Source organism: Phoca vitulina, unplaced genomic scaffold, assembly GCF_004348235.1.
Source record: "Phoca vitulina isolate PV1807 unplaced genomic scaffold, GSC_HSeal_1.0 scaffold42, whole genome shotgun sequence".
Classification (NCBI taxonomy): Eukaryota; Metazoa; Chordata; class Mammalia; order Carnivora; family Phocidae; genus Phoca; species Phoca vitulina.
Genome location: NW_022589745.1, coordinates 7,981,130 through 8,042,084, shown reverse-complemented (window position 1 = coordinate 8,042,084; position 60,955 = coordinate 7,981,130). Strand labels below are relative to the sequence as shown.

Genomic DNA, 60,955 nt, shown 5'->3' with positions numbered 1-60,955 from the left:
CCTTAGAGAACCAGGACCTGTTACTACCTGTCCATGGGGGCCTGATTCAGAAGTTTCAGTGTGAAAAGGGAAGATCCCGAGATGTTACTGCATTAGACGCTACAGACAGGAAATGTTAGTAATTATCTGAGAAACGTAGGTATGATGGGTTTTTAATCTTAGTTGAAGTTTATATTGTCTTTGGATAGCTAGGTGAAAATGCTTTGTTATTCCATCTCAATCCCTAACGTGTACTGTAAAACTTCCAACTCACCGGTTGCAAACCAATATTACTTCTCCAGTTAACTAAGCAACTATTACAAAATCCATTTGCACAAAGATAAGCTCTCCCACGTCCTCACAGCTCTCTGCGTGTTTGCTCATTATGTGTGTGTGGGGGGGTGGAATCTTTTGGCACTTTTAATGCTTTTCCCCAAAGAACACCTCTAACCAAGCAGAAGCAATCTGATCCCCCAGCTGGAATGATGTAAGTGGAATTAAATATTTTTAAATGATGTCTTGATAGTTGTTGAAATTCCTGAGCCTCTGCTGTGACTTGACAGCTTGGTAATTGCTAATTCGCTTTTCTGCTAATGGAACTGGATCCTACTTGACAGTTTTCATGTGAAACTCTGTGACTTGTGATTGAGTCAGGGGGCTGCTCCCACAGCCCGCCCCTCTCTCCGGGGCGCCGCAGACAGGCAGCGGAGGGCAGGGCTGCACCCCCCCGCAGCACCTCACCCAAGCAAGATGCTCAGTAGGTACACATTTCAGGAGCAAAGCCTGTAAAATGGGGTGACTTTCGAAGAGGAGATGAGTGATCCTTCGCCCCACAAACATTCCTTTACAGCTGTCCCTGGCAGCCAATGTAGTGGGGAGGGCATAGGTTTTAGAGTAAGACATATTTGGGTTCAAATAATTTCTCTGCCATTTACTAGCTGAGTGACTTTGGGAAAACCACTTCACCTCCCTGGGGTGTGTTTCCTCATCTGCAAAATGCAATCAATGTATCCACTTCAGGGTGCTGGTGTATGTGAAGAACGAATATATTTAAATACCCGGGGCGGCGAACTTGCGGCACGTGGTGTTCAAGAGACACGGGCTTCGTTTTTCTTTCTCCTTGTAAGCAGTTGTGATGCTGTTTTCTGCTGTTTGGTTACATTTCTGCTGTTTGGTTCCCTTTCCCCAAATGCGGTCGACTCTCACTGAATGAGGTCTGACTTTGACGGCCTCCACCCGCAAAGGTCTATGGGTAGTGGAGGTAGGGGTGCGACATGGTGGCACTTCCTGGCCGGTGAGGTTGAGGTCCCGACTTCTCGTGGCGCCCTGGGCACTCGGATGGCAGCGAGGAGGCAGTCCGGAAGCTGTGGTTGTGCACATTTTCTGCCCTCACCTTCTGTCACTCTTTCTCCGGAAACAAATCCTCTCATTTGTCTCAACACTCAATTCCGGGACAGGAAAGAGATCCAGGTATCTTTCTTCTTTCCAAATGTGCTTCTTCTCACAATAGGAACAGAGAATAAAATTTTGTTGCATGAAGTGAGGTGTAGCGGATGACAGAATGCAAGAAATAAAAGCTTCCTTTTTGTTCTGGTATTCATCATTTGTGTTTAGAGTTGCCATTCGCGAGAGGTGGCAGGAAATTACTTTTGGTCAATCTGGGGTCTCCTCCTCCTCCCTGGGTAGCGTCCGGGTACAGGGGACTTAGGTCAGGTCGGGGTGCTGAGTACTCGGCACCTGGGTCCGCATGGATGCCGCTCTCTGTCCGTCGGCCCACTGGCCCCTCACCACTGCTCCATCATCAGCTGCTGCGTCCGCCCTACCTTACCTGCAGCCGCCCCTCTTTGGGTCCTCCTGCCTCTGGCCTCCTTTGCACGGGGGTCCCACACATATCTCTCTGGGGTTTGGCTTAGCCCCTGGCCTCTTTGATTGTACTTGGTTGCAACTCCGGACGTCTCCTAACTTGAAACAGAACCAGACTCTGCACCTCTCTGTAAGGCCAGCCTTGACAATCACTTCGGGGCAAAATGTAGGAAACAAGGCATTCTCTTCAGACTCCCTTCTTTTCGCAACTGGTCCCCCCAGCAATAAGTACGTTCCCAACATGAGAAATTGGGCTGGCTGCCTACTCATCGTGCTCCAGGTGGGCCTTCTCTGGAGTAGGTGCGTGCACCGTATCTGTCTGGTGAGTGGGTTCGGGGCGGGAAGAAGGGGAGACCCAAGAACTTCCCGCAACTCTCCCTCTGGGCTACAGCAGTAAACACGCTAGCTTCACATTTTTCCTTCTCCAACCACTCGTTTCTCCTCATTTGCTATTTTTAAGAGGTTTTTAAAATGCCTGGGATGATTCTTTTTTTAAGATGGAAATATAAATCTTCTTGACACAACGTGGAATTTTAACCACAGAAAAGAGCACAGCATCTTCCCAGAACATATTTTGAGAAGGTGGCTTTGCCTCTTCAATCAGCATTTTCCTGGGGAGCTCCCCCCTGTCCTTCCTCCACCTGCACTTCTCAGCCGGGGCCCTCCTCCCCCAGGAAGCTTTCTCTGGTTGCCCAGCAAGCGGGAGGGGGGGTTCTTGTGTGAGTGGCTCTGCGCTGCACCCCCCATCTGCACCGCTGTCTTAGTTGGCTTGGGCTGCCCTCATGAAACACCACAGATAGTTCTGGAGGCCCCAAGTCCAAAATCAAAGTGCTGGTGGATTCCGTTTCTGATGAGCACTCTCTACCCGGCCGGCAGATGGTCACCGTCTCCCTGTGTCTCCACACGGTGCATGCGCTCTTCTAAAGCCACCAATTCACTGGATCAGGACCCCGCCCTTCTGACCTGATTACCCTTTAGCCTTAATGACCTTCTAAAGCCCTGTCTCCAAACACAGTCACGCTGGGGTCAACCTCTGAGTTTGGAGGGACACAACCCCTCTACAGCAATTGCCCTCCAGTCCTCTCTGCTTCGGGGGTTAACTCCCGAGGGTACGCAGCCGTGCTGGGGACCCAGCAGGCAAAAGTTTGCTTTCACCACCCGACCTCAGCCCCTGCCAGCCTCTCTGGGGCAGCCTCTGGGGCGGCTCAGCCCTCTGGCCCGGGTGCCTCCTCCTGTCTCAGGCAGGAATTCCTCCCGCTAGCTGCAAGCAATAAAGCCCCTTCTCCTTCCAGACAGCTGGACCCAGCCCTGTCCTTCCCCACCCTCTTCCCTGCAGGTGGACGTCAAGGTCGGGGGTGGGGGGGGCGGTGGTTCTCACAATTTAGCATCTTTTTTTTTTTTTTAAGATTTTATTTATTTATTGACAGAGAGAGAGACACAGCGAGAGAGGGAACACAAGCAGGGGGAGTGGGAGAGGGAGAAGCAGGCTTCCCGCGGAGCAGGGAGCCCGATGTGGGGCTCGATCCCAGGACCCTGGGATCATGACCTGAGCCAAAGGCAGATGCTTACCGGCTGAGCCACCCAGGCGCCCCACAATTTAGCAGCTTGATTAGGAATATAAGCTCGAGGGCCCAGCAGGCCTTCTTGCATGGCCCAGCTCCGCCATGACCCAGCCAGCTGGCTGCACATTGCGCCTGCTGGGACACGCTGGGTTTGCTCTTTAGAAGGAGGATGATAACCCCACCTCCCAGGGTTTGGGGGGTCAGGCTAGGTGAGTACTCTGGACTAGGTAACTGCTAGGTTACCACTCTCCCATGTGTTTGGGAACCATCCTTGAGCTGCGGCTTTGTTGACCATCTGGAGCTGCCCTGAGGGAAAGCAGATCTGCCTGCTTGGGTGGCCGTGTTTTGCGTTTGGCACCTCCCGGCAGGCTCCCCGAGAATGACTATTTCCTGCAGGACTTTCATTTTAGGCTTCGGTGAGCAAGGAGCTAACACCATTGTCCCCTGACCTCCTACTGCACCCTCACCGTGTATATATCGTGTGCAAACATTCTGGTAAGCACTGGAGTTGATCCATTGAAAGAGGGATGGAATCAAGGCTGGTGCCCCTCAGAGCTGCTGTTAATGTCACACCTCATTTCACAGCTTCTGGGTCACCCTGCATTTCCTAGTTGAGCAGACAAGACTCAGACAACCAGGCCTGGCCTGCCGCTAGCCCAGCTCAGATGCTGTTAATAGAGGCCAAGGAAGAATGCAGGGTTTTCTGGTTCCCTTGTCATTGGAAGCAGAAACAATACTGGGTTTTCCATCTTGGAGACTTTCCCTGGAGGGGTGTGTTCATTTGTGCAGGGCTGAGGATTTAGAGACACCTGTTTTTACATTTTTTAAAATAAATTTATTTTGGAACAATTTGGAGATTCATAGAAAAGTTACCAAGATATAGTACAGAGAGTTTCTCCCAATTTCCCGCATGAATATCTTACATTACTGTGATCCGTTTGCCAAAACTAAGAAATTGAGGGCCGTCTGGGTGGCTTAGTTGGTTAAGCATCTGCCTTTGGCTTAGGTTGTGATCCCAGGGTCCTGGGATTGAGCCCTGCATCAGACTCCCTACTCAGCAGAGAGTCTGCTTCTCCCTCACCTCCTCCGATCGTTCTCTCTCTCTCTGTCTCAAATAAATAAATAAACCTTAAAAAAAAGCTGAGAAATCAATATCCGTGCCTTACTGTTAACTAAAGCCCAACCTTTATGTGGATTGCACCAGTTTTTCTATTAATGTCCTCTTTCTGTTCTATCCTCTGTTCCAGGACACAATCCAGGACATCACATTGCAGTCAGTTGTCATATCTTCCCAGTCTCTGCTCTGTGACAATTTCTCAGTCTTTCCTTTACCCCAATTCCCCCTCCCCTGCTTCTCTTTTTTTTTTTTTATTTTGGTAAAATATGTATAGCATAACATGTATCATTTTAACTATGTGTAAGTATACGATTCAGTAGGATTAAGTCCGTTCACAGCGTTGCGCATCTCTCACCATCATCTATTTCCAGAACTTTCTCATCATCCTGAATAGAAACTCTGCACCAATTAAATAATAACTCTTCTTTTCCCTCCGTCCAGCTCCTGGAAACCTCTGTTCTATTTTCCATCTCTAGGACTCTGACTACTCCAGGATCTCTATCGTAGAATGAGACAAGAGTTCTCTTTTTGTATCTAGCTTACTTGGCATAATGTTCTCAAGGTTTGTCTATTCTGTAGTATGTACTAGAACTTCCCTCGTCCTTACAGCTGAATATTCCTTTGTATGTACATACCACATTTTTTCTATCCACTCTTCTGTTGATGAGCACCTAGATTATTTCCACCTTCGGGTGGTTATGAATAATGCCGATATAGACATTGGTGTACAAGTGTCTGAGTGCTTGCTTTCAGTTCTTTAGCGCAGGTCCCTGGAAATAGAATTGCTGGATCACATGTTAACTCTACGTCTAACTTTCGAGGAGCCGCCATACTGTTTTCCACACTTTTCTTTTCCATGGTCTTGATCATCATGAGGAACTGGCGAGGTATTCTGTGGAACATCCCCAGTCTGGTTCTTTCTGATATTTTTGTCATTCTTAAACTGGTGTTTTGTGTTCTTGGAAAGAATATGGCAGAGGGGAAAGGCCTTTCTCACCATATCACGTCTGAGGGCACATGAGCTCCACCTGACATTGCTGATGATATTAACCTTCCTCGAGGGGTAAGATGATGCCTGCCAGCCCTCTCCACTTCCCCTAGTCTGTTCTTTGGAAGTGAGTCACTAAGTCTAGCTACCTTCAGAGGAGAAGGGTAAGCTGTACCTCCTGGATGTGTAGTATGTACACGTACTCTTGGAATTCTTCTGTACGAAAGGCTTGTCTCTTTTCCCATTTCTGTACATATTCAGGTGTTGTTTATATCAGTATGGACCCGTGACTCTTTATTTTATACTTTGAGTTGTAGTCCAGTGCTACAATATTTATTTTGTTGCTCAAATTGTTCCAGCTTTTGGCTCTTTCAAGCGGCCTCCTGTGTTCCTCCAACGTGCCCCATCCTCTTGTCTTCTGAGCACTGCTTTACCTTCTGATAACTACAGAATACTTCAGGTTTATTTTGGATTTTCCCTGCTCCATCCCTAGAATCAGGTATTTTTTCCTGGGAGCCTTGGTTCCTTTCGTTGGAAAATCCTATTTAGAAAATGGGCTCTTGGCTCTGGGTTCGAGATGCCTGATTTTTGAAGGAGGGTTAGTTGCCATTTACTGACGCTTCCACCGCCAGCAGACACAGCCCGTGGCCCCGGCACACAGACATCAGCGATCATGAGCAGCGACCCAAACCATTATTATCTAAAACAATAGGTGGTCGGCGCAAGACTTGTCTCATTTTTGGGGCCAGAAACCTCAAAGCCCCACGTCTCAAAGCTGCCCATTGTGGGGCAGGGCACAGGATGAGGGCAGAGGTGCTAGAGCCCATGTTGTAAAGAGTTAAGCTGAGTTCTTTCAGCACATCCAGGTAGGGTGTGAACATGCCCACAGTTACACCAATCTGAGATGTGGGCAGCGGGTAGGTTGAACTTTCTGGAACACATCGGGTTTGGAGCCAGGATGGCTGGTATTCCAGGGCAGGGTGGAGTACAGGATTGAGTCCAGAAAGGTAGACAGGCTGGAAGGAGAGATGGCCAAACTCACATTCCACACAATGAGCCTTCAATAAATGTCCCCGTAGGACAACGGGCCAGAGAACTGGGAACTGGGATCATCTCCGAAGATCCAGGCTGTCCAGGCTGGTGCTGGGAGGCCAGAGTGCCCGAGAAGAACCAGGGCTCAGCAGTGCCCGGGAGGGAGCCCGTGTGCTGTCTGTCTCCTCTGTGTTTTCTGCCGGGTGTGGGCTGAGGCAGGCCGTGCCGCGGGAGATGGTGGAGCCCAGCCCATGGGCAGAGCCCTGAGGAAGCCGAGGTGCCAGATCTCCGGGGTGGCTCCAGTTTCCTCTCTGAGAAGCTGCCTCTTCTTTGACGAGAGAATCTGGAGCCTACACTATGTCCTGTGCATCACAATATAAAACTTACAGAGGTGCCCACACATGTCAATGGCAAAGGACGTAGGTTCTTTTACAGGACTTGGTGAGTTTGGGTAGCATAAATTTGGTTTGTTATATATTTAATCTGCACAACAATGAGAACTGTGTAGAGGTTCATTATGCATAAATTTGGTTGGCTTATGCCCTAGAAATTGTCTAGTGCAATTTTTGAAGTTTCTCATTATAGCCAAGCTCCCTTGAATCGTTGCTTTTGTTTTCACAAATCTGCTAGCAACTTTGATACTGAAGGACTTTTCCTGGGCCTGAGAAACAGCTTCCGATTCATGCTTGGGATATGGCATAACTTCTGGAAGGGTCTGTGAATTATTTCTCAGCAAGATTGGCTGGAGCTTGTGTAGACTGCACTGTGGAACTGAGATAAGAAAACAATGAATTTTTCATAATTTAAAATCTTCCCTAGTTGGTTTTTCAAATGCAGAAGAAAAAGGAAGTCTTTTGTCCAATATATTTACAGATATGTTGTTAAAATCTGACTGTACTGTTAGTATTCATTCGTTCGTTAGGTCATTCAACAAATATTTATCTTCAGAAAGACATGCCTATGTTCTGCATAGTGGCTGCTTGGTGCTGGAGAAGGAGCTCGGTTGGCTCCTGCCTTCACAGGCTGATGACCCCAGGGGGTAAAGGTGAAAGGAGGTCTGAAGACAGAGAGAAGGGGAAAGGGGGTGACCCATAATTCTATCTCTGAGCCCCTTGGCTGACTTACCAGACATTAATGGGATGATTGGGTGATGATTCAAAATGGTGAACTGAGGGGGCTCCTGGGTGGCTCAGTCAGTTAAGCGTCTGCCTTCGGTTCAGGTCATGATCTCAGGGTCCTGGGATCGAGCCTCGCATGGGGCTCCCTGCTCAGTCGAGTCTGCTTTTCCCTCTGCCTACCACTCCCCCTGCTTGTGCTCTCTCGCTCTCTCTCAAATAAATAAATAAAATCTTTAAAACAAAATGGTGGACGGAGCATACGTATTTACCTCTCCTGCCTCCAAACCAGCCACTGAAATGATATCAAAGAGGGATAAAATTAATCATGAAAAGGGGAGCGGGGTGAGGGATGGCTATCAGAAGGCCAGATAGCTTCATGTGTCTCAAGGAAATGGGGAACAGACGGGAGGACACAGGTGGTGGAGTGGAATGAGGGTCGCTGTGGGAATGGGCCCAAGAGGGGCCACCATGGAAGAGCAGCTGTTCCCGCCCTCAGAGCAGAAGTCCTCTGAGGTCTCAGGTCCTGGACCACCGCAGGCCCCGTGGCCAAGGGGTCGAAGTATTCATTGTTAGTGATTCGAGAGAACAAACAAGTCAATGTTTATTATTTAAATAATGAATTAATCTGACAAAAACTTAAGAGCCTGCGATATCTTCCTCCCAACAACATTGGACAGGGCACTGGGGCATCTGAATTCCCTCTCAGGCGCACCCATTTTGAGCAACAGCCTTTATTTCTTCATCAGGGAAGTAATGCTATCAGCTTCCTGCAGTTTTTGTCCATATCCTGTGACAGTCACACTTTGGTATATGTGTCTTCCCAGCTGAAATGCAATCCAATCAGCCAACGAAGGCTGAGGTTTAAGTAAAAGGTTCTTAAAAACCTTAATTTCTCTTGTCCCCCAAAGAAATTCTGTTAATGCAATTTAGCACATTTACAGAGTAAAAGAATGTGGTGATTTTGACAGATGCATTAAGAGCATTTGACAAAATTTAACATCCACTTATGACCTTTTTTAAAAGGAAAGAAAGCTGAGCACATAAGATTCAGAAGAAAGCATCTTTAACCCAATAAAGGATATCTAAATAAAACCCTACAGACACCATCCTACTTAATGGTGAAGCATTAATGTAATTCCTGGTAAAACCCAGAGTAAAAAGCCAGCGATACCCACCCCCACAACATAATTTTATGTGGTACGAGAAGTTCCAGCCAGAGGAGTAAGAACAGGAAGTAAAAGTTTTAAAGATTGGAAAAGAAGAAACCAGACTTCCATTTTTTTTTTTTTTTTTTTTTGCAGATGATATGACTATTATGTGGAAAACCCAAGAGATTAGACAATTAGAATTAATGAGAGTTCAGCAAGATACCACATTAGTTTTTAAATTAAAAATTGTTTTTCCATACGCCACACATCAGTTATAAAAAGTCATTTAAAATAAATTACCATTTATAATCACTGCAAAACAAAACAAACGAACAAAAATAAATCCGGCTACCTAAAAATAAATCTAACAAAGATATGCACAATTTTTGTGGAGAAAATGGTAAAATTTACTGAGTGACATTAAGGAAAACATACAGCTATGTCATGTTTCTGGACAGAAAAACTCCCTATCATAAAGTTGTAAATTCTTCCAAAACTGATCCATAGATTTAATGTAATTCTAATTTTAAAACCCCAATAGGATTTTTCCTTAAACTCAACAAGACTATCCTAAAATCTATAAGGAAGAATAATAGACTGAGGACAGTCAAGAACTCTTTGAAGGAAAGCCAGACAGGAGTGGGGCGGTGGCGGGGGGAAGGGGTTTGCCCCCCGGGTCTCCGAGTATGTCTCACAGCAATGGTAACTAGGGCAGTTTTGTGTTGACTCAGAGATGGACAAGCAGAGCATGGACGATAGAATGGAGAGGCTCCCAAGAGAACGTGATGTTGTCAGAGCTGGTCCTGAAGTTCAGATGGAGGAAGGATGGACTATCTGATGAGTGGAGTTGGGGTAGTTGGTCATCAGACATTGACTTCAACCCTTATACAAAAATCATTCTTGAGTGGATTAAAGACTTAAGCATTAAAGTCAAAACCTGGAGAAGATACAGAAGAATATCTTTATAGTCTCAGGCCATGGAAGGATTGCTTAAACAAATCCTAAAGGAGAGGATCGATACATTTGGTGGGATTAAAGGAATATGGTTCTTCCAAATGCTATAAAGAAATTAAAAAGATAAACCACGAACTAGCAGAATGTATTTTCAACACATAACTGGTGAAAGATCTACAACATATAAATATTTCTAATAAGACACAACTATCCAATACCAAAAAAATAGAAACGTATTTCCCAGAGGAGGAAACACAAATAGCCAATTAAGAATGAAAAGAATTTGGGGCGCCTGGGTGGCTCAGTCCATTAAGACTTCAGCTCAGGTCATGATCTCAGGGTCTTGGGACTGAGCCCCACGTTGGACTCCCTGCTCAGCAGGGAGTCTGCTTCTCCCTCTCCCTCTGCCCCTCCCCCTCCCTCTGCTTCTCCCTCTCCCTCTGCCCCTCCCCCCCCGCTCCTGCTCGTGTGCTCACTCTCTCTCAAATAAATAAGTAAAATGTTTTTTTTAAAAAAAAAGAATGAAAAGAAGCTTAACCAGAAACTAACTTTATTAGTAAATGAAGGAATGTACATTCCAACCATTGTAGGATATCACTTAATAGCCCCTTCCCCCAGACTGACAACAAATTAAAGTCTGATAAGACAAACTGTTAGCGAAGATGGGGAACAACTTTTTTCTATTGCTGGTTAAGGGCTAAAAATGGCACAACAGAACATTCTGAAAGGAAGCGAAGTGGGAGACCGTGGGAGCAGAATGCTTCACCTGTGGGGGGTATTCACGTAGTGTTGGGGGACCGAGGCTAGGGGATAGGGAGAGATGGGGGGCATAACACTTTTTATCACTCTTGATTACTTGTTTTAACCAAGCGTGAATACATATTCCACACCCCCCACTCCCCTGCCTCTCCGTCCCTTTCTCCTTCTCTCATGCAAACACTTTGTGGATGTTCACACAAACAGGAAGCTGTTGTTTTCTTTCAAAACCCGGCTTCTTGATGTGTGCAGGTGTGTGAATGGAGCTTCAGCGGCAGAACGCAGGAACACCAGGCGACAAGGAACAAGACCCTTTAGGGGGGTGTGGTCCCCAAGCAGGGGTCAGGATGTCTCCTACTGATAACTGTGTTAGAAACCCTGGGCCAGGAATATTTCCCATTTCTGCTGTGCTGTGTGCATGTCTTACCCCATCTGAGGGGCTCATCTGGGTGTGAGCCGGCTTCTCTCCTTACAGCCTGCACTGGAACCTTCTTCTCTGAGGCCAGCTCCGTGGTCAGGGTTGGTAGAGAACCATCAATTGTCTGTTAGCAAGACTTTGGGGAAAGGCTCTCTCTGGTCCATCCTGGTTGTTTGCATTGCTCCTTTTCATAGCAGATCACATTTGCACAGCCCGTGGTACTTACAAAGTGCATTTCTAGCTCTCTACCAGGTGGCCCCGAGGGGTCCCTAGGAGGGTGGGTGTGAGGCCAAGGTGGTTGGGGGATGCCGGGGAAAGGAAGGACCAACTCCGGGGAGCCTGGGATGTCCTTGCAGGGACTTGAGAGAGACCACAGCATCCCAGAGGAACGGAGACTGGCAGGACCAACTGGAGGCAGGAAGACCAGCTTACCAGCCATCCCCATGACTTGAGACCTGCGAACTGTGGGAGATGATGAGGCTGGCTGACCGAGAGCCTTGGGGGGCCCAGAAGGAATCAATGTGTCCTTGGATCTGTGAGAGTCGACTTCTCCCCCTCCCGAACCCCCCTGACTGCTTTGAGAATGAGGCCTTTTACAGCTGTGGTTCTGGGGTCAGGTATAAACGTGGGGCCGAGTCTGGCCATGCACAGCCATCGTCCCCGAGAACGGTGACCCAGGTGTAGGGTGCACCGCAGGACGCGCTGGGTAGGAGCCCTTGACCAGGCCTGAAGCTGGAGTCCAGCCCCCTCCCCCCAGGGTCTTCACTCCAACTGCCTGGATGAGTTCCCTGCTCCATCAACTGGAGATTTTCCGAAGTTAAATTCAAAGTTGCTAGTGGTTTTGAGTCACCTTTTCTTCTTTTTTTCAATAGCGACTCTTGAGTGAAAATTAGGCTGTTGTGTGGGTGGCTGTGAAGGGAGCCTCATTTCCACATCGGAGAGCTACCCACACAGCAGATTTTAGTAGCACTTGAAGTGGGACCTGATTTTGCCTCTCAGCTGCTATATTAAAATCAAAAGCCCTTAAGCTGATTATAAAGATACCAATTTAAATGTATGGATACCATTTCCATGAGGGAAGAGATGTCTTCATTGATTCTCTGAGACCTCCCGTCCCCTGCGGGGGTGCATGTCACACCCACCTTCTAGCACTCTCTAGCAGAGAACGGCTCGGGGCAGGGATGGGGTGGCCGTGAAAAGAGCACGGGACACAGAATCAGGGAGCCAAGGCTCCCGCCCCGGTTCTACCACTGCTGACTCGCATCCCATTCTCTGTTCACTGGGGACATTCACACCTGCTCATCCACCTGACCACATCACCCTGGGGACTGGATGACCTATGGCTTGGCAAAAAGCTCCCTGTGCTCTCACTAGGCGGTCCTTGGTTTATTGCCGTTGCTCACCCTCAAGGTGTTTGGGGCCTGGGGGCCAACCAGCTGCTCCTGCGTTTGTCTCATCCCAAATTGTCTTTGGACAATTGGAATTCCACGCCATTACCTCTTTTCATTCAGCCTGTTGAACAGCCTCTTAACTAGTCTTGTTTCCATTTGGACATTAGGGGAACAGAGAGGATTGTTTGAGGTGGGTCAGAGAAACCTGGGGAAGCCAGAGTCCTCACATAGGGAAATCCATCGATCCCTACTGGGGGTCCGTGGTGGAAGAAGCCTGTGGGACCTACCCCCGCCTCTGCTCTCTGCCAGAGCCCCGAGGCCACAGTGGGGTGGGCCGAGCAGCAGACCAGAGAACGAGTTTAAAACGGGCAGGGTCCAGCCCTTTCAGTGGACTTTTCTCATCACTGGAGGGGCTGAAAGGTCAGGAGATCTGGTCATTTGGAAGCTGCTGCCTAGTGAGAAAAGGATGATGTGACCCGACAGAGTTTGTGGGAAATTATGGAGAAAAGCAAAACCATTCCCTGTTGATTCCTTTCTTTATTAGCTACTCTTTAGAATACAGAGGCGAACCCCCCCCACGGCAGGTGCTCACTCATGCTCTGACCTCCCAGCAGCCCCCTGACCCGGAAATTAGTGGCCCTATTCTTACAGCAGGGAGGACTGAGGTCCAGAGAGGTCAGAACCTTGGCCAGAGCTGCACAGCCGACCAGGAGCCGGTGGAGAATTAAATGCAGAGCTGTCCGACTCCAAAGCCCACTGCACAAGGATTGGTGCTGACTGAGCATCTTTTATGCGCCTTTGGCTTTTCCTGGGTTCTCCCTCTTCCGACTGGGAGGCCAAAATTATTGCATTATTTGACCAGGAAAGACACCAAGTCTTAGGTAGATAATCACCTCCAGAGCACGGTGCTGGCAATTTTGAGCCTGGACGTAGTCTAACAACCAATCCAGTTTTCTCCGCAGACTCTCCAGTTGCTCCATCCAGAGTCCTGCGAGATTCCTTAGCAGCGCCCAGCTTGGCCATCTGGCCGAATCCTGACAGACCGTGATTTCTTTGACCTTTGGGCTCAGCTAACCCGCGGTCCTCGGACAGCTCTTCTCTGCTTTTGGAAATCGCTCTCACCTGGAGCCCTTGCTCTTTGGTCTGAAACCACAGGGGGCCTGGAGAGTAGACAAAGAAGCTGGGCCCATTGAGACCACCCCTGCCCCTCCCCGCCCCACCCCCGTGCCCCGGAGAGAACTGTTTCTGCAGGGCCTTCCTGTCTGCCTTCTGAAGATGGATTGGGGGCAGCATGGCTACAAAGAAGAAACATTCAGTCCTGAGGATGCCATTTTAAAGTCTGTTAAAAATAAATGCTGAGGCTCCTTGCTTTTGTAAATCCAGTCCTTTATTGAAATCCAGTCCCGTTGCTGTGGGGCAGGGAGCCATGCCCCATCCGGGGCTGGGGAGTGGGCCGCTTTCCCTGACAGGGTGGAGTGCAGGCCTGGACACAGCTCGTATGGGCTTTAATTCCAAGCCTTCCTGCGTAACATTTTGCTTTTAAAGTTAGGAAGCATGCCAGCAAATATATAACATGGGCTTCAAAGCACCCAATTCCCAGAATTAGTCTTCGGTTGTGCTGTGGTTGGAGGTCTGGAGATTCTTGGAGTCCTTCTGGGACCTCTGAGGTTCTGCCCTTTGATTCCTGACTTCACCTTTCCCCTGCCTTTAATTTTGAACAAAGCCTCTAGGAAGCAATAGAATTGTCCCACAGACAAAGTCAGAAGGCCTGGGTCTGTGTTCCAGCTCAACATTCACTGACTATGCGGCCTTGGGCAAGTCCACTAACTTTTTGGAGGCTTGCCCTCTCCCTCTGGAGAGAGTAAGGATTACTTTGCAGGGTGGTGGTGAGGGGCAAAGACTCAGTCAGCAAATCTGAGGCACTTGGAGCCCATTTAACGCTTGTTCATTCATACAGACTGATTTCCTTTGAATTTTCTTCTGAAGGTTATCTTCCTTGTTCTATTCTGAGTCTTTGTTATCTGTCGGGTATGTTTTGGGTGCTGATTATTTTTTGTCTATCTCTCAGATGGAAAGAAACCCCTCTACCTTTGTGTTAATTTCCTTTTCATCTGTGCTCTTGTTGTTGATTTATTTCTCACTCGGCTTCCTGAGCAATAGTGACCCCTCCTAGAAGCCCTTGGAATTTACAAGGCTTCCATTATTGCTCTGTAACGAGCATTTATCATTAGCCTCAGTCTAACAGGCACATCCGAGATGTTTTCTCATTTTGGTACAACCATGTTTTTCTCCCTCCTACTTCCTTTCATCCAGAATGTATTGAAATGTTCCAAAGAAGGAACTGAAATTGACTGCAAAGGAGAAGGTGGGCTGGAGGTTGCTTTCTTGCCAAAGGCCTTAGTAATTTCCATGTCCTCTCTCCCATGTTGGCATTTGGCTTAGAGTGGGTGCTGGTGGTAGGAAGGGCATGAGTGTAAGAACCGAAACGATGTAACCTGTCCCCGGCAAATGGGGAGGGCTGTGGGAGAAAGTCCTCTTCCATGATGTCGGGGAGATGGGGGCTTTGAAATTGGAGAACCCTCATATTAAACCCTTACTGGGTGCTTTGGCTTTCCCCCCCCCCCCACTCTTCAAAGGTCATTAAATTTCCTTCCAGATTTGAAGACATATGTTTAGATATTTAATGCACCCAGAATTTATGCATGAGATGTGAGTTAGGGCACAATCTTAATTTTTTTCCTAAATGGATAGCCCATTGTAACAAGACCATATGCTGATTAGTCTGTTGTTTTCCCACCGATTTGAAATTATCACCTTGATCACACACTCAGTAGAGAATATATAGGTCTGTTTCTGTATTCACTATTTTGTTCCATGGATTTTTCTATCCCCATGCCATTGTCACATGTTTTAATTGCTGTTGGAAAGCTTAAGGTTCTGAGCCAGAATATCCATGGATACTCGTAATTCACTTTTTTACAAGAATAAAAGGATAGTTTACGGAATCGGTTGTTCCTGCAAGCCATGTGGTATTCCCCAACACTTGTAAAAATAATGTAAAACAATAATTTAGACTTCTATTTGATTATCTTAGAAATTATTTTGGGCATCTTAGCTAATAAGACATTCATTCACTAAGTCTCTGAACTGCAGAGGAGTAGAATTATAAGCGATTAATTTATGAGATGTTTGTTCCGTGGAGATTAGTTTATTAGGAGGTCTGGGGAAACAAATCAGACTCGGGCAAATTCTCTCTTGTTTTTCAGTCCTGGCACTAGTAAATGGTTCATGCACACACCCCATGTTGTACTACCGTACTGCGTGCTTCCGCTCCTGGCCTGGAGGCCTCCTTCTGGATGGGCGGCTAGTGCCTCAGAACCACAGTCAAGGTCAGGTTGTCACGACTGTCCGAGTGTGGAATGGGCCAGGCCCAGGCTATCAGCCATCATCTGCACAGTTAGTAACTTTCACTCATATCTGGGAGGCGTCTACCATTTGAGAATTAGTCTAGAGTGCCTCTATTGTGAATTTTTAAATAACGAATGTCATGAATTTTTTAACAAGTCTCCCATTTTGAAGAGTAAATAGAATCGTCAGTGCTATTTAAGGAGAGGAGGGAGCATTTACTGAGCATGCATTGGTTTGGTCCTGGATGCTGAGATGCTTTACTGACAGTAGTTAATGCTATCCCTGGGATCCACAGAAGTAGCTGGGTCATCCTGTGAGGAAACCAAGACTAAAGGCTTCCATAACCTTTCCAGGCAACACTGCAAGTCACAGAGCAGGGGTCCAAACCTCCAGACCATGTGCTTTCTACCCACTAACCATTCTCTGGTGTCTGTTACTGCTTCAGATCCTATTGGTTCCCACCCACAGGCTATGATTAGTTTGTAACTTGTCAGTAGGATCGGCCAAGGCCAAGGCCAAGGCCTGTGATTGTATCTGATATTTTTCTCCATTCATTTTAAAGGAGTGAAATTGCCTTATAATTTAAGGCACAATTACGCATCTGAAATCCCAGTCTGATATCTCCTGTCTGTTTCCACCTGCTCTAGACCCCGACCTCCCACCCCACCTGGCCTCAGGCAAACCAGGGAGAGAACTAAAACGGCCTCTCTGTGAGTCATTTCAGCCTTGCACGTGCCCAAATCAGAATGGGGCTGTGACCCTAGAAGGCTCCAACTCACAGAACAGGCACAAGAGAGAACCACCCAGCACATAACGTAGGGGAAGAGGTGCAGGAAAGGAAGGAGCAGAGCTTCCATTGCTGGGGAGTCGTGCGTGGCGGGAGGGTAGGAGGAAGGAGACAGGAAGAAATCAGAAACCAGGGCTCCCGCCCCAGCCAGTGGGGACGTGAGTCATCTAAGCCAGGGTTGGTGACATTGCACAAACCCAAACGGGCTCCAGCGGGATGTCTAATATCTGCCAAGGGACGGTTGGGACATTCCGACCTGCTCACCTGTCTGCTGATGACTTGAGGACACATCACACCCAAAGAGAGATTTGAAAAGGAGTTGTTCTCCTGACAGTCATTGAATTAGGGCTCAGCCGTAAAGACGCAATCAAATGGTGGCTGCCATTGCATTGGCCCATCAGAGCTTAATGACATAATTTCATTTCCATTTCATGACAAAAAAAAGAGTCTAGATGCTGACTGCAGCCCTCACTGACAGCAAATTGGAATTGCTGGTTAAAAACCACCCTTTTGATAGAGAGCAGATGGGTGGTCACCTGGGGCATGGGGAGAAGGCAGGAGGAAGGACAGTGGGGCCAGGAGACTCCTGGGTCATGGATGCTGGTCACCCTAATGGTGATGGTCCTGGGAGCCCAGGCACATGCCTGACATATCAGGGTGTGGGCCGGGAACACATGCAGCTTCTGGGCCACCAATGACCCTTCCTGGGGTTGAAGACAGCCCTGCCCGTCACCAGGCCTGTTCGCTCCTACCCCACCATAAGGGATCTTGGAACATTTCATGACCCCAAAATAAGCCTCAAGAGTTCTAGGGTCTTAAAAACATTATATTGTTAAAAACGTACATGAAAGTCAAGGTCAGGGAGAGGGTGGGGGCTGACATTCCCGAACAGCAACCACAGTTTGGCGAACATGGTCTGATGGGACCATCAGAGCAGCCCGTGAACCCAGTGGGGGCATCCTTCCCGTTTTACAGAAGTCACAGAGCCTGAGTGGTATCTGGTGGCCCCAGTCCGTCTGTCTGACCACAGATTCCAGTTTTTCTCAGCATCCCCGCGCTGTGATCTCCGGCACCACTTTTCTGTTCCGGAGATGCAAAAGGCCACGGTGGGTCCCCATTCCTGGCACCCGGGTCAATTTTCCATTTCGGCTCCCTCCTGTCAAGGCTTTAGCGTATTGTGATCAGGGGGTAAGTATAACTCTGCTCTCTGTTGTTTTCATTACCCGTTGTAAATATTTCCCCATGTTGCTCATACTTGTCATTTTGAAAACCTCCATAAATCCCATCGAGTTGAGGCATTGGAACAATGGACTTAATCCCGTTGTTAGACAAGGCGGTTTTTCCAGTATTTTGCAACTAAAAATTACATGATGACCAGCTAATCTTGCAGAAGGTGGTATCAGGTAGCGGATGAGAATACAGCCAGCAGTCAGACTGCCGGGGCTCGAATCCCAGAACTGTCAAGAAATAGCTGCGTGACTTTAGGTAGGTTGCTTAACCTCTCTGTGCCTCATTTTCTTGATTTAGAATGTAGAGCTAATAATAGCACCTTTCTTGGATGCTCCAGGTCTCTAGAACAGGAAGGTTTGGCCCTGCTAACTCAAGAGTCTTGGGCCTATTGCTTTTTCATTTCAAGCAATAACCCTTTTGGTGACTCAGAATATTCCTTTGAGATGGGAGAGCACATCTGCTTTCAACAGCTGCTGTGACAAATCGCCACAAACTTAGTGGCTTAAAGCTACACAAGCTTACTATTTAGACTTCCGTAGAGTAGGTCGTCCCACATAGGTCTCACGGGCCTCAGATGAAAGCATATTCCCCTCCCGGAGGCCCTGAGGGGGAAGCTGATTCCCTGCCCCTTGCACTTCCAGAGGCTGCCTGCTTGGCCCACTGCCCCCCTTCCTCCGTCTTCAGAGCCAACAATGCTGGACGGGTCATCATATGTCCTCTCTCTGGTCTCTCTTCTGATTCCCGCTTCCATTTTTAAGGACATTGGACTCACCTGGATCGATAAGCTCCCTATTTTAAAGTCAGTTGATTATAAACCCTCGTTCGCCCTTAGCCATGGAACCCAGCAGATTGGCGGGTCCTGGGGATCTCTGGGGGACGTCATTCTGCCTGCGGCACACAGCTGGGGCCAGTGAACTACATGTCCCAGTCTCCCTTGCGAGCCGGGGTCCAACCAGAGGTGGCCAACGGGAGGCCCCGGCACCAGATTAGAAGGTGGGCAAAGGTGTAAGTCCTGTGCTCCTGGTGGCGACTCTGGGGCGGCAGCTGCGCTTCCAGCAGCTTCGGGGTGAGCTGGGGCTGTAACGTCCAGTGCAGGGTGCTGATGGCTTTCCCATATCTGTAGCACCCCCTGCCCCTTCTGCCCCTCCAGCCTGGAAGTGTAGCCGCTCCCTGATCTCCAGGTCACACCCCCGCCCCTGCGTCCCCTCAGAGGTCTTTGTCACAAGCTCTTCTTGCGAGGCTGGGAGCCACACAGCTCCTTGCTCACTGGTAAAGCGGAGCAGCAACGCCTCCTCACAGGGCTGCTGTGAGGACGAAAGGCGGGGGCGAGCCTATGCCCAGTGCCCTACCTGATGCTTAGCACCTGCTTGACACATCGTAGTCACGTAGGGTTTTAGGTGTGAGGTGTGCGGGCTTTCGCTATACTAAGGATTTAAATTCTCAGCAAGGCGCGATCAAATGCTCCTTTCCGTTGAAATTTCTTCTATTGGTTCCATTCGGAAGAAGCTAGCCTCTCTCTGGAGTTGCGGTAAATATTCAAATCTATTTTTAGCAAGTTTCCCCCTAATTTCACATATTTGAAATTATTTAACTTCCTGAGGCATCTGGAGTCTATTCTGGGGGCATGATGTAGGTCTCAATTAATTTCCCCATCCCCATGCAATTAGCTTAACTTCATTTAATAAATAGCCCTTTATTTCCTCAGTGCTTGCTGTTGCTTATTTTAGTGAGTGTTAGGTTCTCAGACGTAATGGGGTCTTTTCAGGGGCTCTGCTCTGTGTGGGGCTGTGGAAGGACACTGCAGGTCTGGGGTGTCATTCTGCAGTCTCAGGTACGAGTAACAACTTGTTTGCGTAACTAATTTTCAGGGCACTTGTTTTCTGCCGAGCTGGGACCTGTAGATCTATTTCTTTTGTCTCTGGGCAGTTAGATTATTGGAGAAATCAAAGGCAGCTCTGACTCATACCCTTTCACCTGCCTGTTCTGCTCGGGTGACTGTCGAATTCTATCTTTTCCCTGTGGTTTAAAATCTTTATGAGACACCGTCTTGGTCACTGTCTCTGGTTGCACATTTCACGTGCCTCTGTGAACCTCTCTGTTCTCAGCCTCGGTTGTTGTTTTTCTAATATCATTCCCCTCGTAGAACCTCGATTTTATTTCCTCATGTTGATTATTATGCTTTCTAAAGGGAGTCTAAATGCTTTGTCGTGGTTTCTTATGGCTGTCTTTAAAAGAACAATTGTTCTGGTTTATTCTTACTTCCCAGCCGTGGTGTGCCCTCTCACTGCGTTTAGGACCGACGCTGGCAGCTCTCTACGCTCTCCCCATCGTGTCCGAGGGACATGGAGGACGTGCCACTCGGGAGATCTTACTGTTGTGTTCGCAGGTGGGGAACTTGACTTGCAGCCATCCTGTCTTTCTGCCCCGCTGACCGTGGCCTGGGGCTTGGGGGCTTACCTCAGAACACATGTCCCTTACCAGGCAGGAAGGGCGAGGGAGCCAGGAGCTTTCGCTTCCCACAAGAGATGGGACACAGTCAGGGATGTTCGCTCACATTGTTCAGCTCCGCGTTAGTTGCTTAGGGCTGCCACACCAGAATACCACAATCCGAGCGGCTTAAAATAGCAGAAATCTCTTCTCTCACAGTTCTAGAGGCCGGAAGTTTGAAATCTGAGCTGTCCACAGGGCCATGCTCCCTCTGCAGGCTCTAGTGGGGGATGCTTCCTGGCCTCTTCCGGCTTCTGATGTTGTCGGCAGTCCTTGGCTTCTGGATGCATCCTCCAATCTCTGCCTCTGCTGTCACATGAGCTTCTCCCTGTGTGTTTTGATCTCCTTGTCTCTTTTCTTCTTATGAGGACCGCAGTCATATTGGATTAGGGCCACCCAACTCTGGAATGACCTCATCTTAACTAAATACAGTTGCAAAGATACTATTTCCAAATAAGGTCATGTTCACAGGTACCTGGGGTTAGGACTTCAACGTATGTTTTGGGGGGATGATTAAAGCGCCAACAAGTGCAATGTCACGGGGCCACCCCGAGCGGCAAGGGAGCCTGGAAATCAACTCTATAGCTAAACACGCTGCCATCTCTTCCCAGCTGGGATTCCTTTAGTAAGTAAGATGAGGGGAATGTGTTTCCAGCCAGTAACTTGCAGTGTCTGCCACAGTGGTCTCAGCAGAAGCTACAGCCTCCCCCGGGGGGGCCGAGAGCTCAGTCCTGCAACCTCCTGTTTATCCAGAAATCAGATTTCTCCGGTTCTCTGCAACTTCTGATTCTGGATGTGAACCTAGAGGATCTCTGCACAGCCAAAAGCTCAATGCCCAGGTACACCATTCATTCGGTAAGAGAACCTCTCTGGCCCTGCCTCCAAGACTACTTTTTTTTTTTTTTAAGATGTATTCATTTATTTGGAGAGACAGAGAGCAGGAGGAGGGGCAGAGGGAAAGGGAGAGAGAGAAGCTCAAGCAGTCGCCTTGCTGAGGGCAGAACCCGACACGGGGCTGGATCCCAGGAACCTGAGATCATGACCTGAGCCAAAATCAAGTCAGCCGCCCAACCAACTGAGTCACTCAGGCGCCCTAAGATTACCTTATTTTTCATATTTTTTTCAGCAGGCTTGGTTTCTGGGTTTCTGTTGTTGCACCTACCTGGGCAGCCAACAAATCCCAGACATTAGTGATAATTGGCAACAGCAAGAACAGCCTGTTGTTTCTTGTACACGGCAGCGAGGAATAAAAATGATGAGTATGTGCTTGAAGTTATCTTTCTAAGTGGCCCAGGAAAAGCAAGGCCATCTGGGCCACTGAGCACGGGGTGCAGCCCGCCTGCTAGAGAACCCCAGGAGGCGCCCTCGCTCTGTCTATGGCTCTGCTGCATTCATGACCAGGTGCGGGGGCGGGGGGGCACCAGGACACGGAATAGACCTCTGATTTGGTCTGTGCAAATTCCCATCAACATCTTAAAGTCAAATGTTTCACTTTCTGAAAGGATAAACTAGTATCTTGAAAAGCTTAATTATGCAAAATAGCTCATTTTCTCTGTTGCTTAGAGGTAGAACCCGGTTCAGGGTGCCTGGCCGGCTCAGTTGGTTAAGCATCCGACTCTTGATTTCTGCTCAGGTCATGATCTCAGGGTTGTGAGATGGAGACCCCCGTCCGGCTCCATGCTGAGCATGGAGTCTGCTTAAGATTCTCTCTCTCCCTTTGCCACTCTCCCCCTTCCATGCTCTCTCTCTCTAAGAAAAAAAAAAAAAGAGGTAGACCTGGGTTCAAACACAGGCTCCGCCGTGTAGTATATTGGGGTGTGCGTGGCAAACAACTTAACCTTAAACCTCCCTGGGCTTCCTTTCTGCATTGATAGAACGGGGGCATAATTGCCCATCCTGTAAGATTCAGGTATCATATTCCCAACAGCCGCCCGACATCTCTGCTCAGATTCTCCGCCAGCTCCCATGTCCGTCTCTTTCCTGCCTTTGTGATATCAATATCCACCCAGAGCTCAAGGCAAACATCAACGTCAAATTCTTCATTTCTCTTTCCCTTTCCTCGTCTAACCAGTCCATTAGCAAGCCCTGTCGAGAGGCAGTTCAACCTCTAAAAGATGACTTTTTCCATCTCTATTACCATGAGTTACCCGTAATTAATTAAGGGCCACCTTAATTAAGGTAGCTAATTCATTAAGGACTACCTAATCTCTCCCCAGGTCCCTGCAAGACCCTCTTCACTAGTCTTCCTGATCTGTTCTCCACAAAGATCAGGAAGTGATTTTCACATGATCATCAGACCGTGTCAGTCCCTTCTTCAGTCCTGTGAATTCTAGCCCCTTCCTTCCTCTCCATCCTGCCTCATCCCTCGCCCCCTCCCTGACTCTGCTCCCAGTGCGGGTCTCCCCTCTCTTCTCCAACCTACCATGTGCATCGGCTCTAGTTTAGGGCCCCGCGCTTGCTTTTGGATGAGTTCAGTAGGGGAGGGATGATGCTAAGGATGGGGATGCTCCAGGTCTGACAAGTCTGGTTCTGGTGCTCCCCGCTCACATGTAGTCATGAAATCAATGAGCAAATTAGCTAGGAACTGATTATTCCAAAAATAAATTATAGATTCAGCTTCTTTCTTTTGGCTTCAAGCCTTTGAATTGCCTGCCGCAACTCTTCCTGATGAAATGAAAAGAGACATTTGCAATGTTAATTTTTGTGTCACTTTTATATAAAACTACAAAGGAAAGAATAAGAAATATCAACAAGATCAAAGGAAATAGGAAAATTACAAAGAGGGGGAACAGCACTCTTATTACTTTGTTTATAGACTATTTGGAAAGACATGAATAATACATAAGAAATTGTACTGAGTAGTTTAGGAAAAGAGAGTTGGTACTTCATTATTGCAAATGCAGAATGTAAGTGGGATGGGAGTCCAGAGGGATACGTACTTAATCAGTGCAAGGAAGAACACAAGGGGAAGCTGTTAATCTGCTGTGAATGTGGGAACCATGAAACTGAGCTTGTCGGAATGATATAGAAAGTAAGAATTAATTGTGAGGGTCTCTCCTCTGGGCATTATGATATTCTAGTTCTCCAACACCTTCTTTGCTTATTTTTGGCTTTGTGATGGTATTCCTGAAAGTCGAGATCGCTGGAATCTTTTAGGTTCTGAGGACCCCAGGATTTTGGCACCTCTCTGAGATATTATATGTCCTTCATAGATCTCCCCTTCCTCTTCCTTTCTCCGTAGGGAAAGCAATGACCCCCTCACTAAAAATGAAATAGAGAAGTCCAGGATTAATATAAAGAGAAGTGTGGCACACCACAGAATGCATGCAAGAGAAGGGAGATCCTTGTGGTTGGAGGACCAGCTGGACCTTGAGGTTGCCTCCAGAGAGGGTCTCTAAGTTCCAGGTCATGTGCACAGGCTCACGGCAGTGGTTTCTGAGAAGGATGGTGGGTCTCCATCTTCTGGGAAAGCACATAAGATCTTATAGGACATTTCGAGAAATAATGGTAGATCAAGACCTCAGCAGGGGAGAGGATTCTCCCTCCCACTCGCCCTCTATTCATTCACCTCCCACCCATTCACCCTTCCACCCATCCATCCATTCATCACCCATCTATCCATCTACCCATTCCACCTCCCTCCCTCCCTCCTTCTATCCATCCATCTATCCATCATCTACCTCTTTCCAGAAAAGAGAAATCTTGCAAATATACAAATAATTCTTCAAGGTAGATATGTAAAATTAATAAGAAGATACAGGAAAGGTAAAATAAGTATGGGAAAGTAAGATGAAGCCAGGAGTGAGATTGTCACACAAAATACATGCTTCTACATCCTAAGCACCTGCTGGGGATAAGCCACATTCTGGCTCTGAGTTTTCTAGCAGCCAGTGGGAATAGGAAACATGATAGCATGATTGTTCCCTTGACTCTCAGTGTCTGTAAGGTAAAAATAAACCCGTTGCCAAGGAAAAGCATGGCTCTGACTGATGCAGAGACCAGTGAGAATTTTCCTGGGGCTTTGTAGAAGAGGAGGGTTGAGGTTTGCCCAGAAACAGACTCCTAGTCTAGTGACTGATGCCAAACCCCTGTTAATGGGAGATTGTGGTGTTAAGTTAATTAAACAAGGAGGCCATTAGACTGAGGCCAGTAGGGAAGGGCTGATGCTGAGGATGGGGACAACTCTGATTTGATGAGTCATCAGGACTGGCTGTGGGTGGGGCTCTGGAAGATGAGGTGGAGCTGTGGGCAGTGACGAAGCTGTCCAGCACCCCGGGGCCACCCTGTCAGCGTGCCCTCTTTGTCTCTTCACCAGCAGGATCTCACCTCGCATGCCTTCATGGCCTAGGAAGCAAACTAAAACCTAAGCGTGGATTGCCTCAAGGTTAAGAAATGGGAACTTCAGGACGACCAATCACAAACAGCCAACGAGGCTTTCCAAATAAGACAACCACTTAGGCTCCAGCCAATCAAATGATTTCTTTGCTTTGCTTACCCCTCTTCTTTCCCACCCTCTTTCTGCCAGTTCCTTTTGCTGGAGCACACTCTTTGACACTGTCAAGTTGAAGTTGATTTTTACTGAAATAAACACTGATAGTTTTTAATATGCCTTGGTTTACCTTTAAAAAATGGTTTACTGGAAATTGTTTTACTCCTAAGGGGGTGCTTTACATGGCTGGGGGCAAAGGTAACCACTAAGATGACACATCCCCCAGGAGGTTGGGCCCCCGTGTCCGGGTTGGGGGGAGCAAGGGTAGAAAACAGGGTCATTGTGGAATAGAATAGAATAGAATAGAATAGAATAGAATAGAATAGAATAGAATGGAATGGAATATGAAATGTTCAAAGAACACATCAAAGTATAAGAAAGAAAATGCAAGTCTAACATCCCACCACCAAGAGTAATTTCAACTTTACTGGATTTAGGGGTGCCGGTTGACTTGAGAGCCTCAACCCCACACAGGACCCACTGTGCTGGGCAGAATGTCCCCTGTGTGAATTCCCTGGAGGGCAAGTTCACCGGGGCTTGGCTTGAGACCTTGACGTGTCACTGCAGAGGCTTTTCCTCTGAAACTCTCTCTCACACACCTTGCTCTTCCTCAACAGACACTTGTTCATGGTTCATGGACATTTGAAGTGTAACAATATGCGCTCTACCGAAGTTTATAATTAAAGTTCAGACTCCAATATTGTAATGTAGGGACTTTTTTTAAAAAAGCAAATTATAATACGTAAAAAGTAGGGCATCCGGGGCTGTCCAGGCCAATGATTCTTGTTAATGACACTGATCTTTGAAGTGAAAAATTTTGGGCTGTAGATCAAATTAATGGTGAGAAACAAACCTTTCTCCAAAATTCTGACCATAAAAATAACAAGTGAGGTCTGGTTTAAAACCCCGGACATGAGATACAAAACAAACACAAGAAGGATCTGAAAAGTGGAGAGAAGGCAGACCCATTAGGGGTCGAGACTCGAGGAGCACAGCAAGGAGTTTCTGGGTTTTCTTACTGTGCCCAGACGTGGGGCAGAAGCGACCAGAAACCCCAGAGGGAACAGACGATGAAAGTCCCAACAAAAGTCTGCTCTCTGGAGCCGAAGGACAAGGAAAGGGGAAGCCTAGCAGGACAGAAAATGTTAGACAAGAGTCATTCCCCTGTAGCCAGACACCACAGAAAACACCGTGGCCCCAATCCTGCCCATGCAGCAAGGGCCAACTGAGGCACCAGACTCCCCCCCACCCTTGATGTTGTCACGGGGCACCTTCCCTTCTGTTTGGGGGAGGACACAGTGGCCGTGGTGGGATGGGAGTGAGTGACAGCAGGGTTGGAAGGGGAGGTGAATGGGGAGCAGAGGACAGCCACCACCTGAGGCAGGGAAGGAGGGAGGAGGAGCCCACCTGGATGGCTGGGGGCTGGCTCCCCTCCAGCTGGTCCTGACACCGGGGGTGAGGCAGGAGGAGTGGGTCAGGATGTGTTCCCGTCCACGCAGCCTGGGACAGTCAGTTGCTGGGATTCACCCACCCGCCCCCCACAGGACCCTCACCGTGTTAACACCGGAGCTTACCCACAGGGCTGACGGCACTCTCAGTAGCGGTCACTGGTCAACGGGTGGGATGTGGCTGCAGTCTGGGGAGATAATCATGCTTTTGGGAACTCAGATGTCCTGAAGGCCTCCATCCTCCAGGGTTTCCCTCTATTTAACATTCAAATAAAACTGCCTGAGCCCTCAACCAAGCTCAGCACTCTCTCCTGATGTCCATTCTTGGGGTCACTGCTCATGTCATTCCCGTCCCCACTAAATTCCAGTCTTCACTTGCCCTCTTGTCTTCCGGGGCCTCTGGCCTCTCTCTGCCCTTCGCCACTTCACCACTCGGGAGAGGGAAGTCACCCTTTCCCCTTCCCTCCCTCGGATCCCTGCAGCCACAGGAACCACTCAGGAGTCGGGGGAAGAGAGGTGTATGGAGCTTCAAATGGAATGTCAGCTATCTCACTTTCTACAGACTGATGAGTCCTCACCTCGAGAGGGGATCTTCTCACTGGCTTGGGTCCCCCATTAGACCTTGACTTCCTCCACGTTTCTAGGTCTTTCTTTCCCCCAAATTTCTCATTCAGATCCCTAGTCTCTTCTCTGGTCACTACAAGGCTGACAGTGAACAATCCCCAAATTCCTCTTACTCTGTTATATGGAACAGTTTAGCACGCTCTTTGCCTCACTCCCCACCCACCCGGTCTGGTCTCACAATCCAAATGCCCTTCAACGTTTTCTCCAACAGAACCTGGTCCGCCTCTGAGGGGGAATGGTGCCTCTCCCCTGGAGCACGGAAGTGTGGCAGTCCCCACTTGCTTTTTCTTATTATTTGCATTATTTATTTATTTTTATATTTATTTATTTTAAGTAGGCTCCATGCCCAAGTGGGGCTTGAACTCACAACCCTGAGACCAAGAGTCACATACTCCACCGACTGAGCCAGCCAGGCACCCCTATTACTCACCGTTTTATCTTTCTGTTATGGTCATAAAATAGAGTGTGCTGCCAAGTTGACCGGTAAAGTAGAGCAAGAAGAGCCTTCTAGGACTTTCTGGAAAAAAGAAAAAAGTTTGACTCAATGGATCTTGGGAACCAGAAGAGAAAGAAGGAACCCAGGCATTGTGCAGTAGAGAGACGGTGAGAGAGGTCGAACTGGACAACAGGGGACCTGATCTTTAAGGGGCAGAGGGAGGGAGTGAGAAGCCTAAATCAGCTGCCACTCCCCGGGGCTGGACTTTCAGCGGGAAAGCTATGGGGACAGAGCAAGCTCTGGGGAGTATAAGGGAGGGTAAGAGCTGAGCTGGAAAAAGCTCTACTTTCCCTCTGGGCAAGATGTTCTGGAAAGGACCCCTGGGATGGAGCTCTTAGTCTGGGCCAGTTGTGTCCCTCTTACTGCAGCCCAGAGCGATCCCGTGCCCTGACTGAGCCACGCTGCCACCACAACGTCCGCTGTGCCCTAGGGGACCAGTCTGAGAATGTGAAAGTGCCGGGTGAGATCTGGTGAGGGGACATGGGTTCCAGAAGGAGGAAGCTGGGGAGCTGGGCCCACTCGGTTCTCCAATTTTGTTATAATCAACCCCTCCTTCAACAGGGCAGCGGGAGAGAGGCAGGCGTGTATGGATACAACATGGGAGCTTGGAGACAGTTCTGAAGGATGCCCATCAACAAGAAGGCTTTCTGGGTTTTGTTTTCTTTTTGTTTGCTTTCAAATAACAGAATAAATCAACAGATGCATCGGGCAGATGACGCCTTCCCAGCAATTAGCAAAATACCGAGCAGCTGTGGATGCACAGCAGCTTCCTTGTTTTTGCAGGCGTTCTGGAAGGATGCAGCTCCCTGAGCCAGGGGAGGGATCATAATTGATCTTTCTCTTTACCAAGGGCTGCCCAGGAACATCTGGTTCACCCCCCTGCTCCAGACAACCGGTCTCATCCTAAAGCCACCTGAGTTTCTTCATGTGGACAATTGTGACAGGGACAAATGGTCTGCAAATGTCAGGGAAAATCTTTTGAGTATGCCCCGCCAATATATGCATAGTTATATATTAAAATACGCATATATATAGTAGTAGTATGTTAGTAATATATTATATATAAAAATATAAAGTAAAAATGAATGAGATAAAAATAAAGTATAAATGTACTAGGTTGAAAAATACTCCCCCCAGATTTATGTCCTTCCTGGAACCTCAGAATACAAACTTACTTGGAAACAGAGTGTTTGTAGATGTAATGAGTTAAGGTAAGAAATCATACTGGAGGAGAATAGGACTTAATCCAATATGATTGGTGCCCTCATAAGAAGAGGAAAAGCAACACACACACACACACACACACACACACACACACACACACACACAAAGAGGGCCAGGCTGGGACCAATACTGGAGAGCCTCACATAGGCCTCGAAGATTCCAGCGTCATGCTTTTGCCAAAGGGAACCATGGAGGGCTTGGGGGCCAGTGACAGGAACTGTAAGTCTTTGACTAAACTTGGGCAGACAGGGAGGTCATCATCCCATGGCTGGATAATGCGGAAATCCCTCCTTACAGGGAGCCCTGGGAGCCATCCTGCGTCTTGGGAACCTTGTGACAAATACCACGATAGGACAATCAAATGAGAACGAGTCCCCGTCTGGCCTTTGAGGGTTTCCAGGGTTCCCCAGCAGTGGTGCCTAGACGCGAGCACCCCCACCAGCAGCTTTCTTTCCAGGGTTGGCCTGCCAAAATGAGCAGAGTCTGCAAATGCCCAACCCTCTGGAAGCAGTCCCTGGATGCCTGGTGGCCTGCCCTTTCTTGGTAACTGTGAGGTTGCAGTTTCTGTCCCTGGTCAGCCGTCCAAACAGCAGGGCCTTGGGGATGTGGATTCATGTCAACAGGTGGGGCAGACAACCGCACCTGGGCCTGGCTCACTCTGCCTTTCAAAGTGGACTTCTGTGTTTCAGGGACTAACAGCGCACCACGTTTTGGCCCGAGAGCCCAGCTCAGAAAGGCGGCTGAGGGGAAAGGCCCCCAGCCTGAGCACCATGTCCTCCGCAGGAGACCCTGGGGTGGGACGCATGGCTCCACCTGGAGTCCCCTCTGGGGAGGAGGGAGGGTGCTCGTGTTCCTCCGAGTCCTGGACTCCCAGCGCTCGGAGGGTCCTCCGGAGAACCTGCAGTCTGGCTCCTTGTCTCGAAAGAGAAAACATCTAAGCCACCAGCTGGTGTCGAGCATCAGCCAAGTGGGAAGCCGGATGGAGGAGCCCGGGGAGGTGAGAACACAGCGCTTGGGCTCAGTGGCAGGAAGGAAGGGGAGCCGGCATTCAGCACACTTGGCCATGGCTGAGCCCCCAGTGGGAAAGTGCAGAGAGCGGGAGCCCCAGCCCAGCGCCGCTTACACTGCTCTATTTTTAAGAAGAATCTTGTGTGAGAAGCCACACTGGAGAAAGATCATGGGATTTGAGGTCAGGCCGAATCTCTGAGATATGTGGACCCTAAGCCCTACATTCCTTTAAGTGGAGCTTATTGAGAGCCCTGGTGTTGTTTGGGGTTCTTCTTTCAATCAGGAGGCGCTACACTACAAAGATAAGAGCAATGTTCTGGAATTCTGCCCTTTGTTGATAAAAGGATTATTTGGCTGAAACATCTCATCAGGCCAATAATTATTGTGAAATCACTTATAAGTTTTGCTGCTGAGCTGTCCCCTTACTCAGCAGCTACTGAGAAACGACAATAAGACTCCACATTCATTTTTCAGATTATTTTATCTGCAAGTGGGTCCTGGCTTAGGAAACTCATCATTCCAATGACAAAGCAGCAAGGTCTTCATCAGGTGGAAAAAGCGGATGAGAGAAAATAAACCTCCAACGTGGAAACCGAGGCCTCCTGATCCAAGAGGCCAGGAGGGAGGCTCGCCTGAGGTTCCTGCCAGAAAGATCCTGTGCCCTGTGGATACCAAACTGCCTGCCGGAACACAGTCTCCCAAGGGCGCGGGGCCCACGTGCAGGCCACCAGGCCCATATGTCCAGACTCACAGGAGGCTGGGTGGAAAACCCAAACCTCCGGGTACTTTCAGATTGAATGCTGTCAGAACCCCAGCACCCAGATGCCCTGGTGCTGTTGTCTGTGTGGAAACCCACCCCTTCCTCCCAGCTGGGACCTGGCTGGGGCGCCTGGCCGGAGCCGGGCACCCGGGAGGTGCTCGAGGCCTGTTGGAATGGTGACATGTGGGGACGGACCTCTGCCTTGAGGACCACGTCCTTCTTCTTGAGCTGCCATGATAACTGTCAGCTTCAACTAGACACCATGGAAAGAACTCAGATCTTGGTGTCTCCATTTGCCGGCTGGATGAACTTCAGCATCCGGTTGTTCTCTTTGGGCCTCAGTTAATATGAGTGAGAACTGGAATATGCATGAAAAATCCTAGAGCAGGGGCACCTTGTGGGCACTCACTTAGGAAATGTCCCTCATGCTCTAAGGTCCTGCAGGTGGCTTCCTCATCACCGAGAGAAGGATGCTGGAACTTTCTTTTGCGCCTACTTAGGAATGCATGGGGGGTGCTGTCATCCTCTGGGTTTCTTCTCTGTGTCTAGTCTGTGCAGAAATCCCAAGCAAATAGACTTGAGAGACTCCCCAAACCCCTGTCATGCACCAGTAATAGAAGTAATAGAAGCCTCTGTCCACCACCCTTGACAAGCGCGATTGTTTTCCGAATGCCTCCAGCTGTCAGCGAGGATGCCGGGAGCCACGGCCTGGGATGGGCGCCAAAGGGAAGCCCTGGGACCCCGTGAGGGATGTGACCTCCCAGGTGGGGCGGAAGCCAGCAGGTGGACTCCAGGCCAGAAGCTGGGGGGTAGATCAGTGGGTTGGTTGGGGGATGAAGCAGAAGCAGGGGTTCTCAATCTTGGCCGCACACCGGAATCACCTGGAAGACTTTGCAAACTCTTACTGCCTGGGTCCCGCCCCAGGGCGTATGATTTAATTGGTTTCAGGTGTGCTCTCTGTAGCAGCGTTTCTAAAGGTTCCCCAAGTGACCCTAACACGTCGCCAAGGTGAGACCAGAGATGCAGAGAGCAGGGCACCTGGAGATAAGAAGGTGGGTAGGTCCTGTCAGCACCTCCCTTTGAGAGGACTCAGATGTGCTAAGGATAAAACAGGAGCAGCCTCTGGGCTGGAATACAAAACCCCAGTCGAAGAAGACCGGCAGGAGCCCCATTTCCTGGGATTTGGTCCAAAGTCAAAGGGAGACTTGCCCTTCATCCTCTGGGCTCCCCAAGCCCCCTTGTGTCGCCTGCTTAGAGCCCCACCTCCCTGCGTTGCAGCCATCTGATTCCCTGCCCCTCACCCAGGCTGCGGGGGATTCTGGAAGGCAGAGGCTCTGCCATTTATTTATTATTGACCCTAGGCGTCCCTAGGAACAAGCATCATGCCTGGCCCCGGATGGGTGTGTAGTGGACGGGGCAGACGCCATCATGGATGACTTGTCTGATGCTGATCTGATGCTTCTAGATTCCCCCCAGCCAGAGGCTGAGTTGCTCCTAGCGCCTGGGCTGAAACTGAGCCCGAACCAGGAATCACGTGATTTCATTGTGTGACGAGAAGGAGCCTGGGGCCTCATAGGACCTGATACTCTCTCTGATTATTTGCCTAATGAAGACTTCCTTTAAAAAAAAAAAAAAAAAAAAAGATTTCTGGTTGTCATGAATCGTTTGAGGCTTAAGGAGGACCTTAAGCTGCTATTTTACATTTTACCGAGAAACTCCTTAATCTGGTTTGTTTTTTATTTTTTGGCTTGGGCTCATGAGCCATTAATTGCTGTGCTGGGGCTAGGGTGACGTTAACAACCTTCCATCTGGGAGGGAAGGTGGTGGGAGAAAAAGGAACTTCGAGCAGCTTTTCTGAGTATGAGTTTAGTCTGTCAGCTTTGACCTTTCTGTTCCAACTCAATGCCCAATCAACAAAAACCTTGCCATTTAAACAGGCAGCACATCCAGCCCACATCTTTATCTTACAGGCCGACCACTTTTCAGATCCTTCTTCCTTCAGAGCTACAGCCAAAAAAGGAGTTTGGCATTTCTGCTATTCTGTTCCCTAGCTTTTTGAAAAATACAGGGAGACAGGAGGCTGAGAGATCAAACTGTTATCTGCTGTCCGTTCCCTAAATGAGCTTGCATTTGCTGGTGCGTGTCTGTGTGTCCGCACACAGCTTTATTTTGCTTTGAAAAGGATGGGACCACAGGTTTCAGGAAGCAAGATGAGACAGGTGAAAACCCACTTGGGTACACCTATTTTTAGTTCAGATTCTATTTAAGTGGATGTGATAACTTTAAGGTAACTGGCAAGAGAAAATGAGTCTGTTTGCACAGTAATTGTTTTGCCCAAAAAAGGAATGAACATCCTTAAGGTGTTTCAAAGGCTGAGCGAAGGGGAAAATCAAAACAGGTTACTTAAAGAACCTTTGTAGGAGGCCCTTGAAAGAAATCAGTGGAGTCAGAAAAAAGAAATGCAGTGATGAATAATGAAATCTCAGACTGACTCACAACCAGGTACAGCCCTGCCACATAATCCTCCTCTCTCGTATGGTGGCTCCTGGGACTCTAAGCGCCCCTGCAGGGACTGGTCACTAGTTACAGAGTCTGGTCACTGCTGGAACTTACCACCACCCAGACACATGCCACCTCGAAAATCCTGAAACCCAGTGTCCACTCCGACCACAGTCTCCAACCTTCTAGATCCCTCTCTCGCTCACTGCGCCTGCACTCTGACCTCTCAGAGGCCCCTAAATGAGGCAGTATGTGGAAAATGTTTGGAGCATGCCGGCTGGACGGTGGGTGCTCAGCGCAGGTGATGATTATCCTCACTATCCTTCCTGCCCTGGAACTTTGTTTCCCGTCTCCCTGAGTTCCGAGAAAGTCTCCCAGGGCCTTTCGAGCTCCTGGCTTTTCTCCTGGGAAAGCCACTTCCATTTTGCTTTCAATTCAGTTTAATTAAAACACACACACACACGTTTATTTCCTGTTCTTTTGACTGTATCTCTTCTTCGAAAGAATTTCACACAAGTCAATGTAGCCTTGGCAGCCATGTTATATCTCAAGAAAACTTTTTAAAGAAGAAATATTACTTGAAAATTATGGAAAATTGGCAAGTAATGGAGCTCAGCTCTGATTCACATTCAAAATAGATTTCCTATCTGGCTGGAACAGGTGTGGGGAGAGGGCAGGCAGAAGGATCTGAAGGGCAGAGAAAGCCCTAGAAGCACGTCTGTTTCTCCTCTTCTTTCTTATCTCCCTATGGAGACAATGGATAACCCCCTTTCTTTTTAGGAAAAAAATAATTTTCAAATAGTGATCTTCCTTTGCAGAAGAGTTCTAAAGCCTTTGGAATGGCAGATTCTGCCCCAAAATGACCAACATTTTAATGCCATGGGAAGGACAAAAACTGAACCCCCAAATTTTCAAAAGATAAATGTTAATAGTTCATTACAAAACGGTTGACTGTCTTCAGCAAACAAACAGTTTGGGAACAGTGTCATTTGGGAACATGATCACAAAGCAACTTGAAGCTTTTCAGCGAATCACAGGAAGGAAAACTTGAGCCCACATTTAATATTTTAAAGAATTTCCTTCACCCCTGAGTGGTGATCGAACTTGCATAAATGGAGACATTAGGTCCAGAAAAGATAAGGCCCACCAGAAAGCAGGGTGTATTTGTGTTTCCTGTCCTATGATACTGGACGGCAGGCTCTGGGGGCCTTCCTGGGTGGACAGGGAAGGCGGCACCGAGCACCCTCCCCATGCCCAGTGCGGGGGCTTCGCCATCGATTTTAAGTTGTGAGGCTAACCCTTCAGAGTTTATTTCCTTCAGACACTGAGCCAACAAGTCTCATGCTTGTCACTTGGGAATGACGGAGAGAAGATGGGTCATGAAGCACAGAGCTACCTTCCTCTGACAATTATGCATCTTCTGCCAAAATGCTCTTTGTAATAAAAAGAAAAGTCATAATGTGAACAGTTTTTCCGAGTTTCTGATACATCTTTAAACAACTTCCTATGGTTCCTTTCTCTATTTTCGTTTGTTTGCTTCGTTCTGCAAAGGTAATTCAACATTTTTAAGGATTATTGAGAGGTTGCAAATTTAAAAAGGAAGAAAGTAGAAACCGCCCCAAATTTTTCTACTTAGTGATAAGCAGTATTAATATTTTGGTGGATGGTGTGTGCATGCGCATGCATACACACGTGTGTGTGCATACATGTGAGTGTAGGTGTGCGTGTGTGTGTGTGTGTGTGTGTGGAAGTATATGTAGAACCATTAGGGTCATCTACGCATTCAGTAAGTATTTATTAGCACTCATTTATCAGATGCTTACCCTGTGAAAACTAGCATCATATGGAATATACTGTTTTGAAACATAGTGTTTTCACTTAATATCCTTCCATAAGGGTAAAATGGTCTCTTTCAAAATCATTTGTAATGGATCATAGCCTTTCACTGGTGTGGGCATGCCCATTGTCCTTGTCTTTCTTGAACTAATCAATGAATATATCTGAATTTATTACTTTATTATGACTTAACATCAAAAGACCCTTTCCCTTTTTAATCAACACATTATATTCTTTGGATCAATAGCATATTTATAACAACACTCAGGCCTACAATGAACATCTGCTTGGTGCTCACTATGTGTCAGATACTGAGTTTAATGCTTTACATGAACTGTTTTATTTAATCCACATAACAGTTCTCTCGTTCATATTACCCATCAGTTTATAACATCTTTTGTTCTCTAAATTCTCAGTCCCTCTGTGCACTGGGAAAACTGGACTTTTTTTCCTCTTTGTGTCTTTTAACTCCACCTCAGATTCTTCAAATATTGGCTGTCTAAAGCCAGAGTGAGATTATAAAATGCTTATTATTTTACAAAACAATAAATGTACATGGAAATATAATTTCAAGCAGTATACGTATAGTATATAGTATGCGTTTTGAAGGTGAAAAAACCTATTTATTCCTTTCCTTCTGCTTTATTAATTTGAAGCAATAGATATTGACTCCCATCCACAAAGACTAAAACCTTGAGATCACTTTCGTTAACCTTCACTTCTTTCCCCCAACTTCTCCTTGCAATTTTATTTTTATTTTATTATTATTATTTTTAAAGATTTTAAGTAATCTCTACACCCAGTGTGGGGTTCAAACTCACAACCCTGAGATCAAGAGTCACACATTCTACTGACTGAACCAGACAGGTGCCTCATCTCCTTGCAATTTTAAAAGTAATATCTATAGGGGCACCTGGATGGCTCAGGCTGTTGAACATCTGCCTTTGGCTCAGGTGATGATCCCAGGGTCCTGGGATCGAGCCCCACGTCAGGCTCCCTGCTCAGTGGAGAGCCTGCTTCTCCCTCTCCCATTCCCCCTGCTTGTGCTTTCCCTCTTTCTCTCAAATAAGTAAATAAAATCTTAAAAAAAAAAAAGTAGTATCTATAGTTTTTCTGAGGTTACCTAAGAACCTAATGGCTATATAAACCTTTATTCGTGGATCCGTCAATGGTAGGAAGTATCTGCTCCGCCCCCCCAACCCTCGCCGTGTGTGATGGAGAATTCATGTCCCTGCATTGCTTTCCACCTCTGCTCACTGCACACATACCCCTGCTTTCTGTTCGACCATTGCTTTCACATCATTTTTGTTCAAACACTGATAGTCTGTCTTGTATTTCTAATTTTCCAAGTCTTCCATGATTTTCCTACATATTGAACATTGAAGTCAAACAGACAATATGTGTAATATAATGACTATGTTAATGATATTCAGTGTACCACCAGTTAATAGAGAAGGAAATAAAATCTCTGTCACTAGTTCTGTGATGTTGGAAAGGAAATATTCTAAATGAATTCCCTCTTCTTACATTCTCTCAGTTGTTCAAAATTGTGTCTTGTTTAATTATTGCTTTGGCATTGCAAGATGGCTTGCAATGATCCTCCATCCCTGGTATTCATGCCCTTGTGTAGTCCCCTCTCTCACTGAACTATGGTGGACCCATGGGACCAAGGAAATACTATGAAGGTGACAGCGGGTTATTTCCGAGACTAACTTATAGAAGACATTGCCATTTCCTCCTTGACTTCTCTTGAATCACTTGTTCTGGGGGGAGGGGGGGCTGCCATGTTTTGAGGACATTCAAGCAGCCCTGTGGAGAAGCCCATATGGAAGAGAACTGAAGCCTTCCGCTGGCAACCAGCATCAACTTGCCGGTCATATGAGAGAGCCACTCAGAAGCAGTTCCTCCAGCCCAGACGAGCCTTCAGATGACGGCATCCCAGGCTGATGCTGAAATGCATCTCCTGAGAGACCCGAAGCAGAACCACCTAGCCAAGCTACTTCTGATCTCCAGACACACAGAAACCATGAGAGAAAAGAAATGTTTATGGTTGTTTTAAGCTTCTAAGTTTTGTGGTAATTTATTGTTACTATAGACTTTAACTAATGTAGACTTTAATACTTGGAAAAAGAGTATTGACATCACAAAGAAACGAAACATGTAATGAGATGAGACCTTGAGGGTCTTTGAGAGGGATGAGTATATTTTGTATGTGGGAGGAACCTGAATCACCAGGGGCCAGAGGGCAGAGTGTGGTAGCCCGCCTACAAGATGGCCACCAACAATCTCTACTTCCTGATGCCATGCCCTTGTGTTGTCTTCTCCCACGGTGAATCAGGCCGGCCTGGGTGACTGGTAGAATACTGCAGGAGTGACAGTATGTGACTTCCCAGGCTTCTCTTGGATCACTTGCTCTGGGATGTCATGAAGGCACTCAAGCAGCCCTGTGGAGAGACCCAGGTGAAGAGGAACTGATGCCTTCCACCAATAGCCACCATCAGTTTTCCAGCCACGTGAGTGAGCCACCTTGGAGGAGGATCCCCCAGCCTGAGGCAAACCTTCAGTTGACTGCACATGGGCCAACATCTTGCCTGCAACCGCATGAGAGACTGCCAACCAAAGTGCAGGGTTCCCAGGCTATGTTGAGGTGGGCAGTCAGGAATTATAATAATTTCTCTCAAATATCAGTGCCAGATTTGAACATTGTGACTTCTGGGCAAACAACCTGTTTGCATCCCAGCTCCTACTGACGCACTTTATCCCAGAATCTTTGTACAGACATCGCATGCCTGGTCCTAATTACGTATGAATAGAACCCAAGGCAGCTGGATGCCTTTTTCATCTTTTTATGGTGCATACTTGGGTAATTTTTTCAGAAAGGTGAACAGTAGGTAAATTGTCTAAGCCCTTGTATGTCTAAAAAAGCTTCTACTCTTCTCTTCCACCTGATTGTCTGACTGGCTGTGTATGGAATTCCAGCATTGAAATAATTTTCTGCCTGAACTTTGAAGGCTCCATTCCGTTGTCTTCTCATGTTTAGTGTTGCTGATGAGCTGCCTTACTCCAAACAAGTAATTATCAAAATAATGATAATACCAATGACAATAAGTCGATCAAAAAATAATAATTTTTCTCTCCGTCAGCTTTTACGATCCTCTCTTTACATTTGGTGCTCTCAATTTTCATAAGGGTAGATCCAGGTTTGAGTCTTATATTCATCTGTATTCATCATGCCCTCCGAGTTCGGGGGTCCTCCTGCCCTTCCTTCATGCCATCTGAGACTCTTGTGTGTCTCTTAGTTCTTATACTTTGCTCATCTCCTTCTTTGCTTTCTGTTCGGGGAGATGTTTCTTGACACTCTCTTACTGCCTTTCCTTTGTTGTTTTATAACTTTGGCAAAAACATCTTTTTTATTTCAACAAACTCCTTCTGCTCTCTGAGCTCTATCTTTGTAGCAGAGTGTTTTATTAAGGCAATACTTTCTCTTTTTTCTGAGGATACTAATTATAATTATTTCAAAAGTTTTTTTTTCATTCCCTAAATTATTTTCTCAGGGGTCTTTTGCTCATCTTGGTCCCTTCTCCTCCGTACTATTCCCGCAGGTGTCTGGCCAGTGTTGGCTTAATTCATATTTTCAACGAAGGTCCAAGGAGCTTCGTAACAGGGAGCAGCTGTGGTACATCCCTCTGCCCCTCAGCTTCTCCCTGAACAAGAATGCTCATCTGTTGTCCATGGGAGGGTGGTTCCGACTGGCAGGCTTTACTCATCCCCAGGAGATACCATGTCAAGGAAGCCACGGCTTTTATGGAGCATTTACCTGGCGTCAGCCTTGGAGGAAGTGTGCCCGTGCTCATACTGTGGGGGTGGGGGCACTGAATCTTCTTATTTTCCATCATTTCTCCCATCCTGTTCCTTTCCTTCTCAGACCCTTGGTGTTTCTGCTGTGGAACTAGCTCCCGCCCCTAATCTCTCTTTCTCTCTCACCAGCTCTGAGCTGGGCTCTCTTCACTGACCTGCCCATCAGTTTGAGCACATGCCCTTCTAACTTTCAGAGATGCACCATGGTTTGGGGGGTGCCGCTGTGCCCCTGTCGTTTCTCAACAGTGTACTAGCTTACTCCCTTGTAAAGCTCCTTGCTGCCACTTCAAAGGGTTTCTGGCAGGCAAAGCTTTTTGACTTTGCGAGGCTGTTTGCCAATGCGCCATCGGCCATCTTAAACTGGAGCCCCAGGAGCTGCGTGTACCCGTGCACCCCGACATGATCATCTTTTTCCAGATGGGAGGAGAATGTTCTTCTCCCCAGTACCTTCTCTTCCAATCCCTGAAGCTGTGTGTGGTTACATCATTACTTAGGGTTCCAGTCGCTCTGTATCTCTTTGTTTCCCCAGAGCCCACACCCAGCCTGTGAACAAATCTGGCCAGATGCACCTTCAGATGTCCATCCAGACTCGGGCCACCCTGGGCACAGCCACCCTCCTCCCTCCTGCTTCCCCCTTTGTCACCTGAAGTAGGTTCTCAACCCTGCAGCTGGGGAGAACTTTTTAAAATGTGTTAGAGCGTGTCTCCCCCTGCTCAAAACCAACACTGGCTTCCATTTACCTCACTCAGAGTGACAGCCCATGACCTCACTGTGGCCACCAGGGACAACGTGATCTGCAAGCCACCCAACCCTCTGCCCTCGCCACCTACTCTTCTCCCCTCCCCCATCTCCTCGCTGCCCCTCCAAAACACCGGGCAGCCCCCTGCTCAGGGCCTTTATTTGTAGTTCCCTCTGCCCGGAATGCTGTCCCTGACCACAGCCACAGCCCCCAAGCTCCTGCAGCAGCTTCCTCACCCTCAGACCTTTACCCCAGGCTTACCTGTGCGGTGAGACCTTGCCTGACTTCCTTGTTCTAAACTGCACCCGCCAACCCACATGCTTTCCTTCTTGCTTTGCTTTTCCCCAGAATGCTTCTCAGCACAGAACTCCTTGCATGCCAGCTTACTGTTTCTTGTCTGGTGCCTCCCGCTGGAAGGACACCCCCTGAGCACAGGCACCTTGGTTGCGTTTTATTCCCAGCACTTAGAACAGCGCCTGACAGGTCGGAGGTGCTCATTACTATTTGTTAACAATTGAATACATGCATAAATTATGTGTCCTTACTAATCTGCACAGCACCCAAACTCACTTCCAAACCTACTTCTTAAAAAAGAGGGTGATGGGGTCATCAGGTACCTTTCTATCGAGCCTGGCATCTCTCAGAATCATCTTCATTATTGTCCCTAACAGCCTTTCGAGACTTTGATTTCCTGTTCACTCCTCCCCCCCGAATCTTTAATAGCACAGACATACGGCATATCGGTTCACACTCTGTGTGGCTCTCTGTGTTTTACACACATAAAAAGAGTACCAATTTTTCATCCTGAGAACCAATTTTTGCCCTCTTGGGGGTAATATCACTTACTGTGTAGGAATGCATGGTCTGGCCAAACTGGATATTCCAAAACAATTTAAACAGAATATAACTAGGTGTTTTTTTAAAGATTTTTTTATTTATTCATTTGACAGAGAGAGAGGGAACACAAGCAGGGGGAGTGGGAGAGGGAGAAGCAGACTCCCCGCTGAGCAGGGAGCCCGATGTGGGACTCGATCCCAGGACCCTGGGATCATGACCTGAGCCTAAGGCAGATGCTTAACGACTGAGCCACCCAAGCGCCCTAGGTTTTTTTTAAAAAGAGCCGTGCCTCAGTGCTGCAGTAGAAAGGGGAACTTAGTTCTGTGTGCTCAAGTCTGAATTCTGCGCTCTTAGCCCTACGTTGCCCTTGTGCCATCGGCCCCCTCCTGACAGCTAAAGCCACCCAGAGAGCCAGCAAAGCAGCTCCTGCTGGATTTCAGGAAGCTCTGTCCTGTCTTTGCACCCTGGGAGCCTGGAGAGAGACCAGTGCCCGCATCCATTCAGCCCTGGGCTCCTGGACCATCTTGTGAGCCGGGAAGCCCGGATCTACCCCAGGCAGGAACCGGTTCTCAAAGGCTGTGTGTTGTCAGCCTCACGGAGCCCAGTGACTTTACAGGGAGAAGGGGGTGCACCAGGAGAGTGCTGCTGATCCTTCCACCTAGAACACCCCAGCCCCTCTTCCCTGAGGTCCCCTCAATGCCCCAACAGGAGGCAACCCCTCCCGTCCTGAGCTCCAGGGTTGCCAACCTGACCCCCGGGGTCTGGCAAGGTCATTGCCTTGTGGCGTATTGGGCCCCTCCGTTCCCTCTTTCTCCCCTCTAGGGGGCGTGTGGCCCTGCGCTGGGCACAGGGGGCAGTGGCTCACGTCTGACGCAGGTACTGTGGGACCCCGGCGTCAGTGACTCCTCCCAGCTGCCTCCTGCAGAAGGTGCTAGTTAGATATGCAGGATACTGGGAAAGAGCACCTGCATGAATCAGGTTAGATCATCTAAGTATTATTAAGGAACAACTGGATAGCTAATTGTCCGGGGCATAGCTGTCGTACCCAATTATGCGCTCATTTGAAGGAACCAATAGTGGCTCATTACTGAGGTCCTCCCGCAGAGGTGAGGGACTCTCGCTGTGTCCTTTAAATGCTCTCCAGAGTCCTCGTGCAGGCTGCTCTGCTCGGTCACCAAAGCTGGCCCTGCAGCCTCGGTAGCCAATCCCACCCTGCATCCTGGACACTTTCACCCTAGAGTCTGAGGCAGAGGGAGGCCAAGGGCAAGCCCCATGCTCCGGCCCATCACCAGAACTCTCTTAGTGGGGCTGAAGCCATTTACATGTTGTCTTGGCCTTTTGAACCTATTAGAGCAGAATGGGGCCTCCCCCTCTGTTCCCCATGAAGGAAAACACAGAACCCTTAACAATAGTAGGAATACATTTGGGGGAGGGGTGTCAAGGCCGGCTTTTCTGGGACTAAGGGTTAAAATAGAGGCAAAGCCACCTGTCGGCCATTGAGCTCACCTGGAGATGAGCAGAGCTCGGAGCATGAGGACTCGTGTTGCTGGTGTCAGAAATGACAGGTAGAACTGCCCTGGGTACAGGGAGCCTGACCTTCATCCTGCTGGCCCTCACTTCGGCAGCACTCACATTCTACATCCAAAGCCATGGAGGACCCGCAGGGGCCAATCGGGTGCAGGGGGGGCCCTATGCAATTCCACCATCCATGCTGCTAGGCTCCTAGGTTGGGGGCCAGGACAAGTGAAGACCACCAGACCATGTGTCTAAACATTTAAAGGTTATATACCAACCTAACAGACTGCTCAATAAAATACATCTCATTCTTCTACCATGACCAATACAACTTTATATGCACAAAATGAAAAGAACATGCATAAAGACCCAGCTTACATGCCTGAAATTTGGTAAAACATGGAAGATGTCAGAATTTAATATTGTAGATGCCTGGCTGTTGATGGCGTGAACTCATCCACAGAGCCCCTTCCCTGGAAGCCCCAACCATGCTTGGCCCTTTGCATGGCCTGCTCTCGCAGAGCCTGGCTTGTGCTTGTGAGCATACGCTGAGCAACTGAACAAATGATACACAATCAGTAGTATGAAGACTTCAGAATTTGCTAGGTAAACAGAAAACTGGACCTGAAGAAAACATTAGAAACTTAGGTGCACATGTAAACAGCTTAAAAACAGGGTTTTGCACTCAAGAAGTGTGGGAAATAGAAGGTTCAGAGAGGACAATTAGATGCAGACCTCACTGTAAGCTATTACAGTGGACAACGTGGGGACAAAAATGGCGGTGGGATTCCAAACGAGCTATTTCACCATCTCTGGGGAAGACCCCAGGATCCTCAGACGGGTTCCTCGTAGCTGTGGTCAGGCTGTAGGTCCTTCCTTCTGGACAGAATGGTGGGGGCAGGGCCGTGCACCTGTCACAGCCCCCTGCCACTCTAGCCAGAGTCACTTGGTCTCAGAGCATGGGAACTGGCAAAAAAAAAAAAAAAGAGAGAGAAACTCAGAAATGGGCCAAAAAATGACTGGATGCCCCTTATAGTGGGTTGCTAGACATTGTGGAGGGGATCCTCCCGGGTTATCCAATTTACTGTGGCTTTAATTGTCTTTGATTATTTTCTGTTTTAAAGATTAAAGTTAACTGTGGAGAGCAGATGGTGATGCAAATTATTTCTGTTTGTAGAGATGTAAATAATTTTGTCTTGTCAAATTGCAATTGATTACCACCCCCTCCGGAAAACGTCAGTCTTGCTTCCAATAGCAAATTTATCTCTGCATCCCTGAGTATGTGTATATAGACATAATATACAGATAAACACATATGTACATACGCATAGATACCCCTTCTTGGGATTTTCTTTTAAACTTGGTTTTTTCATCTTATTGGATTTCTCATTAGTTAAAAAAATTTTTTTGTTCTCTGTTCATTTTATATTTCTGTGAAAGTCATGCTTTCATAGAAATATATTTTTAAAAAAATTAATCCTGAACAACTGAAGGGGTGGAAATCACCCAGAGTCTGGGGAATTCATAACCTGGTCACCAGGAAGTTTGAGGAGAGAGTACAAAGCCAAGGGCAAGATGGTCGCTGATGTCCTGAGGGCAAAGACCTTGGAAATGCAGGTTCGGGCCAAAGGGCAGTGAAGGCCACTTTTTATCTGTGCCTGACACCCTCCAAGGACAGACCCTTTGCCTGGGGACAAAATGACCTGGAATTCCCAGCACAGCCCTCATGACTCCCCTGCACTGGACAAATGAGGGGTGCCCATCGGGGCTTTACTGACAACTTACAATTTGTACCCGAAGCTGAAATCTACAGTAACTGCTGAATGAAAGCCACCATCAAAAAACCAAGAGGAACATCGCCAGGGCATTTACAAACCCTACTTAGACTGATTGTGAATCTTTAAAAAGGTGCATTTTATCCCCTTGTAAACACACCAAGTGATTAACGGCCGTGAAGAAACAGTAGCCAAACATTCTCAAGTTACTTTTTAAACACTTTTTATTGTGCTTGCAGATGCTGCTACTTAATGCAGCCTGTGGCCTGGTACAATGGGAAGCAAGAGACCCCGAGCCCAAGAAGCTCGGGTTTGAACCCCGGCTCTGTCCTCAATTAGCTAAATGGCCCTGGCTGAGGCCTTTAATCTCCCTGAGCCTCAGTTTCTCCATCCAGAAGATGGGAAATGGGATGCCACGCAGTGATGAGGCTTGCGGGGGGACAAAGCACGGGGTGCCCCCGAGGAGGAGGATGAAGGAAGGACCTCTGCAGGCACACGTGGGTCCCCAGTACTCAGCCTTTTCTCCGTATCTCCTCTCGCTTCAAACTTCCCATCCTGGGAGGCGGAAGGAGGCACGTAATCCTCAGGCAGGCATATCCTTTCTGATATTTTAACTCGGTTTAAATTGACTTCAGTCTAGAACAGGACCAGCTGGAAATCTATTCCGAGGGCTGGTCCCACGCAGCCGTGAAGCAGGAAACAGCCCGTGTGAGGTGATTTCAGAGGCGCCTTGGGAAGGCGGCCCCAGCCCCTACCCTTCAAAAGCCCCTGCTTCCAGAAATTTCCCCATTGGTGCTTCATCCTTTGTTCTAAGCCCACTCGGTGCCCACCCCCCGCCCCCGTCAGGGACGAGGGGCACCCCTGAAGCTGTCTGAGTGGGTCACGCCTCAGGATGGATTCATTCCAGAAACGTCAGGAGTTCGAGAGCCAGATGCGCAGGGAGTGGAAGGAAGGCCGGCCTCCCTGGCTCACCAGCTCCATGCTGAGGGCGCGTCTCCGCATGGCTGAGCCAGAGCAAGGACCCCAGGCCCCTGAGTGTGTGAGGGCCGGGGGTCCCGTGGACAAGGAGAAGGTGGGGACTGGGGTCCTGGGAAGGGTTGGTCCATCACGACTCTCCACAGGCCTTATGCTCATGCCTCCCTCACATCGGGAGGCACTCTAGTGTTTGTCACCTGCTGGCAGGACAACTGGGCCACAGTCCCTGGAAGGCCAGTATCTGCTTCCCTGAGCTGCAATGTCGCAGAGCACAGGCCACTTCCTTCCCAGACCCCTCCCGGCTCCAGCGGCCACAGCGCCTCGGCGTCTCCGGCTTGCGAGCCCCAGGCCCAGCACCGGGAGCTGAGCTGTGTGGGTTTGAAATGCTTAAAGAGCAGGCTGAGCCGAACCAGCACCGGCTCAGAGAGAGATTCCACTTGAACACAATGTGCACCCCTCCCCCCGCCTCCCCAAAGACCCGAAGCTTGTCACAAATCGGAGGCATGGCGTTTACTTGCTCCTATATCGCGGTACCTGAGAAGTGACATCTCTGAAAAACCGTCTCCACAGGGAGCTGTCCATTCCGTGGGTCCATTCTCGGCCGTCTGGGCGCCCTTCTCTGGGGTGTCCCAAGGGAGAAACACCGTACCCCACAGGATGCGTACAGAGGACCTGCCCTCGGGTGCCTTCCCTGAGACCGAGGGCCACCACATTCTGCTTCTGTGGCCCAGGGCAGAGGCCAACACATGCCGTCCCCCGTCTGTCCCCTGCCGGGCAGACTCCAGGCTCACACAGGTAAGGCCCTCAGGCCAAGCACACGGCGAGGGCTTGGCTAACGTGTCTCCTTATCTTCCCTCCCTCCCTCGCTCCTTCTTTCTCTCTCTTTCCTTCTCTCTCTCTCTCTCTCTCTCTCTACCAAAGCAACAGATACCTATCAGTCACACAAGCGGTTGCTGAATGAACGGCTGTGGAATGACGGAACAGCACCGGGGAAGCCCGCAGCCCGTGGAGGTGGACAGGGCTCCTGCCTCCCACCGGGAGTCACTCAGGAGACGGAGGGCACGAGGACTCTCCGGCTTCTGCCCGAGCCTCCCAGGGACTCGCAGCTCCTGCTTCTTGTGGCATCGTAGGTACACGCAGTGCTGGGGCCGTGGCTTCCAGGAGGAGCCCACCAGGGAGGAGGTCACGGCCTCATTCTCTCCGTGACCTCCCCTCCCCCGCTGTAAGCGGCATGCTGGTGGCTGGCGGGGGCACCTCACCAGACACAGCAGGACACAGCCGTCCCGGCCTCGCTGGACCCCGAGGCTGATCAGATCAGGTGCAGCCTGGCACGTGCGTCCGGCTCCTGTGGATGGGCAGGGGTCTGAACTGGAGCAGGGTCCTACTGAGACGTCCTCCTGCCTTGGTTGGGATGCCCTGGGGGAGAGCCCTCTCCCTGTCCCTGTCCCCAGGCTGACAGGATGGTGGAAACTCAAGGGGAACTTGTGTTCTAGGCTCCCCCTCTTCATGCAACTGTCCTAGGAAGAACCCCTCAGGCCTGTTTTCTATACTTGTTGTCTTAGGTATGAGTTGACCATTGACAGACAGAAGGAGATTTTGGCCCAAGGATGAGGTCAGAAACTGCCTAGAGAGATCTGACCTGTGGTCAAAATCTGGCATTCTGGATTTTTCTCTTTAAAAAAGGGGGCAGAGGGGCGCCTGGGTGGCTCAGTCGTTAAGCGTCTGCCTTCGGCTCAGGTCATGATCCCAAGGTCCTGGGATCGAGCCCCGCATCAGGCTCCCTGCTCTGCGGGAAGCCAGCTTCTCCCTCTCCCACTCCCCCTGCTTGTGTTCCCTCTCTCGCTGTGTCTCTCTCTGTCAAATAAATAAATAAAAAATCTTTAAAAAATAAAAAAAATAAAATAAAAAAGGGGGCAGAGGGGCACGGGCAAAGGGGGCTGCTGAGGGCCCTTCCCCCACTTTGAGGCAGTGGGGACAGCACTGGGAGACAGATGGGGAAGGTCATGCCCTGTTGTGACCACAGGACTTTCCTCCAGATTTCTTAGGAAGAGCAGAGTAAAACTGAAGGATCTTGGGAGCTGTCATTTAGGAAGAACTGGCCCAGGGGGTAGCCTAGGCACCAGAGAAGTAACGAAGCTCCTGGCAGCCTGGGGGTGCCCGAGAGCACAGACGGGGTGGCTGGGGCGGCTGACTCCGGGCATCCAGACGCTAGTGAAGGCGCTGTGTAACGTGTAAGCCGCTTGTGATTTCCATGTCTAGACGCACAACAACTCAGACAAGAACTCCCGAACTGTGTGACTCAGCAGACTGACCTTTCTCCCTCTCTTGCCCTCCCTCCAAGCCATGTGTCCCCATCCTATGATGATTTTTAGAAACCACAACTCTGCCCATGTCCCCTGCTCAGCCCCAGCACCCCCACCACGTGACAGCGTCTGGCCCTCCCACTTCAGTATCTAGGCCCTTCTCTGTTTGGCGGTCAGCTCACAGCACACACCCCACTGCCCGCACCCCCATGTCTTCTCCATGCTTTGCAGTTCCCTTGTCTCGGCTCAGACTGTCCACAGAGTCCAGAAGGCCTTTCGGCCCGGCCTTACTCTGGAGTCAGGCTTCCAGAGTCAAAACTCTGCTCTGCCACGTTCAAGTCATGTGGCCTTTGTCAAATGATGTCACGTCCCTGTGCCCACATTTCCTCATCTGTGAAATGATCACTAATACTAGCACGCTCCTCCAATGTAAGAGGTGTTAAGTGCTTAGAATAGTTCTGGGCACAAATGGTAGCGGGATTGTTATTAGCCTCAACAACTTTTGTTAGTTTCCATTGTTCTTCGGGGGCCAGCCCCAATCCCACCTCCTCCAAAGCATCTTTATAGATGCCCTCCCCCAGCTCCTCATCGCGGTCCGTCTCTCCCTCTCACGGATCCCACAGTCTATGAGCCTCTATTTTAGCCCTCATGGCCATCTGCCTGGCCCACGGTTATTTCTGTAGGCATCTGTCTCCTCCGACGGAGCTTCTGGAACACTGGACCAAGGCTTATTCACCCCCAGCCCCGGTGTGGAGGAGGCAGCCTCCTGCAGGCTGGCCCGGAGGGTAGGAATAAGCAGGAATAAGCAGGGCAGGAAAGGTTTGCCCCCTGCAGCTGTCTGGGCTGGCAAGAATGAGGAGTGGGCACAGGACGTAGGGAGAAGTGTCAGGTGACCCTAGGGCCCAGGCAATCACTAGATGGGACCACTCAGCGCAGTGCCTGGCCCCACCCGGTAAGGGGCAAACCGTATTCCCTTCTTCCCTTCCTCTCTTGATAAACCAGCAAGGAGATGACAGCTTTTTCCTCTTTCTCTTTTTTTTTTTTTTTAAAGATTTTATTTATTTATTTGGCAGAGAGAGACACAGCGAAAGAGGGAACACAAGCAGGGGGAGTAGGAGAGGGAGAAGCAGGCTTCCCCCGGAGCAGGGAGCCCGATGGGGGGCTCCATCCCAGGACCCTGGGATCATGACCTGAGCCGAAGGCAGACGCTTAACGACTGAGCCCCCCAGGCGCCCCTCTCTTTATCTTTTTATAAGGGTCATCCAACTTCCGTATCAAGACCAAGTTTTCTCAGGACCCTGAGTTGGGCTCCCCGGGTTGTGCACTCTTGTATTTTGGTACAAATGCAAGGTCTCGGGAGAGAGGATGAGGGCCTGGAGTTCTCCTGAGGACCTCAGCAGGAACCCATTCCCCAAAGCTGAAGGGGCTTCCGAGGCCCAGGCTGCTGGGGAGCTGAGCAGTCATGTGGCCATTCCCACCACGGCCACTTGGGACTTTGGTGCTTAGTCCTAGTCTGAACTGCAATATGAGTTTCTTGATTTTATTTCCTCTTTTCCAAAATCTACCCCAGCTGGAAGATACATTCAATTTTTTATACCAGAAAAAAGGTGGAAAGAATGAGTGAATACCCAGTGCGGTGTGTTCCATTTGAATGAAGATGCTGCTGGACCCCAGCAGAGGGAGAGGGTTGGTGGTCTTCGTCTCAGTATTCTTGGGGATCTTGAGGATCTTGGGTAGTCATGCCAAAAAAAATCTTTCCTGTAAGATGTGTCAGGAGAAATCACTGTTCTCCAGGTTTGTCAGAAACATAATGTAGCCTGGACCACAATCAAAACATTTCAGTCCTTTGGAAATCGTCAAGGTGCAACATCCATCGTGTCAGGCTTAGGAAGGGAGGGAGTTACTTCTTGGTGTCTGGTGATTGCCTCCGATGGGAAGTGCCCCGCTAACGGCCCCTCGCTGATGAGCTTCTTAATGAAGCCATGGCTGAGTGAGGCAAATGGCTTGCTTTCCTCCCAAATGGGAAGGAAGTCTCAGAATTATGCTAATTGTCTAAGGTTTAATGGGTGAATTTAAAAATAGTTCCAAATATCTAGTGAGCCAGGATGACCCTGCCCAAAGTATCGGGCAGTGGGGAGGTTGGGGGCGGTGATAACCAAACACAGGAGAAACTAGCACCTTTAGAGGGGGTTCGAGGGAAGGGGGAGGAAACTGTAAAAAGTTTAGTATCCATGTTCTTTTTTGGATAAAAGAAAAGAAGACTTGTTCCTGAGGGAAGATACAGACTGTCGTGAGGATTTGGGGTTGGGGGGGCAGATTAAGGGAGATGGAACCTCAAGGAAATCCAAAATCAGGGATCAACTCAAGTACAAAAAGATGATCAGCCAAGTAAGAAACGGGCAAAGGGTCTGATAGACACCTCTCCAGAGGAGATCTACAAACGGCCCATGAGCGCGTGGAAGATGCTCAGCATTCTTAGTTGTCAGGGAGACGCAAGTCGAAGCCACCAGGAGCTAACACGTCACACCCTCCAGGAAGGCCACAGTGAACACCACGAGAAGTAAGTGGAGAAATCAGGACCCTCATACATGCTGGTGGGAAGGTAAATGGGCCAGCTGCTGGAAAACGGTCTGGCGCTTCTCCTCAAAAAGTGAAGCCAGAGTTATCCACTCCAAGGTGGAAATGGAAATGTATACCATGCAAAAACTAGTCCATAAATGCTCCTCCCAACAGTATTAGTTTAGAATAGCCAAGAGATCAAAACAGCCCAAATGGACATCAACAGATGCATGGATTAACAAAATGGAGGATCTCCACGCAATGAGCCTTATTAGCTGTAAAAAGGAATGCAGAGCTGACACACGGTATAACACGGATGAACCTCGACACCATAAGTGAAGGAAGCCAGACACGAAAGGCCACATGTCATATGATCCCACTTATATGAAATGTCCAGAATAGGCAGATCCACAGAGACGGACAACAGATCAGTGCTCATTAAGAGCTGGGGACAGGGAGAAATGGGGAGCTGAATGCTTAATGGAGTGGGGTTTCTTTTGTGGGGGATGAAAATGTTCTGGAAATAAGTAGTCATAATGGTGGCATAACACTGTGATTATCCTAAAAGCCCTTGAACTGTGTACCCTAAAATGGTTGAAATGGTGACTGTTGTGTTATATGAATGTTACCCTAGTAACAGTTAAAAAAACAGGGCCTGTGTTCCTAATTCACAACAGGCATAATTCACAACTGGCCCAGGACAAATGAAAAAAGTAGGACCCTTGTTCAGAAGTTATTAAGAATTTCAAGGTGCCTCAGCAGAGTGCTGCGGGAGCACGGGCCGGGGCTGTGGGCACAGGTCTCACCTGGATGGGCAGGTGCGGGCGCCTGTCCTGGGAGCACAGGGCCTCGGACCTGGGGCCGGGATGCCCCAGTCCATAGTCACACAGCTCCACGGCCGCTCACGTCTGCCCTTCTCGGGCCCCCACGCTGCTGCTAGTAGGGCTTCTGCTAGCTTGCCTCTCCTTGGTTCCTTTCTAACTAGCTACCTCGGATTCTCTCTATGCTCCCACATGCACTTTCCTTGGAAAGGGATCTGATTGGCCAGCTCACTGGGTGGCTGGCCGTGGTGTATGCGGTACTGTCCCCAGCAGCTTCCCTCAGCTGTAGCAGGGACGGGGACTCTAGGGTCCAAAGCCTGAGGCTCCTTCAGCACAACTTGGGGTGGGAACGTATCTCACACTTGGGATCGGAACTCCATGTGAAATGTCTGCTCTACCCAAGGTATCACTCTCATGTTGAGCTTTATCTAGAGAAGAAAAGGTGCGCCCCGTCTCTTGCATTCCAGGCAAGTCTGCACTGTGGTTGAGTCTGGAGATCCAATGTGATCCCCTGCAAGGGGGTGGGGGGGGGTGGGAGATCCCCATCATAGCTACCCCCCTGGACCCAGGGGGCAATGACCAACCGCCCACCCCATTTTCCATCTCCAGATGCCAACGATCTCTCACACGCAGCTTTGCTTCAGTGGGGCCCTGGGCTGAGGCCATTGTCTCTCGGAAGGGGATCTCCCAGGACCGGGGGAGCAACGAGGCCGTGGGAAGGAAGGCAAGCCCACCCCTCCCCGGGGAGGCAGCAAGATGCAGCGCGCACAGCCCAAACTCTCACTGTGACCCTTACCCTCCCTCTTGAGCCCACGGCTCGCCTTCCTGGCACTGGCTCCCCATGTTGCTGGTACTGATTTTCCAGCATTGCAGCCCCCCTGCAGCTCCCACCGGACCCTCCCAACCCTGCCCGTGGCCACCGGACACTCACTCGTGATTGTTCATCCCTGGACGGTGACCGCAGCCAACAAAGCCAAGACCGGCGAGAGAGCACAGAGAACCTCTTCTATATCTAGATGGGACTTTGGGGACCATCTTTGGTCCTTTATTATTATTTTTTTTAATTTTAGATTTATTTTTCCAATTACAAGAAAATGTTCTTAAATGATTCCTCTAAGGCGGTGGTTCCTAAGAGGAACCGTCTCTCTAGAGACATTTGGCATCATCTGGAGACTTTCTGGTTGTCGCAACAGGGGTATAAGAGGAGATATGACTGGTTTCTAGGGGGCAGAGGACAGTCTTCCGAACAAAGAATTATTTGGCTCAAAATGTCAACAGTGTCGAGATTGAGAAAACCTGCACTAAGGTCATGCAAATTTTTAAATTGGACAAATAATTATAACCGCGTATTTAAATTTTAAATAGCATCTCAACGGACTGATACAGAAGCTGGTGAGTTTACATTCTTTTACTTTCTTACACTCAATGTATAGTTTTATTATTTTTATATCTTGTAATATACAATTTATTTTTAAATTATAATACTCATATCATAATGTTCCCGAAATTGTTTAATCTTGGCTCTATATTTAAATGACTTGAATATGCCCTTTATTTTAACATATGTTCCCGCTTCACTCATTTTTTCCAGAGTGTAGATTTTGTCGCCAGATGTTCTATTTAACGACCTTCTGGAAGAGGTATTTTCATCCATAAGCTGACATTCACGTTGCATCGATCACCCTCATGAACTTGTATTTCGGGGATAAACTTAGGACGATATCATCAGCAATAGTCAAAGTGGAGCATTCTTTTCTTTAAATAAAAAATTTCTTTAAATAAAAATTTTGTCTTGTTGCAAAGTAATAAATATTCATTGCAGAGAAAAGCAGAAGACGCTGAGAACCAAATAGTACAATACGAAAACTATTCTCTTGAGATCAACGTATGCTGTCCCCGTACATACAGTATTACTCTCTATGCATATAGGTACTCAAAAAAATGAATCAGAGCTTATAATGAACACCTTACTAGCTTGTAACCTGCTTTTTTTTCTCAGCTAACAATACATAATAACTTCTCTCTCTGTCACTATTTACCTATATATTATTTATACGCATATACATATACACATGTAAACAGCAAGGTGTATATATATAGATGAATAACATATACACACATATATTCTCCTACATATTATCTCTCTGCAGTATTATTTTAACGATCACGTAATATTAAAGATAGTGTTATGTCAACCCTCTATTTTGTGTACATTTTTTCTTGGGTGAACGATGAAGCCACAGAGGTACTTACAGCCAAGCCTCTCTATATAATCATGATTATTTCCTTGGGATAAATTCCTGGAGATAAAAGTATTGGGTCAAAGGGTATGAAAAAATTAAGATTTTAAAAATATATCACCAAAATGTCTCTATAAAAGGTTTATCCATTTATATACTCAAGAGTAGGATATGGGAATGCCAATTTATCTGCACCTTCACTCACCAAATACTGCCAACTGAAGAACAGGGCAAAACAGTAATAATTTAGCACTTCTTTGATTAATACATCATTGAACATTGATTCATATATTGACCAATCCTATTTCCTCTTTGTGAGATCTTTCCATGCTCTTTCCCCGTTTCTTACTGAAGTATTTTTTTCCTAGTGATTTTCACCGGCTATTTATATATTCTGGCTGTTGGACCGCTTACTACCCATGTACATTACAAATATATTTTCCAAGGTTGTGGATTGCCTTTAGTTGTATTTATGGCTGGTTTGGGAAGTAGAGCTATTCTCTTTTTATGATCAGATCTACCGATTTTCCCTTTGATGGTTTCTACTTTTGGCATCATGTTTGGAAAGTCTTTTTTTCACCTCTAGGATATGTAGATATTATTATTATTTTTTAAAAGAGTGAGATTTCTTTTTTTTTTAAAGATTTTATTTATTTATTTGACAGAGAGAGCACAAGCAGGGGGAGGGGCAGAAGGAGAGGGAGAGGCAGGCTCCCCACTGAGCAGGGAACCCAACGTAGGACTCGATCCCAGGACCATGAGATCATGACCTGAGCTGAAGGCAGATGCTTAACCCACTGAGCCACCCAGGCGCCCCCTAGGATATGTAGATATTAAATAATATTTCCTCTTGGTATTTTTAAAGATTTTTTTAACACATAATGTTTAATCCAGTTCAAATGTATTTAGTTCTATGGTAGGAGTTTCTTTTACTTATTTTGTTTCACCACTTATTTGAAATGAAAATAGCATATTTTGAGTTCTATGTCTTTCCTCCACCCTCCCCCCTCGGCTGTCAGGCATTCTCTGCTCTGGTTGCATATTTTTCTGTTGCCGTTTGAAAACCAACTTTGGTTTATGCAACTGATTCTTCCGATTCTCAAATATCTCCTGGTCCCAGCCCCTGATGTGAGCCACAGCACCTAAGAGCTACACCCAGGTGAGGCATGAGAGGGAAGGAGAAGCAAAGTTTATTACTTACGATCTCTGCATTAGACCAGTACTTTGGGTAACTTGGGGGTTCAATCCTCCAACAACCCTGAAAGTATTACTATTTCATTTTCTGAAGAGGAGACATTAGAGTAAGCAAGATCTCAAAACTCACCACTGAAATTCATCTCCAGTTCTCACTCTGGAACCCCCAAGACTGGTGACCTCACAGTCCGCGCAGTGCCCCCAGGGCGGGGTGAGGCAAATTCTCCACCTCCCGCGTAGACCCTGCTGAGAGGAAGGGGCCTGTCTGGCCCCAGCAGCTGGCGTGGACTGAGCGCTCCACAGGACACAGAGGGGAACCTTGGGAGAGGGAAATGTCATATTAAGGATGCTGTGTGCTTCTCAGACTTGATTTTCCTTTGCAGGAAAGGAAGATGTCTATAAATTCTGTATCGTTGCAAGGTGACAGAAATGGGATTCCGGCAGGGAAGTGAGAAAGGATCGGGGAGGCCATCTGTTTGGTGATTTTGTATCTATTCCTCCCCTGGAGTCAGAAAGTTTCAAATCCACTTTGCAATCTTCTTGGCAAATGGAGCCAAGGACCCATTCCTGACGTGAAGTGTCCACAGTCCCCGGGAACCTGCCAATTAGCTGCTTTCACCACCTCTGATTTCACAGTAGGGCCGAAGGGCAAGGGTGGCTTTTGCATATCCCGGAGGTGGAGTGAGACCCCACAAGGGGTAACCTTGGACTGGGGACGGGAGCAGAGGGGCTCGGCGCAGGCGAGATGCAGCAGGAACCCGAATGGCCCAGAAAGGTCAGCAGCATGAGAGCTCTTGCAGCACGTCCCGTGTTCTCAAAGCCCACCCGGACTGATGAGGGCAGAGAAGCCCTCTCACGGCGGAAATGGCCTCTCACGACATGGGGCTCGTGGATTTCAACTTGGGAGAAGCCAGTCCTTCTCTCTCGGCCCTTCATTCAGTCAACAAGCACCTACGAAACTTGGGCCCTGGACCCAGGCATGGCCAGAGACAAGGAGCTCACAGGCCGGCCACCCTAGCTCCAAGGCTGGGGACAACTAAGCAGGGGGTAGGGGTGAATGGCTGAGGGCACCCGAGTCAGCCTGGGGAGAAGACCGGCCATCAGGGAAGGTTTTCTCAGAGGTGGCCTATAGTAGCCCCTCAATAAATGTGCATGGGGCCCGGCTGAGAAAAAGCCCAGAAAAAGGAGGAAGGACAGGTGTGGCAGGCAGACAGCCTGTGTGCGAGAGCAAGGAGGCCGGCAGGGGACGTGAGCTCTGGGAGTGGCACCTGGATCTGTGGGGCCGGAGCAGTGGGGGCGAGGCCTATCTGTCCCCAGGAGTGGACCTTTGGGACCAAGTGGAGAGGAGGAAGCGCCCGGAGTGGAGGAGGGGTTCTGGAGGCCTCTGGGTAGGTGTCAGAATGCCGGACTGGGAAGCAGCAGATCTGGTGTGTTCCTGATGGGAACGAGGAGGACACAGGGACATTGAGGGGTCCCAGCTTGTAACCCCAGTGGCTGTAGCCTGGCCACCCCACTCCTCCTGCCTCTTCCTTAATATCCCACTAAGGCGGCTCAAGCCTCCATCCCAGGGCAGCAGATAGTCCTGCTAGGAGCTTCCACAGACTCCCAGGGGGGCTCTGCATGTCTCAGGTGACGGGCCACCCTGCCCCTCAGCACGTCTCCCGCAACCCCCATCTCCTCCCTCCCTGCTTCCTCTGTGTGGGGACCGTTCCTCTTCCCTGTTCTCCAAAGCTCTGATCGTACAAGGATGCTAATCAGGCTTTTAAAGTTCTTTTTCTTATACATTTAGAAAGATTATGTGTACAGAGAGACAGACAGAGAATCACCTCCCAGATCCCCCCACATTCCCCAAGTCCCGTATTCAGCCACTGTTGGTTCACCATGCACGTGAGCGTGCCCAGGACTCAGACTGTGGTCTTGGGAAGCTCCTGGCCCGAACAACGAGCCAGAGGCGCACACGTCCGAGCTACCCTGGCGGAATGTATGAAGCACAACGGGGACAGCGGAGGGAGTGACTGATCAGAGTTGGCGCCCAATTCATTCGCCGAGAACGAACCCCTGGGAAGACCTTTAGCCGAGGTGTTAAATAATGAACCGGACTGTCCCTGGTGCAAGAGAGGTGCGAACGACAGTCCAAGCAGGAGATGCAATGTGTGCACAGACCTAGAGGCGAGAGAGCATGGCGAGAGGGGCGCGTCCCGGGAGCCCAAGGACCAGGGCGTGAGGGTGGCCAGATGGCGAGGGGCAGGACTCAGTCCCGGGAGCCTATTCGCCATCCTGCTGGCCACGGCTGCACAGCTCAGGTGACAGATGGGGATTCGCTCTGGGGAAACTGAGGCCCAGAAAGTCACATGTTTGTGGTTAACAGCTGGTTGGGGCTGGTGGGGGCCAAGGGAGCTAAGAGAAGGCTCCCACTGGGCCAGTGGTCCAGACCCAGCGTATCTTTTCTCCCCAGGTGAGTTTGTCCAGAGACGCTGAAGGTGGAGGTGTGGGGGGCTATGAACAGGACTAGAATTCTCCTCCAAACAGATCCTCCAGTGAGACCTCCAGCATAGTTGGGAGAGGACGAGGAGCCTTGCCGCTGGAGTTGGGAGGAAGAATGTGTCCTTCCTCAGGCCTTGTTTTGGAAATGACAGGTGCCAGGAGACAGGGAGGCAGACCGCGGCCATCTCTTCCTGGAGGCTCTGAGGTCTGCCCATGGGAGGCTGCTCCTGGGGCCAGGCGGCACACAGAGCCCCGGCTGGCATGTGGGAGAGCAGGGACAGGAGGTGGGGGGGAGCAGGAAGGGGGGCCGCCCTGCCCCCCATTGCCCCATTTTCTGCCCCCCCCCACTGCCCATTCCCCAGCCGTCCTGCCATCTGAGTGAGGCCACAGGTCCCATTCACCCAGGCCTTCCCTCTGCCACCAGGGGCTCCGTGACCTCAAGGATACCCGGGGTCCGGGGTTCCTCTGCTGAGCGCTGAGCTTTGCTGCTACAGCTCAGGGGGTACAGTGTTGGTCATGTCACTCCTATTGCTCAAAAACCTTCAGCGACCCCGGGCTGAGGGCTGCTCCCACACGGGGCTCAGCCCCGCAAGCTGCAGCCTTCCCTGTGAGCGGCCAATGCACCCCAGAGGGCAGAGAATCCCCGGCAAAGAGGGGCGGGTGGGGGCAGGGGCAGTGAAGGCTGGGGGGAGGTGGGGGGCAGCAAAAGAAGCCCACACCCTGCACGCCCGTGGGGCGACACTTCCCTGGTCTGTCAGGGGAGCTCCTGCAACCAGACCTCGAGTCCCGCCCCTGAGAGCCGTGGCCTCCGTGGACCAAATCCAGCCACCCCACCCCCGGAAACCCACTGTAATCCCTCCTGGCTTCGAACTTACATAGTGCTTTTCACAGCATTTGGGGGGTCTTGTTATTTAATTAAAAGAGAGACATCGAAGAGGAGAGAGAGTCTGGGCTTCCAGGTAAATGATGAATCCTGGCTCCACCCCTTTTTTGTCTTAGGCAAGTTACTCATTCGCTTAGACGCTCAGTTTCCTCATCTGTGAAATGGGAACAATGTTCCCTGGTTGACACAGTCGTTGTGAGGACACAGGTGATGTGTGTGAAGTCCCGAGCATCGCGTGGCACAGGCCACACGCGCACACACACAGCTTGTCTTCCTCGACAGCAGGCTCCTGTGGGACAAGGACCGTCACTCGGCCTCCTTGCCCTTCCCGCTGCCCTCCTCCAGCACTTGACAGTGTGCTGGGCACTAGGCGGAAATTTCGTGAATATTTGGCAAATGCCGCTCACACTCCAGCTTCTCCTTCTCTCCTGTGTTCCAACCCCTCCTTTCGGGGCTTGGGGCAGCACAGCCTAGATGTGCCACCAATATTTCAAATCCAAGATGACGAAGACAGAATGCGCATCCTCCTGCCTGTGACCTCCTCCTCTGGACCTCACTTCCCCTGACGCCCCTGCCGCTCCCTCGCCATCTCCTCTTCACCCCATTTCTGGAGGCTGGGCTAACCTGACCAGTGCCGAATGGCTGTCCACGGTGGGCATCAGAAGGACTGCCGACTTCGTTTCTAGAACCTTCTTTTTGTGGCAGGACCCAGAGAGCATTGGAGCAGTTCTCTGATAACAACTATACCCCAGATCTCCGGGGCGGTCTGAGATCAGTGTCAGAGTAACTTCTGAACCTGCTTCCTCCCCGGTAATTGATAAAAGAGCATATGTCTTTAGGGTTGTTACAAGAATTAAATGAGAAAATTCTTATAAAGCTCCCAAGTAGAGACCCAGATGCAGAGCAAGTAAACGCTAGCTCTGGTCACTGACATTCTTACTGTCACCAGCATCTTCGCCAGAGTGATTTCACACCCATACTCTCAGCTCTGCCTAATTCATAGGATTCTTTTGAGAATAAAATCTAATAATGAGCATGGAGCATTCTGAAAAGATCCACAGAGCTGTAGAGGGGCTAGATAAAAAGCAAAGATCTGGGCTAGCACCCTGCTGTGTGACCTCCGAAAAGTTACTTGCCCTCTCTGGGCCTTCATCTCAGAGTCTTCCAAAGCTGACACGCTGTGGTTCGGGGGCTTGTTTCATAATAGGTCCTAACCCTCTGGGCTGAGCAAAAGACAACTGGTGCTTCCTGATGCAAACTCTAGTCACGCCAGCTACCTCCTCAAGGCAGGAGGAAAGGCTTGCCACACAGCCCTGAGCTCTTAGCCCTAGGCTCCCTGGGAATGTGCTGGAACTCCACTGGGATAACTTCCTGCAGCCTGTAGGAGGCAGGCCCAGGGCGGGTGTCATTGCCACGGTCTGTCCCGCCAGGCCTGGCACCCACAGGCCGGCTGTGAGAGGCTGCTTGGAAGCCCAGCTGCCAGATTGCTTAGTAACAGGAAATTGGTTAAGGGCTTAGAAGCCGGGAGATGGCTTTCTGTGGCTTGGTGGGGTTTAGCATTTAAAGAGCTTTTGGGCAATAAAAAGAGATGCCATTTTTTGCCTTTTGCATTTGCAATGTTTTGCAGTGCTCGAAATGGGCCGTGCTGTGAAAAACAGGTGCTCCCTTTCAGGTCTGGGAGGGCGAGAGCGTTCAGCTGGGCGCCGGAGCCTTCCGGGATCCTGCCCCACCGTCAGTCCTGCTTCTGGCACATTCTCCAAGTATCTGACCTCCAAGGCAGGTCAGGCCCTCGGCCCCCAGAGGGGAAAACACTGCATTCCTCGTACATGGTCCCGGCCCGATGCACAGTGGGGTGCTTTTGTATGATGAGCTATTGTCGGGCCGTTGCTAAAAGTTATGTTTCTAAAGAATTTTTTGACCCCCAAAAATACAGACTCCAAAACACCATAGATGTTACACTATGTTATCAGTTATGAATGTATTTTATGCATATGAACATATGATACATGTGTTGGACGTTTATGGGAAATATGCATAAGAATATTACGTAGATATGCAGAAGGTTGAACATATGTGAATAGCACTTGTCTAGCTGGTTCTACTTTCTTCCTTACGCTTTTTTGCATTTTTATTAAATGCAAATTACTTTTATAATCAGAAAAATATATTTTTAAAAACTATATTCTGGGTAATTTGTCAGATGGCACCCAAGGGCAGCACAGGGCAGAGACGAGCGGGCCAGGCTGGGGGCAGAACCCCGCATCCCGGGTGCTGGGGTGACTTCCCTTGTCAAGGCTCCAGGAAAGGAGGGGGTTGATGAGAGGGTCCCTGAGACCCTCCGGCAATGTGGTCCGTCCCACCTATAGCATGCATTGAGGAGCATCTACGTGACATTGAACCATCAGTGACCATCTGGATTTATAACCACAAACCCCACATAATCACACGCACCAGATGAACATTCCCCGATTGCCCACGAAAATGCAGACTGGTTGGCCGTACAAACCTTTTTCTGCCATTGGTACCACTGCGCAGAGAAAAGGCCAGAGCCCGGCCGGCTGCTGGCCCGGAGCCGACACCTCCTCGCTCCTCTTACTTTCTCAGCTAGTCCTCCACCTCGGGGCTGGGAGGTGCTCCCACTGGCAGCCAGCTCCCAGCGCCCTCACTGCAGGCATCCTCAGGGACTGGCCACTCCTGGAAGGGGTGACCGCTCTCTCCTCTCCAGGGCTCCCCTTACCTGAGCACCTCCTACCCCCTTCTGCAGGTGTACCCCCTTCCTCCTTTCTCTCACCTCCCGGTTCTCCCCCTTGTGTGGGTGTTTCCTGCTCCTCTGAACCAGAGGCTGCTCCTCAGAGGGTGGGGACCAGAGACCGTGTCCTTACCTCCGTCTAAACATCGCCGGTGCCCAGCGCCATCACCGTTACCAGATATTCCCTGTGCTGGGCTGCAAGCCCCAGGCAGCTGTGCTCGCGGAGCAGGAACATCGCCACGGCAGCTGGAAGGAGCCCAGGCTTGGGATCAGGAGTTCTGGGTTGGAGCCCTGCCTCTTCCACTCACTCTGGTTGTGTGAGTCTTGGCTAAGGGGCCTTCCATCTCTGAGCCTTGTTCCCTGCCTGTAAAATCCCAGGCTGCAGAGGGCCGGGGGGAGATTTAGTGAAGTAGAGGGAATGCACTTGGCCACAGGGACTGTTTATTGGGGGTTGATTGCCTCCACCTTTTTCCTCCTAACTTTTAAGCTCTGAACCAGGCATTTCATCCCTCAGATCCCTGAGCCAGCGTTACGGTGAGAAGGACTTCCTAAAACAGTGGGTTTTGTCTTTACACTTCTTCATGTGTGGCAGTGGGATCCCTGGCTTTCCTCGGGGACAATTTGGGTTATTGAGACAGAAACTCAGAGAGAGAGGAAGGCAACATCCAGTTTTGACATCTAGAGTAGGATTTTGAGCCTGTGGCAAGACAGTCTCCCTGAAAACCAGGATTTGTCCAGAAAGAAATACTTACTGAATCCTAACCTCTTCCTAACACATCAAGAACTAAACTTGGCCCGTGAAGAGTGGTAACTCCAGATTTACCACCCTGGGGTCCTGGGAATGGACACCTGCCCCTCTGACCTGGAGCACTGTGGGGTGGAGGACGGAGGAGGGAAAGGGGCCGTGAGTTGTGGCCCATCCTCCCCACCTATGCCTGGTCCGGGGCTGGGGCATGTGTACCGACATCCAGGAAGGTGTGGAGAACCTGTGTGAGCAGACCCCTGGTCTGGCAGAAGATCCACCTTCCTCTTGGTGTGCAGGAGCCAGCATGTGGCCCTGGGGAGGGAAGCGTTCTGGTGTGTGATGATGGAGCAGACACCTGTGCACACTGCAAAGGATCTGGAAGTTCCCAGGCTCCCTGGGGAGGGACGCCCAGATGCCAAGGAGGCTGGTGGACCCAAAAAGGCCTGCGGGCAGAATGGAGATGTTCCTGGGGCAAGACAGGGGCCAAAATCCAACGTATGGCATCGCAGACCCTAGAAGGTCAAGTGGCCAGGCTCAAAACCAGTGCCCAAGCAAGACCAATCTGGGGACTGCAGCAGAGAGAGCAAGGGACCCAGCCCATCTCCATGAGGCCACAGGAGACTACACTCGCACCCATGCACACACACACACACACA

The 60,955-nt window shown here is 49.2% G+C and overlaps 1 long non-coding RNA gene across 1 annotated transcript; it reads right to left on the bottom strand.

Annotated features, from left to right (window-relative positions):
- Positions 1 to 23,120: 23,120 nt before the first annotated feature.
- LOC116648284 lies at positions 23,121 to 53,866 on the bottom strand. The gene is made up of 4 exons (XR_004302488.1): positions 53,569 to 53,866; positions 27,230 to 27,316; positions 26,302 to 26,363; positions 23,121 to 23,499 (listed from the first exon to the last, which is right to left on the bottom strand). It is a non-coding gene; the product is annotated as an uncharacterized LOC116648284 (long non-coding RNA).
- Positions 53,867 to 60,955: the final 7,089 nt, after the last annotated feature.